The sequence below is a fragment of the Oncorhynchus mykiss genome, chromosome 4, assembly GCF_057628025.1.
Source record: "Oncorhynchus mykiss isolate SJ-2025 chromosome 4, ASM5762802v1, whole genome shotgun sequence".
Lineage (NCBI taxonomy): Eukaryota > Metazoa > Chordata > Actinopteri > Salmoniformes > Salmonidae > Oncorhynchus > Oncorhynchus mykiss.
The window spans coordinates 54,415,800-54,476,747 of NC_143025.1; the positions used below are offsets into that span (position 1 = coordinate 54,415,800).

Consider the following 60,948-nt stretch of genomic DNA (forward strand, 5'->3'; position numbering starts at 1 on the left):
CACAATACCCCACAATGACAAAACAGAAATACAGAAATACCTATTCAGACCTACTCAGACCTTTGCTATGAGACTCGGAATTGATAATCCTTGTTTCAAGAACTTGATTGGAGTCCACCTATGATAAATTCAATTGATTGGACATGATTTCTATATCAGGGTCAACAGTTGACAGTGCATGTCAATGCAAACACCAAGCCATGAGGCCAATGGAATGGTCCGTAGAGCTCTGAGACAGGATTGTGTCAAGGCACAGATCTGGGAAAGGGTACCAAAACATTTGTGCAGAGTTGAAGGTCCCTAAGAACAAAGTGGCCTCCATCATTCTTAAATGGAAGAAGTTTGGAACCACCAAGACTCTTCCTAGAGCTGGCCGCCTGGCCAAACTGAGCAACCGGGGGAGAAGGGCCTTGGTCAGGGAGGTGACCAAGAACACAGTGGTCTCACTTACAGATCTCCAGAGTTCCTCTGTGGAGATGGGATAACCTTCCAGAAGGACAACCATCTCTGCAGCACTCCACTAATCAGACCCTTATGGTCGAGTGGCCAGACAGAAGCCAGTCCTCAGTAAAATGCACATGACAGCCCTCATGGAGTTTGCCAAAAGACACACCTTCTCCCCCGATAGGACTCTCAGACCATGAGAAACATGATCCTCTGGTCTGTTGAAACCAAGATTGAACTCTTTGGCCTGAATGACAAGCTTCATGTCCGCAGGAAACCTGGCATCCTCCCTACGGTGAAGCATGGTGATGGCGGCATTTTGCTGTGGAGATATTTTTCAGCGGCAGGGACTGGGAGACTAGTCAGGATCGAGGGACAGATTAACGGAGCAAAGTACAGAGAGATCCTTTCATGAAAACCTGCCCCAGAGCGCTCAGGACTTCAGACTGGGGTGACGGTTCACCTTCCAACAGGACTACAACGCTAAGCACGGAGCCAAGACAACACAGGAGTGGCTTCAGTATAAGTATCTGAATATCATTGAGTGGCCCAGACAGAGCCTTGACTTGAACCCAATCAAACATCTCTGGAGAGACCTGAAAATAGCTATGCAGTGACGCTCCCCATCCAACCTGACAGAGCTTGAGAGGATCTGCAGAGAAGAATTGGAGAAACTCCCCAAATACAGGTGTGCCAAGCTTGTACTGTCATACCCAAGAAGAATCAAGGCTGTAATCGCCGCCGAAGGTGATTCAACAAAGTACAGAGTTAAGGGTCTGAATACTTATGTAAATGTGATATTACAGTTTTTTAATTTTTTAAAAGTTGCAAAAATTTCCTTTAAAAGTTGCAAAAACCCTGTGTGTAGGTTGATGAGGAACTTTAAAAAAAATCAATTTCAGAATAAGGCTGTAAACTAACAAAGTCAATGGGTCTGAATACTTTTCTGAAGGCATTCCATACAAAAGTACAGTATGTGGACACCACTTCAAATTACTGGATTTGGCTATTTCAACCACACCCATTGCTGACAGGTGGATAAAATTGAGCACATAGCCATGGAATCTCCATAGACAAACATTGGCAGTAGAATGGCCTAGCTGAAGAGCTCACTGACTTTCAACATGGCACCATCGTAGGATGTTACCTTTCCAGCAAGTAAGTCCATCAAATTTCTGCCCTGCTAGAGCTGCCCCGGTCAACTGTGAGTGCTGTTATTTTGAAGTGGAATCATCTAGTAACAAAGGCTCAGCCGCAAAGTGGTAGGCCACACAAGCTCACAGAACAGGACCCCCGAGTGCTGAAGCACGTAGCAACACTCACTAACGAGTTCCAAGCTCCCTCTGGAAGCAACATCAGCTCAAGTCATTGGGCAGCTCGCGGCTGGTTTTCCCTTTGTGGTCTGTAATAGTTTTCAAGCCCTGCCTCATCAGACGAGCGTAGCCGGTGTAGTAGGATTCAATCCTAATCCTGTATTGAGGTCGGACTGACAGATAATTGGCATATACATTACTCTTACTGAATTTCCAGGTGGGAAAGGATATTGGAAATCTAATCAAAGCCTAATGGATGATAACTTGTTTTTAACTAAGACAGAGGAATTTATAAATGAATTGTTCTAACATATCATAGGTATAGCAAATCCGCTTATTGTATGGAACTCTTTTAAATGTGCCTTTAGAGGCCATGCAATTCGGTACTCAGCTCTAAAACAAACAAAAGCAATTTAGGTCAAAGGAGTCCATACTAACAAAGGAAATAGAAGGTCTAACAAAACAGAAAAATAACAATAAAAACTGTACCATAGAGGCTCAGCATAAGTCAGGGGAAAAACAAAAATACATGGTGGAACTTATTCAACATAGATCAAGTGTAATATATTATAATAATAAAGCAATTGGAATATGGGGAAAAATGCACTAAATTATTTTTGAATCTTCAACATAGGAATGCTACCAAAATGAATTGAAACTTGACGGAGTCATCCATGATTCACCAAATTATATTTTGAAAGAGGAAGCAAAGAACTTAAAGCATATGTTTTCATTTCAGTCTCCCCCATCTTCTCTAACCGAAGCTAAATGTATCGATTTTTTTTTCTATTAAAACTTCTTAGAGCTAGGCATCCCGATAGAGGGACAACTTCCGGTGAAATTGGAAGGCGCGCAATTCAAGTAAAAAATCATAAGAATTACGGATATTAAACATTAAGATAAATTTAAGTGTCTTATATCGGTTGAAAGCTTAAATTCTTCTTAATCAAACTGCTCTGTCCGTTTTACAGTAACTATTACAGCGAAAGCATGCCATGCGATTGTTTGAGGACGGTGCCCCAATTTCCACTGGCACAGGTTTCATAAATTCAACATTAGCGATTAAATATTCACTTACTTTTTGAAAATCTTCCTCTGATTTGTCATCCAAAGGGTCCCAGCTATAACATGTAGTGTTGTTTTGTTAGATAAAATCATTTTTTATATCCCAAAAAGTCAGTTTAGATGGCGCCATCGATGTGAGTAATCCACTCGTTCAAAGTGCAGAGAAAGGAATCCGAAAATCAAAATATGTTTCTATTTACTCCTCAGATACCCTAAAATGTAATCAAACTATAATATTTCTTACGGAAAGAAGTATGTTCAATTGGAAACCGATTTTAGCAGGTACGTCCTTTCTTCATGGTGTGCGCAAACACGAATTTCCAAGACTATGTCCCTGTATTAAAACTGATATTTCTTATTTGTTTTCGAAGTTATAAGCCTGAAACCTTGAACATAGTCTGCTGACACCCTATGGAAGCCATAGGAATTGCCATATGAATTGCAGGGAGCTAATTCCCAGCATGCCCTTATACTTTACATTGTAAGAGCATGGTCTCTCAAAAAAAAAAAAATCAAATTGTTTTTTCTTTAAATGTTCTCCTACCATATCTATTGTGTTATAATCTGGTTGTTTTTCTTTGGGTTTTCTCCTACATTATTTTAACATTTCTACAAACTTCAAAGTGTTTTCTTTCCAATGGTACCAATTGTATGCATATCCTGGCTGAGCAAACAGGCAGTTTTCTTTGGGCACATCCTTCAGGTGGAAATTGAGAAAAAAAGGGCCCTAGCCCTTTAATAATAATGTAAAATTAACAACCATATAGAAATACTAATTTGAAGGCGATACTACAGAGGAGGAACTTCTTGATGTAAATAAAGCCTTTAAGTCCTGGAAAACTCCATGGATGGATGGCATGCCAGTGGAGGTATACCAAACCTTTTTTGATATACTCAGAGGACCGTTATTAGCATGTTTTAACCACTCCTATGTAAATGGTAGATAATCAGACACTCAACAAGAAGGTCTGATTTAATTATTACTGAAACAGGATACAAGTGGGAAATATAAAGATCCAGTCCATTAAAAAAATTGTAGGCCCCTTACACTTATTCCCTTACATATAGCTCATAGAATTAAAAAAGGTATTATTGGAAATTATTAATTCTAATCAGACAGATTTCTGACATGGACAATACATTAGAGATAATATAAGACACATACTGGAAACAATAGAACACCATTAAAAATCTGGGAAACCAGGCCTGCTATTCATAGCTGACTTTGAAAAGGCTTTTGATAAAGTACGATTGGAGTTGATATATAAATGCCTGGAACATTTACATTTCGGAGAATCTCTTATAAAATGGGATAACATTTTGCAGTACTGTTTAAACTGTATGATAGGAACACTGTGGACTATTTTCAGCAAGTTGCAACATTGAAATACTGAAATAAACACTTTTCCAAAAACAAGGTCTAAATCATGTTTGATGCACTCTGTAAGTACATTTTATTGCAGTACTGTTTAAACTAGATGATAGGAACACTGTGGACAATTTTCAGCAAGATGCAACATTTTAATACAGAAATAAACACTTTTCAATAAACAAGCTCTAAATCATGTTTGATGCACTCTGTAAGTACACTTTTTTGCAGTACTGTTTAAAGAGATGTAATACAGATTCATTCAACCACCTCCTTACAACTTCTAATCATCCCCCCTGCTCTCAATCTCTACTCCTCATATTCTGATCGTCATGCTTAAACCAAACACACACTGTTAGAAACTGTGTTTCCTCTCTCACCATTGTGAGTTTTGGAGATGGGTGTGGATCCACTAGCCATGATGTCTGGGAACACACAATATGGCAGACAGTTAGAGAAAGTGAATACAGATTAACTTTAGACCAGGGTTGTTTTGATATTGGACATTGGTTTCTACAGTAGTTAATGTTTGCATATCTGGAGGTTCTAGATTTGTGTAAGTAATATAGCAGAAGTGTTTTGGAGACCATTACACAGCAGGGTGGGGTCATCACCATATTGCTACACCTATCTGAGCCCCATCAGGAAGAACATGGAAAAGAGGGGTTAAGGGTTAATTAAACTGGGTAAAAAATATATTTTTTAAACTTCTGTTTGAATTAAAAGCCTATATTGAATTCACAAAGTTCTTGTAAGTGTTATATATTGTAACGATCCTCCACGACACTATGGTTCCCTCACCAATAGAATCTATGCCCAAAGGTCTGTGCAAATAATCGCTTCTCGGCCTTTTGGCTCAGATCCCCATTATTTTTATTTCTACTTTGCACATTCTTCTTCCACTGCAAATCTACCATTCCAGTGTTTTACTTGCTATATTGCATTTACTTTGCCACCATGGCCTTTTTTTGCCTTTACCTCCCTTATCTCACCTCATTTGCTCACATCGTATATAAACTTGTTACTGTATTATTGACTGTATGTTTGTTTTACTCCATGTGTAACTCTGTGTCGTTGTATGTGTCGAACTGCTTTGCTTTATGTTGGCCAGGTCGCAATTGTAAATGAGAACTTGTTCTCAACTTGCCTACCTGGTTAAATAAAGGTGAAATAAATAAAAAAGATCAAGCTCGGGACTGAGGTGCCCCAGAGCCCGCTGAGTCAAAGGTCGAAGGCCGGAGGGCGTTGAGAGAGTTTTTTGGAATTTTGCCGAAAATTTCTTAAAACTAATTTAGACTACAGCCATACAGATATGGCGGGTAGTAGGAACACAGGGTCGGTTCCGAGGGCCAGACTAAAGAACACGATAAGATTTGCATGGAAGCAAGAAGGAGAAGTAAGGATGCCGAGGGACACCTTCGCCAGGACCGTGTTGATGGGGGCGCTATCTCTGAAGGTCCCAGATGTGATGTGCCTGCAGGGGAACACAATGGAAGAGGCGTACGACGTAACTTTCTACATTGAAAGTAAGAGTGATGGAGTAATGGAGAAGGTAAAGGAGGCAAAAGGGGAAAGACCTTAGTCCTTTTTCAACATTGTGTGCCTGGCAAGAAGGAATTTCAGAACAATAAATATGCATATGTATAATCCACATGTGACGGATATGGCGGTGGCAGCCTTTTTGGGTCGCTACTGCGATGTAACATCAGGAGCCAGGTACGTAAAGGACTCGCTGGGCTTCTGGAACGGCCGCCGCCAATTCCAGGTGCTCCTAAGGGAAGATCCGGGTGGGTTCTGCAGTCTTTTCAGTAGGGGCGGATATAGGCATGCTGTTCTATGCACGTCAGCCACCTTTCTGCAGGAAATGCAGGGAGTACGGGCATGGAACAGCCTCATGTGGGCTGGTAAAATGCAGGTTTTGCATGTCGGAGGAACATGAGGCCAAAAATTGTACGGCACCAAAAGAATGTTATGGATGTGGCAGTAAAACGCACCTGTTTCACGAGTTCCCGGTGAGGCAACAAACATATGCGCAGCGGCTGCTGGGGGAAGAATGGACGGAAGAAAAAGTGTGGAGGGGAAGGGGAGGCCAGGAGAAGGGAACCTAGGTCACAGGCCAGAAGAGGCAGCAAGGAAGATGGTGAGTGGGGAACTGGAGAAGCAAGCCCGGTCCTTGACCGCTCCAAATGTGAGAGTGATTGGGGACAGTGCCACAGAGGTGGCCCCCCAGTCACCGCGGGTATCATCTTTCCCACTAATCCCGATGGACATAGATCTGGTGGCCCCTGCGCTGTGTATGCCCGATCGAGATGGGGTGTCTCAGGCTTTTTCTGGGACGCCGGGACCCCCCATCCACAACCCCAACCCCTTCCCTGCATCGTGGGCTTCTCAGAAGGGGGATGCAGTGGATGGGGAGGCCTCAGAGGTAGGGGGTCAAGAGCCCTTGTCCGTGGATGTACGAGGGGTGGGGGAGATGGTCAGTACTACCGAGGTGTCTCCCCTGTCCTCACGGGGTCCATCTCTCCAGCTCTTCCAGATGGACAAGAACATGTCGTCCCCTAGGGCTGTTTTTGCCAGATGGGGATGGGGTGTCTCAGGCTAGTTCTGGGATGCCGGGACCCCCCATCCCCAACCCCTTCTCAGGAGGGCGGTATGGGGGGTGGGAAGGTTGGTGGGTCCTCGGAGGCTGCTGGTCCAGCGTCCAAGTTCGATGAGGACCTTTATCCACCGGACAGAGTGAGTACTTGAACCCTGCACCTGGTTGACTTTTCTTTTTAAGTGTGCAACCATGGCAGAGATTCAAATAATGATGGTGACACAGTACGCCGATGACACCACCTCGCTTTTGTGCAAGGACTCGTGCCTGCTAAGGTCTCTGGCCATAATTGGAGACTTTACAGGCGCGTCGGAAGTGGTCCTTAACCTCGCCAATTCGTCTGTTAAGTATTTCTGCAGATGGCGGGGCAGGACGGACGTGCCCGGAGGACTATCTCTCTGTAATGGGGCCCTGAGGATTCTTGGGGTCCACTTTGAGACCTCCGGCTCCGCGACACTGAACTGGAACATGAGGGTTGCTGTGGTTCAGAGGAAGCAGGCAATGTGGAAGGCCAGATCCTTGTCTTTGTTGGGCAAGATCCTGGTCCTGAAGGTGGATGTACTGCCTTCCCTTCTGTATTTGGCCTATATCTATCCATTGCCAGCGAGCATGAGGAGGGGGCTGGTAAGGCTCGTGTTTCAGTTCATGTGGGGGGGCAGGTATGAGTATGTCGCCAGGGCTCGCATGCTCTCAACCATCGGGGAGGGTGGGAGGGGAGTTGCACACTTCCCACTCCAGCTGGACTCGATATTTGTTTCGTTTTTGTTGAATGAGCTCGCTAATCCAGTGATTCATCCCTCCGGTTATTTCCTGTGGGTGTTTTTCTCGTACCAGGCGAGAAGCATAATGGTGTAGTCCAACACGGGTCCTCGGACTGAACAGCTGCCGTGGCACTTCAGCCATGCGGTGAAGTGGCTGCGCGCGCACCCCGAGGTTGAAGTCGCCCGGGTAGGTTTGGACCACAGACGCCTGTACGAGGAGGTCAGACGGACCGTTTGTGCGCCCCCTGTGGTGGGTACCCCTGTTGTGGTCTGGGAGACCATACAGGCGCGGGGCCTAGACAATCGTCTTAAGGATCTAAATTGGTTAAGCCTCCACAAGTGCCTGCCGGTACGATCCATCATGTACCGGCATAGCTTGGCACGGTCCCCCCAGTGCCCGATACCAACTTGTGGTGAGGAGGAGATGATACGCCACATGTACTGGGACTGTCCTTTCGCAGGAGTAGAGTGGGCCAGGGCTCAGGGTTTGCTAGGGAGAGTGAAGGGAGGTTTTGTTTTAACATGGGCGTGGGTGGAGAGAGGGGTAGGGGGAGCAGGGGGGGTAGGTAGGGACCGTTTTCTGTTGTGGCTGCTTATCAGTCTTTTTAAGAAAGGGCTCTGGGATGCCATGTATGGGCTGGTTAAGTCAGGGGAAGACATGGGGGTGGAGGGAATAGTGAGGAGAGTGGAGGGAGATTTGAGGGGGAGGATAAGGAGGAAGTGGGGCCACCATGCCGCCTTAGAGCGGTGGAAAGGGGGGTTGGGGCTTGTCAGGTAGGTAAGGTTTAGAAGGTAGGTTGGTAGGTTTTGTGGGATTTGGAATGCTTATGTTTATTGATGGCTTGTGATTTTTGTTAGTTTGCAGCAGCCCCCTGGAAAAGATTGGGGGCGGGCATTGGTTGCCTATCTCTTACCAGAGAGAAAGGGGTTCAGTGTTTTTTGAAAACCGATGGGTGTTTTTTTGTTACAAGTTTTGTTTGGATATGGGCATGTTAAAAGAAGTGTGAAATGTTCACCGTGTAAATGTATGAAAAGTTAGAATAAAAGCTTCGAATCATCTGTTCTTGTCAGTTTAATATCTGATAGGTCCCCTATCTGGGGACCATATATTAAATCGATTTTTGGAACAGGGAGATGGAATAGGGGCTTGCTCCGTCCACTCCACGCAACGAACTGGTATTGCAGTACCTCCAGGATCGGTGCACCCCCTATTCAACTTCCGGCGCCGACAGAGATGGCCGCCTTGCTTCGCGTTCCTAGGAAACTATGCAGTATTTTATTTTTTTACGTGTTATTTATTGCATTGGTACCCCAGGTAATCTTAGGTTTTATTACATACAGTCGGGAGGAACTACTGGATATAAAAGCAACGTCAACTCACCATCATTACGAATAGGAATACGACTTTCCCGAAGCGGATCCTGTGTTTTGCCCACCACCCGGGACAATGGATCGGTTCCCAGCCGGCGAACCAAATAAAAGGCGCCGTAAAAGGGGCAGACGAAGTTGTCTTCTGGTCAGGCTCCGTAGACGGTCACATCGTGCACCACTCCCGGGCATACTACTCGCCATTGTCCAGTCTCTTGACAACAAGGTTGATGAAATCCAAGCAAGGGTAGCATTCCAGAGAGACATCAGAGACTGTAACGTTCTTTGCTTCAAGGAAACATGGCTCACTCGAGACACGCTATCAGAGTCGGTACAGCCAGCTGGTTTCTTCACGCATCGAGCCGACAGAAACAAACATCTTTCTGGTAAGAAGAGGGGCGGGGGGGGTATGCCTTATGATTAACGAGACGTGGTGTGATCATAACAACATACAGGAACTCAAGTCCTTTTGTTCACCTGACTTAGAATTCCTCACAATCAAATGTCGACCGCATTATCAACATCAACTACAGCTCAGCATTTAACATCATAGTACCCTCCAAACTCGTCATCAAGCTCAAGACCCTGGGTCTCGACCCCGCCCTGTGCAACTGGGTACTGGACCTCCCGACGGGCCGCACCCAGGTGGTGAGTGTAGGTAAACAACATCTCCACCCCGTTTTTCCTCAACACTGGGGCCCCACAGGGGTGCGTTCTGAGCCCTCTCCTGTACTCCCTGTTCACCCACGACTGCGTGGCCATGCACGCCTCCAACTCAATCGTCAAGTTTGCAGACGACACTACAGTGGTAGGCTTGATTACCAACAAAGATGAGACGGCCTATAGGGAGGAGTTGAGGGCCCTCGGAGAGTGGTGTCAGGAAAATAACCTCACACTCAACGTCAACAAAACAAAGGAGATGATCGTGGACTTCAGGAAACAGCAGAGGGAGCACTCCCCTATCGACATCGATGGAACAGTAGTGGAGAGGGTAGCAAGTTTTAAGTTCCTCGGCATACACATCACAGACAAACTGAATTGGTCCACTCACACAGACAGCATCGTGAAGAAGGCGCAGCAGCCTTTTTGGCTTGTCACCAAAAGCACTCACAAACTTCTACAGATGCACAATCGAGAGCATCCTGGCGGGCTGTATCACCGCCTGGTATGGCAACTGCACCGCCCTCAACCGTAAGGCTCTCCAGAGGGTAGTGAGGTCTGCACAACGCATCACCAGGGGCAAACTACCTGCCCTCCAGGACACCTACACCCCCCGATGTCACAGGACGTCCATAAAGATCATCAAGGACAACAACCACCCGAGCCACTGCCTGTTCACCCCGTTATCATCCAGAAGGCGAGGTCAGTACAGGTGCATCTGGGACAGAGAGACAGAAAAACAGCTTCTATCTCAAGGCCATCAGACTGTTAAACAGTGGCTGCTGCCAACATACTGACTCAACTCCAGCCACTTTAATAATGGAAAAATGTATGTAAAAAAATGTATCACTAGCCACTTTAAACAATGCCACTTAATATAATGTTTACATACCCTACATACCCATACCCATTACTCATCTCATGTGTATATACTGTACTCTATACCACCTACTGCATCTTGCCATCTTTATGTAATACATGTATCACTAGCCACTTTAAACAATGCCACTTAATATGTTTACCCACCCTACATTACTCATCTCATGTGTACAGTGCCTTGCGAAAGTATTCGGCCCCCTTGAACTTTGCGACCTTTTGCCACATTTCAGGCTTCAAACATAAAGATATAAAACTGTATTTTTTTGTGAAGAATCAACAACAAGTGGGACACAATCATGAAGTGGAACGACATTTATTTGATATTTCTAACTTTTTTAACAAATCAAAAACTGAAAAATTAGGCGTGCAAAATTATTCAGCCCCTTTACTTTCAGTGCAGCAAACTCTCTCCAGAAGTTCAGTGAGGATCTCTGAATGATCCAATGTTGACCTAAATGACTAATGATGATAAATACAATCCACCTGTGTGTAATCAAGTCTCCGTATAAATGCACCTGCAGAGAGCATCATGAAGAACAAGGAACACACCAGAAAGGTCAGAGATACTGTTGTGAAGAAGTTTAAAGCCGGATTTGGATACAAAAAGATTTCCCAAGCTTTAAACATCCCAAGGAGCACTGTGCAAGCGATAATATTGAAATGGAAGGAGTATCAGACCACTGCAAATCTACCAAGACCTGGCCGTCCCTCTAAACTTTCAGCTCATACAAGGAGAAGACTGATCAGAGCTGCAGCCAAGAGGCCCATGATCACTCTGGATGAACTGCAGAGATCTACAGCTGAGGTGGGAGACTCTGTCCATAGGACAACAATCAGTCGTATATTGCACAAATCTGGCCTTTATGGAAGAGTGGCAAGAAGAAAGCCATTTCTTAAAGATATCCATAAAAAGTGTTGTTTAAAGTTTGCCACAAACCACCTGTGAGACACACCAAACATGTGGAAGAAGGTGCTCTGGTCAGATGAAACCAAAATGGAACTTTTTGGCAACAATGCAAGACGTTATGTTTGGCGTAAAAGCAACACAGCTCATCACCCTGAACACACCATCCCCACTGTCAAACATGGTGGTGGCAGCATCATGGTTTGGGCCTGCTTTTCTTCAGCAGGGACAGGGAAGATGGTTAAAATTGATGGGAAGATGGATGGAGCCAAATACAGGACCATTCTGGAAGAAAACCTGATGGAGTCTGCAAAAGACCTGAGACTGGGACGGAGATTTGTCTTCCAACAAGACAATGATCCAAAACATAAAGCAAAATCTACAATGGAATGGTTCAAAAATAAACATATCCAGGTGTTAGAATGGCCATGTCAAAGTCCAGACCTGAATCCAATCGAGAATCTGTGGAAAGAACTGAAAACTGCTGTTCACAAATGCTCTCCATCCAACCTCACTGAGCTCGAGCTGTTTTGCAAGGAGGAATGGGAAAAAATGTCAGTCTCTTGATGTGCAAAACTGATAGAGACATACCCCAAGCTGACTTACAGCTGCAAAAGGTGGCGCTACAAAGTATTAACTTAAGGGGGCTGAATAATTTTGCATGCCCAAATTTTCAGATTTTGATGTATGTTTGAAGCCTAAAATGTGGCAAAAGGTCACAAAGTTCAAGGGGGTCGAATACTTTCGCAAGGCACTGTACATACTACCTCAATTGGCCTGACCAACCAGTGCCCCAGCACATTGTCTAACCGGGCTATCTGCATTGTGTCCCGACACCTACCACCCGCCAACCCCTCTTTTACGCTACTGCTACTCTCTGTTTATCATATATGCATAGTCACTTTAACCATATCTAATTGTACATACTTCCTCAATCAGCCCGACTAACCACTGCCTGTATGTAGCCTCACTACTGTTATAGCCTCGCTACTGTAATTTTTAACTGTCTTTTTACTGTTGTTTTTATTTCTTCACTTACCTATTGTTCACCTAATACCTTTTTTGCACTGTTGGTTAGAACCTGTAAGTAATTTCACTCTAAGGTATACCCCTGTTGTATTCAGCGCACATGACAAATAAACTTTAATTTGATTTGGAATGGCGGAAAAAAGGGATATGGTTTGTTAAAGAAGAATGGTAGAAAGTGTAAGCAGAGGGAGCTGAAGACAGGAGGAGAAATGGAAGTGAATGAGGGTGAATTATCGGAGGTGGTAGGTGTGGTATAGATATCGGAGACCGAGGTATGAACCAAGGATCAGGAGGTAGGTGTGGTATAGATATCGGAGACCTAGGTATGAACCGAGGATCAGGAAAAAGATGAGTCTGTGAAAGTAGGAGTGAAGTTTATGGAAAAAGTGGACTCTTTCCTTTTGGCTGATCCATTTGTGGTTTCACGGTCGGTGAAAAAAGAGTTGGGTAATGTGGAATCAGTGAGGGTAACCAGAAATGGTCCAGTGATAATTGTTTGTGTTTCTGTTGGTCAGAGGGAGCTCGAAGTAAAACGAATGGGGGCAAGAAAAGTGAATTGTTTCGTTCTCAAGTAAAGGGCACCAATGAAAGGAGTGATAACTGGGGTAGCAGTAAATAGAAAAGTTGACCAGCTGAGGGGAAAGATTCCCTGTGTATGTGATGCTCGTCGTTTCATGCGACGCATACAGGGTGGCGAGAGTGAGGAAACAGAAGAGTCATTGTCTGTTCTTTTGAGTTTTGAAGTTGAGTCTTTGCCTGACAAAGTGAAGTTAGGATATTTAAGTTAACCTGTACGAGCGTATATGCCGAATACATTACAATGTTACAGGTGTCAAGCTTACGGGCATGTGGCAGCATTGTGTAGGAGGGAGGGTGTGAGAAATGTGCAGAAAGGAATGATACAAAGGAATGTGTAGTATTGGGGAAAGTAGTGAAGTGTGTTAATTGTAGGGGTGTCCATGGAGCTGGGTGTAATATTCATATGTGTAAACATACTGAATTGTAATTGGATGCATTTTACTGCCATATCATACTGTGCTATGATTGGTTAAGACCACCCAAATGGTTAGGTCATGGGCAGTTTGATCCTGGTTGGCGATACGTGAACATACCAGTTATAGCTAGCTAATAAAGAGCTACGTTAAAAAATATCCTGTAGTACTGCATTTTATTATTTTGTACAAAGTGTGTAAAACAAGACACCGGGGATCAGAAATGTCCCGTGCGAGAGTGGCAGGTGAGGATTCCAGGGTTAGAGTAGTGCAGACGTTGTCATATGCTGAGGCAGTGAAGAAAGTAGAGGAAGTTGGGTTAAGGGGGAGGAGTGGTGAGAGTAGTAGAGATATACCAGTACAGAGGGACAGGCCAAAAAGTGATATACGTTTCAGTAAGATTGGATTTTTAGCATTTATAGCAATGGTTATCAGCTGTGCTGCAGGGATGGAATGGAAGTTGCAGAAAATGGAGGTTGTGGTGGCAGATGCAGAGAGGTATTTGGGTGTGCAAGACTTGACATCAGAAGAGTTACAGGGTGTGTTAAGGGGTAATGTCCCATCCTTTCAGGATGATGGCATGAGGTAGGAATAAATACATTTAATTAGTGGAGAAGGGTGGTGTTAGTTTTATTTGATATAATTTAGAAATTAGTGAGTGTAGTGTTAGATGGTAGGGTATTTATTTAGTACATTCACATTTTTCAAGAAAAGTATAAGGGAGTTGTACTCCAGTCTAGTAGGTGGCGGTAATGCAACAAATTGAATGCCAACCGCCGTTAAATCGCATAGAAGAAGGATAAGAAGACTTCCAATTAAAAGCGAGTGTATTTTGTCCTTACTAGGGAACCGTAGGCATTTGTATCATTCTCCACTACGACCTGTGGTTTGTGCTATCTGACGTGAGATAAGCACCGGTGGAAAGCTAGCAGTCTGAACTATGGAGCAGATACATGATATCCAGGTCGTTCCGTGCACCAACTCCAATTATCTGAAACCATTCAGGGTGCACTATAACCAGGTGAGTCAAAATAGCTCACTCGCGTCTGAATCTAGTCTGAATTCCCGGACGCATTAATTTCTATTGCTAGTAGCCCAACCCCCATTATTTTCTCCATTGCTTTATTGTGCTGCTTCAACGGCATAACCTTCATAAAAATACAGTACACCATATTTCAGTGACACTTATGGACTTAGCTATCTTAACTTTGCTTCACCACTGCCACCAAATATTTTCTCTTAGCATGAAATTTAGATTTTCAGGCAAGTAGCTAACATATCAGTTACTGTCTCATGAGCATATGCTTTACATTAACGTTAGCTAACTTGAAACCTAGCTAAGTAACTGGCTAGCTTGTTGGAAATGTACAACCTGATGCATAGCTACAATATCTACATGTCTCCTGTGGTTGTTGTTGCACGTTGAGCGTTAGCTCATGTAATGTCAGGCCTTGTTGGGATGTGTCAAACTAGAGATGGCCTTGCTAGTTTGATAGTGATTTTATGAGGTCAGATGTTGAGCATTTGGTGCTGTGCTGAGCTTGCAAACCCATTTTACTTTCAGTGATATATTTTAATATATCTAGGGAACCCACACAAGTCCACTTATGTATAGAACCCACCAGTATTTTATGGCCCACAAATTATCTTGTGAAAATGTTCATCTACCTGAGTCTTTAATCTAAAGGGCAGCTAGCCACTCGGGAGATAAAAGGCATGTTAGGATAGCTTTCTAGTTAGCTACATTGATTCCACTAGTAACTGTCCTCTTAGGTACGTACAGTAGCTAGTTGTTTGGAAGATGGATACACTTGAACTAATTGCTATTAGCAATGTGATGTTCAAGACGACCATACTTGTATGGTTGATTGTATGTTTGTTGATAAGGAAATAGGTCTGGTCACAGGCAGTTAGGCTATTCATATTTAGCTACTCATAATAACACAATTGGAACCAGGTTTTGTGGTCGTTGTTTCAGTATGATATGTTGGATAAAGGAATACTAGACTCCGTAACATTCGTTGCCATTCTTGAATTAGGCTGTTACCACTTTCTGGATCGAAAGCTATGCTCAGGTCAATCAATAACATACATGTAGGCTTCTAGAGACTGGGCAAAGGCTGGGCCATTGCCTCTTTTGACACTTTCCTTCAGGAAATGTGGAATTGTTCTGCTGTGATTTCTTTGGCAGTGAGACTCTTTGGGGCAGGCAACGTTTCATCACATTCACTCAACCTTTCCTGAGATAATGACATTTCTCCTTCTGTGGATTTCATGAAGGGCATTAGGCACTGTTTCGGCAGGAGGGCACCTGTAGATATTTCCGTCCCAAGTGTTCTCCCCATCTGGGCTTGTGGTCCTGGCCTAATGCTTCCTGTCATTGAGTGTGGAAGTGTTCTGCTTCTCTGGCCCATTGTTGCTCTTTAGGTGTTTGTGAGTCATAGGCTGAATGACCACTGTTGAGCCCTATTGGTATGGCATTTTTTCCACATTTGTTGTGTTATAGCAGAGACTTGATACTTTAAGTAGGGCGTTAAAGGACAAAATGAAACTTTGGTTCTGGTGTTATACTTTGTATTGTTATAGAGAAACTTCTCATGAACACAACACTTTTTTTTTGATTTCATGAAGATAGGATTTGCCATTGCTGAGATCTTATTTTCAAGTTATCTTAAAAGATCAACAAGGTTGCAGACAGGTAAATGTTAATCCTAGTTAATAATTTCACCATCACCTGTCTGGATTTTTTAATTCAACATGTTTTGTCCAATATCTCAAGAGAGGGGGGTCATATTGTAATTAAATTGATTAAAAGTAAAGTACAATTTATGAAATAGAAATACTATATTATGCATATTAGGCACTACAGAATATATATTTACAGTAATTTAAGCCCAAAAATGTGAAGTACAGTGCATTGCGAAAGTATTCGGCCCCCTTGAACTTTGCGACCTTTTGCCACATTTCAGGCTTCAAACATAAAGATATAAAACTGTATTTTTTTGTGAAGAATCAACAACAAGTGGGACACAATCATGAAGTGGAACGACATTTATTGGATATTTAAAAACTTTTTTAACAAATCAAAAACTTAAAAATTGGGCGTGCAAAATTATTCAGCCCCCTTAAGTTAATACTTTGTAGCGCCACCTTTTGCTGCGATTACAGCTGTAAGTTGCTTGGGGTATGTCTCTATCAGTTTTGCACATCGAGATACATTTTTTCCCATTCCTCCTTGCAAAACAGCTCGAGCACAGTGAGGTTGGATGGAGAGCATTTGTGAATAGCAGTTTTCAGTTCTTTCCACAGATTCTCGATTGGATTCAGGTCTGGACTTTGACTTGGCCATTCTAACACCTGGATATGTTTATTTTTGAACCATTCCATTGTAGATTTTGCTTTATGTTTTGGATCATTGTCTTGTTGGAAGACAAATCTCCGTCCCAGTCTCAGGTCTTTTGCAGACTCCATCAGGTTTTCTTCCAGAATGGTCCTGTATTTGGCTCCATCCATCTTCCCATCAATTTTAACCATCTTCCCTGTCCCTGCTGAAGAAAAGCAGGCCCAAACCATGATGCTGCCACCACCATGTTTGACAGTGGGGATGGTGTGTTCAGGGTGATGAGCTGTGTTGCTTTTACGCCAAACATAACGTCTTGCATTGTTGCCAAAAAGTTCCATTTTGGTTTCATCTGACCAGAGCACCTTCTTCCACATGTTTGGTTTGTCTCACAGGTGGCTTGTGGCAAACTTTAAACAACACTTTTTATGGATATCTTTAAGAAATGGCTTTCTTCTTGCCACTCTTCCATAAAGGCCAGATTTGTGCAATATATGACTGATTGTCTCCCACCTCAGCTGTAGATCTCTGCATTTCATCCAGAGTGATCATGGGCCTCTTGGCTGCATCTCTGATCAGTCTTCTCCTTGTATGAGCTGAAAGTTTAGAGGGACGGCCAGGTCTTGGTAGATTTGCAGTGGTCTGATACTCCTTCCATTTCAATATTATCACTTACACAGTGCTCCTTGGGATGTTTAAAGCTTGGGAAATCTTTTTGTATCCAAATCCGGCTTTAAACTTCTTCACAACAGTATCTCGGACCTGCCTGGTGTGTTCCTTGTTCTTCATGATGCTCTCTGCGCTTTTAACGGACCTCTGAGCCCAATTTTTCAGTTTTTGATTTGTTAAAGTTTGAAATATCCAATAAATGTCGTTCCACTTCATGATTGTGTCCCACTTGTTGTTGATTCTTCACAAAAAAATACAGTTTTATATCTTTATGTTTGAAGCCTGAAATGTGGCAAAAGGTCGCAAAGTTCAAGGGGGCCGAATACTTTCGCAAGGCACTGTATTTTAATTTCTGACCCACTGGAATTATGATACTGTGAATTATAAGTAAAATCTGTCTGTAAACAATTGTTTGAAAAATTACTTGTCATGCACAAAGTAGATTGCCTAACCGACTTGCCAAAACTATAGTTTAACAAGAAATGTGTGGAGTGGTTTAAAAACACGTTTTAATGACTCCAGCCTAAGTGTATGTGAACTTCTGACTTCAACTGTACATAGTCACATTCGCTATTGACTTTAGGCTATATGAACCCGTTTTCCAACAACACTTTTTATGCAGTTTTTATATACAGAGGAAGGAGACACGATCCTGCTCTCAGAATATCTCTGACTGAGGAGCAGGCAGACCAACTTCCCAAATAGGGGAGAAGCACTCAAAACCCACTAGTTGTTCTTTCAAAGAAAATAATACAAAAGTGGTAAGTCCGAAGACCTCTTCTATTACCAACCTTAATAAAATGGCAGCAAATATTCTTATGAATTCAGCAACCCATAATGAAAGGTAACTTTATTTATATCACCCCTTTTCCTGAAGTGAATGGTTTCACCCACTACTCTACTCTCGAACTGCGGCATTCTTTGATATCTACATTGCATGCGAGGTTGATGGAAACTCTACATTTTCATTTTGTCACACTAAGCTAGACAGAAAATGCTACCTGCTCCCATAATAGGCGATCAGCAATTGATACTAACTTCAATCTACTAGCCCTATAATGAATTTTATTTTGAAATTTCATCTGATGGGTTCTTTGAATCGGTACACCACACACACACACGATATCTAGCGGCATACCGTATCTGACAGCCACCTAGCTAGAATTTACATGCACCCCTACTGAAATCTCAAAAGCTCAGAACGTATTCATACCTCTTGACTTATTCCACATTTTGTGGTGTTACAGCCTGATTAAATAAAATGTAAATCTCACTCGTCTGTACATAATACCCAATAATGACAAAGTGAAAATATATTTTTAGACATTTTAATTGTGATTTTTTTTTTCTTCCCCATTTGATTTACCCAACATTCGTAGCACTTTGAAGGTGCGTAATATATGTTTATTAGCACCCCATGTTGGATGGGGATTTGATTTGAACAGACCTCCAGGCTGTGTAAGGGCTATTTGACCAAGAAGGAGAGCTGGAGTGCTGCATCAGATGACCTGGCCTCCACAATCACCTGACCTTAACCCAATTCAAATAAAATGTTATTTGTCACATACACATGGTTTAATGCGATTGTAGCGAAATGCTTGTGCGTCTAGTTCCGACAATACAGTAATAACCAACGAGTAATCTAACCTAACAATTTCACAACAGCTACCTTATACACACACAAGTGTAAAGGGATGAAGAATATGTTCATAAAGATATATGAATGAGTGATGGTACAGAATGGCATAGGCAAGATGCAGTAGATGGTATCGAGTACAGTATATACATATGAGATGAGTAATGTAGAGTATGTAAACATATTAAGTGGCATTGTTTAAAGTGGCTAGTGATACATGTAAAAAATGTATTGCAGCAGCCACTCAAAGTTAGTGGTGGCTGTTTAACAGTCTGATGGCCTTGAGATAGAAGCTGTTTTTCAGTCTCTCGGTCCCTGCTTTGATGCACCTGTACTGACCTCGCCTTCTGGATGATAGCGGGGTGAACAGGCAGTGGCTCGGGTGGTTGTTGTCCTTGATGATCTTTTTGGCCTTCCTGTGACATCGGGTGGTGTAGGTGTCCTGGAGGGCTGGTAGTTTGCCCCAGGTGATGCGTTCTGCAGACCTCACTACCCTCTGGAGAGCGTTACGGTTGTGGGCGGAGCAGTTGCCGTACCAGGCGGTGATACAGCCCGACAGGATGCTCTCGATTGTGCATCTGTAAAAGTTTGTGTGCTTTTAGTGACCAGCCAAATATTTTTTCTGCCTCCTAAGGTTGAATAGGCACTGCTGTGCCTTCACCACACTGTCTGTGTGGGTGGACCAATTCAGTTTGTCCGTGATGTGTACGCCGAGGAACTTACAACTTTCCGAGGGCCCTCGCCTCCTCCCTGTAGGCCATCTCGTCATTGTTGGTAATCAAGCCTACCACTGTAGTGTCGTCTGCAAACTTGATGATTGAGTTGGAGGCGTGCATTGCCACGCAGTCGTGGGTGAACAGGGAGTATAGGAGAGGGCTCAGAACGCACCCTTGTGGGGCCCCAGTGTTGAGGATCAGCGGGTTGGAGATGTTGTTACGTACCCTCACCACCTGGGTGCGGCCCGTCAGGAAGTCCAGTACCCAGTTGCACAGGGCAGGGTCGAGACCCAGGGTCTGTGGACCTTTTGTGGCGGTAAGCAAATTGGAGTGGGTCTAGGGTGTCAGGTTGGGTGGAGGTGATATGGTCCTTGACTAGTCTCTCAAAGCACTTCATGATGACGGAAGTGAGTGCCACGGGGCGGTAGTCGTTTAGCTCAGTTACCTTAGCTTTCTTGGGAACAGGAACAATTGAGATGGTTTGGGATGAGTTGGACCGCGGAGTGAAGGAAAAGCAGAGGGAACTCAGTGGGAACTCCTTCAAGATTGTTGAAAAAGCATTCCAGATACAGCTGGTTGAGAGAATGCCAAGAGTGTGTACAGCTGTCATCAAGGCAAGGCAAAGGGTGGCTACTTTGAAGAATCTCAAATATAAAATATATTTTGATTTAACACTTTGGTTACTACATGATTCCATATGTGGTATATCATAGTTTGTCTTGACTATTATTCTACAATGTAGAAAATAGTCAAAATAAAAAATAGAATGAGTAGGTGTCAACTTTTTTTTGACAGGTACTGTATATAAAATGCTTCTTATTGTAGTCTTTGCTCGGCATCAGACAAATTTTGTGCTTCAGTTGCACTTCTAAACTCGGATGAGAATTCACCAACAGGCATTCCATCAGTAGACGGCGCTCTTACTGATGTATAGCTACTTTTCTCCAGTACGTTTTGCTTGTAAATGTCCAAACTCACCAAAAATTACTTTAAGTATCTACTACTTGTATAACTTTTTGAGCTAGATTGCCCGTCTTTGTAATTTGTTTTTCATTGTTCGCAATCTGGTAACAGATGCCCAATTAGCTTTTTTTTTGCCCCTTGTGTACTAAGACGGCAATACTGTAAATCCCGCGATGAAAGGCTGGCATGACTATATGAAAATCTGGATACCGCCCTATCCTAGTTAATGGATGATTTGATATCCATCCGAGCCCACCAACATGTTGGACAATTAACTAGATCCTAGCACAGTTCTTTCAGAATGTGACTGTCATTCATGTATTGTTTTTGTGTTGTTCACAGAATGGGACAAAGAAATCGTGGGACTTCATGCGAACTCATGACAGGTGAGCTTTTATCTGCCATTGACCCGTTTCGTTGTTGATAAGAGAAACTCCGTGCTAGAGATGGGGTGTACTCACATGAACACACTCAAACACACACTCTTTCAACTACCTCGCTGTCAGCTGAGAGGAGTCTTCAGATGTGAAGACCTTCAAAACCCCACATGCCCATCCCCCCCCTTCCTAACGCATTCCTATACCCTTCACTTTGACTTGCTACCTAATAAACTAACTAAATATAATATTGAGGCCATTTCCTTGAACTTGGGAAAGCCCAGACAATTTCTCTCTTCAGTCAGTATAAGCTCTAGGCATTTCTTGTGGAGATTTTAAAATCTGAGGTATAAGTTGACACTATTGTACCTAGGGACATTTTTGGCCGATACCGATATTTTCCTTGCCAAAAAACCCGATACCGATATTAAAACATTTAGCGGCCTTTTAATCATTCTAGTACAGTTAAATAGTTGAAACGTACAAACTGACAAAGTTAGTTTGTTGGCATTTACGTATATCCTCATTACCAGTAAAACATAAAACCAATTTCTTTCATTTGCTGTGCTGTTTCGTTGTTCATTTGTTAAGTCGTTTCATTCTCAACCAAGATTTCATCATACATTTCAAGCAGTGAGATTTCAGCTCTTTGTCCGTGGCCTCTTCCTCGGTGCGCACTGTACCTGTGTCCGTTTCCATCTTGTCCAGCTGTATCTCTAACATTTCACGTAAACCCTGTTTCTTGTCTGCATCGAAGTAGCGGTCCTTGTACCTAGCATCGAGCATGGTGGCGACACAGTAAAGCGGCTCAGAGAGAATGCCACCGACTCGCTTGTTCACAGCCTCTAGTAGAGTACATTCGGCAGTTTTGTTGAGCAGGCGTTTCGTGAAGCTAATAGCAGTGACGTCACTTTTTTGTCCATTAAAATAACATCAACTTGATCAGAAATACAGTGTAAACATGGTTAATGTTGTAAATGCCTATTGTAGCTGGAAACGGCCAATTTTTATTTTATTTTTTATGGAATATCTACATAGGCGTACAGAGGCCCATTATCAGCAACCATCACTTCTGTGATCAATGGCACGATGTGTTAGCTTATCCAAGTTTAGAATTTTGTTAGCACAGCTGAAAACTGTTGTCCTGATTAAAGAAGCAATAAAACTGGCCTTCTTTTAGACTAGTTGAGTATCTGGAGCATCAGCATTTATGGGTTCGATTACAGGCTCAAAATGGCCAGAAACAAAGAACTCTATTCTGAAACTCGTCAGTCTATTGTTCTGAAAAATGAAGGCTATTCCATGCGAGAAATTGCCAAGAAACTGAAGATCTCGTCCAACGCTGCATACTACTCCCTTCACAGAACAGCGCAAACTGGCTCTAACCAGTACATTAGTGTTTCTCAAACTAGGCAGACTCCTTTAAAACAGAGTTTAATGGCTGTGATAGGAGAAAATTGAGGATGGGTCATCAACATTGTAGTTACTCCACAATACTAACCTAATTGACAGTGAAAAGGAAGCCTGTACAAAATAAAACATATTCCAAAACATGCATCCTGTTTCGGCCCTACAGTAAAACTGCAACAAATGTGACACAATGCCCTGAATACAAAGCGTTGTGTAGCGGTTTCCCCAAACATCACTGAGTACCATTCTTCATATTTTCAAGCATGGTGGTTGCTGCATCATGCTATGGGTATGCTTGTCATTGACGAGGACTAGGGAGTTTTTTTTTGTGTGTGTGTTCCTGAGTGGCATATTTACAGATTTGACTTAAATTGGGTTGAAAAATCTATGGCAAGACTTAAATGACTCTAGCAATGATCAACAACCAACGTGACACCGTTTAATATATATTTTTTTAAAGAATAATGTGCAAATATTTGTACAATCCAGTTGTGCAAAGCTCTTAGACTTACCCGGAAAGACTTGGGTGTGAATACTTAAGTAAATGATATTTCTGTATTTCATTTTCAATACGTTGGGGGGGTGTAGATGGTTGAGGGGAGAAAAATAATGAATTTAATACATTTTGAGTTGGCTGTAACAAAATGTGGTGTAAACACTTTCTGAAGGCACTGTATATACTTTCGATAACCAAATCATTTTATGTTTCTAAAGGTATTGGGTAACTGATTTATTTTAATGTTTTTCAATGAACACAATAGCATTATCCTGAGTTAGTCTACAGTAACAATCTGCTACTGTGTGCATGGAACAGCAGTTATTCTGGGAAAAAGGGATATTTTGAAATAGAACTAAATGTTATAGGTCCCAGTTTTGGGACTGGTGTGGCAGATAATAGTTCCTGTAACAGGATAGATGATGAAACGGGAGAATGTGGCTTCTCTTTCAAAGGTTCTTTCAATTATTTTATTCAACATTCTCTAGTGCAAACTGTCTTTCTGTCTTTTCATTGTATTTCAATGTTTTCTTGTTTTTGTCTTTAATCTCACACCCCTGACATTACTTCATACACATATCAAACATGCATCAATTTACACGTAAAAAATATTCAAATCCAGTTCACATCCTCAATCTTTACATTTGTACCCTAAACACTTAACTTGAATTTGCCTGTTTAGGCTATAATTATGAAGTTGATTGTTGCCCACTCTAGCCCCATAGGAGACTGTAAAACATGAAAGCCTTTAAAGACTGGTATAACTTCAAATTAGTTAACGTAAACTCACTCACTTTTGTACATCGCCTTGGTCCGTGCAATTGACCTTATTTTATCGCCCCAAAAAACGTAATACTTCCAGATCAACTGTAATGTCAATACCATTGTAAAGCACAATTTCTCCCCTTTCCAACAAAATCAATTACATGACCTAAACGCTGCCCGTTTCTGCATAATTCAAGCAGAGCCCTGTCGGGTCTTTTTGAAAATGGCACATGGGGAAGCGAAACTAATGCATGATAGTGAGAGGGAGAGATGTTGTGTGAAAAAAAGCTATTTTCCCACTCGATCTGTCCAACTTATCACCTTAAAAATAAAAAGTTAATAATCTGTCTTTTTGCCTCACAGATTTGGGACTGCTGCAGCAGATAATTTATCCTGTGTTACAGGAACTTATGAAACGAGAGAACCGTAGTGCCAGATCGCATATAGTGCCAAGCAAACACGTCTCACTGCCTCCTACTGGCCAACAGTAGTATAAATTCATCGCAATGGCGAGAACTTGGACTGACATTTCGGTAAAAGCATTCTTCCCCAATGAAAATAAACAATACAAACACAAATGTAACTGTACATTTAGTGTGCGTCACACTAATCTCTTTTGCAAAGATAATAGTAACTTCAGGCCAGTTAATATTCTACCTCTGGTGTTGAAGGTTGTTAGTGTGTAGCAGAGTAACTGATTGTCCACCTCAACAACATTACACTCCATGCAGTTTGGCTTCAGAGCGAAACACTCCACAGAAACAGCCCAACTGCTTTCTTCTGAAAATAAAGTCCAAGGGGGTGTTGTTGGGGCTGTGTTTCTGGACCTAAGGAAGGCTTTTGATACTGTTAACCATGAGATTCTCATCACAAAATTGTCCAAGTTCAACCTTTCCCCTGATGAGCGATGGATGAAATCATACCTTGAAGGCAGAACTCGGTGTGTCAGAGTGAGCAATAAGCTGTTGCCCACTCTTAGCTATGATGTGGGCGTGCCCCAAGGGTCAATACTGGGGCCCCTCCTGTTCAGCTCGTACATTAATGACCTGCCTTCTGTCTGTACTTGGTCTGAAGTTCAAATGTATGCAGATGATGCGGTGATACATGTGCATACAAACAACAAGCTGCGCACTAACTCACTAATGTAATGGTCCAGGTTACAAGGTGGCTCAGTGACTCATGTTTGCATCTCAATGTGAAAAAAACTGTCTGCATGTTGTTCACAAAGCAGGCAACTGATGCTACTGAGCCAGATGTCTGTGTCAGGGGAGAAACTCCAGGCGGTATCTGATTTCATACTTATCATACTTGATTCCAACCTCTCTCTGTAAAAGCAGGTGAAAAAGTTAACTCTAACCAAATTCAACCTAGCTAATTTCCAATGTATACGAAATTGTTTGACTACAGAAGTAGCTAAACTGTACTTAAAATCTGACACTCCCCCACTTAACATATTACTTGACTAGTTGGGACCAAGATTGTTGTACAACAATAAAACCCATTCAGTCTGTCTACAAACAGGCTCTCAAAGTGCTTGATAGAAAGCCCAATAGCCATAATCACTGTTACATCCTCAGAAAGCATGAGCTCCTGAGTTGGAAAAATCATGTGCAATACACCAACGCGTGTCTTGTATTCAAGATCCTAAATGGCCTGGCTCCCCCTCCACTTTTCTGTTAAACAGAAAACCCAAACATATGGCCGCAGATCCACAAGGTCTGCCATGAGAGGTGACTATATATAAGCATCTTTAGTCAATCTGTTTTCTCTGTGAGAGCTTCCCATGTTTGGAACACACTGCCATCCGACACACATCTGCACCACCGATCACACTTTCACAAAAAACATGAAGACATGGCTAAAGGCCAATCATACTTGTGAACATAATCCCTAGTTGTTTATGGCCACTTTCCATGTTGTCTGTAGCTTGTGGAAACACTTTGGTGATTTTTATTTATTTTGCCTTGTTGCTTTGTATGTGCTCACTGCTCAATGATTGTCTGTATTGTAATTGTTTTTAATAACCTGCCCAGGGACTGTGGTTAAAAATTAGCCGGCTGGTTAAAACAGGAACTTTTACTGAAACGTTGATTTAATTTGCACTGTCCCTGTAAAAAATAAACCCGAAGTGTTTTGGAAACCTCAATCTGTTCTTTCTGATACTGTATAGAAATAAAAAATTCCTTACCTGCATGTGACTGTAGGAAGATTTGAAAAAGTCACTCTTCGGTGCTAAAATGTCCTTCTCAAAACTGCTAATAACACATTTTCATCGTTTCCCGGACCCAGTCTGTAATACCTACATGCTGTAAGCAGACCACCATAGTCCCTGTGCCCAAGAACACCAATGTAACCTGTCTAAATGACTATCGCCCCGTAGTACTCACATCTGTAGCCAGGAAATCCTTTGAATGGCTGGTCATGGCTCACATCAACATTATCCCAGACACCCTGGACCCACTCTAATTTGCTTACCGCCCCAACAGGTCCACAGATGAGACAATCTCCTATTGCACTCCACACTGCCCTTTCCCACTTTTGCAAAAGGAACACCTACGTGAGAATGCTGTTGACTCAGCGTTCAATACCATAGTGCCCTCCAAGCTCATTACTAAGCTAAGGATCCTAGGACTGAACACCTCCCTCTGCAACTGGATAATGGACTTCCTGACGGACCACCCACAGGTGGGGAGGGTAGGCAACAACACATCTGCCTCGCTGACCATCAACACGGGGCCCCGGTGGTGCGTGCTTAGTCACCTCCTGTTCACCCATGACCGCGCATATCTCCAACACCATTAAGTTTGCAGAAGACACCACAGTGGAAGGCCTGATCACTAGAGGTCGACCAATTTTTAATCAGAATGGACGATTTTAATTAGGGCCGGTTTCAACTTTTCATAATAATCGGTATATTTGGACACAGATTGTGGATGATTTATTCTTTTATTTTTTTCTCCACCTTTTAGCTAACTAGGCAAGTCAGTTAAGAACACGTTCTTATTTTCATGGTGGGTTAACTGCCTTGTTCAGGGGCAGAACGACAGATTTTTACCTGGTCAGCTCAGGGATTTGTTTCTGCAACCTTCCGGTTACTAGTCCAACACTCTAACCACCTGCCTTACATTGCACTCCACGAGGAGCCTGCGTGGCAGGCTGACTACCTGTTATGCGAGGGCAGCAAGAAGCCAAGGTAAGTTGCTAGCTTCCATTAAACATATCTTATAAAAAAAACAATCAGTCTTAACATAAGCACTGGTTAACTACACATGGTTGATATTACTAGTTTATCTAGCGTGTCCTGCGTTGCGTATAATCGATGCGGTGCCTGTTCATTTCTCATCGAATCACAGCCTACTTCGCCAAACGGGTGATGATTTAACAAGCGCATTCGCAAAAAAGGCACTGTCGTTGCACCAATGTGTACCTAAACATCCATGCCTTTCTTTAAAATCTATATACACAAGTATATAGTTAGTTACCCGCTAGTTAGCGGGTTGCGCGCTAATAGTTGTTCCCCTTGCTCGGGGCTTTTGTGGAGCGATGGGTAGCGATGTTTCGAGGGTGGATGTCGTCGATGTGTTCCTGGTTCGAGCCCAGGTAGGGGCGAGGAGAGGGACGTAAGCTATACTGTTACACTGGCAATACTAAAGTGCCTATAAGAACATCCAATAGTCAAAGGTATATGAAATACAAATGGTATAGAGAAATAGTCCTATAATTCCTATAATAACCTCAACCTAAAACTTCTTACCAGGGAATATTGTAGACTCATGTTAAAAGGAACCACCAGCTTTCATATGTTCTCATGTTCTGAGCAAGGAACTTAAATGTTAGCTTTTTTACATGGCACATACTGCACTTTTACTTTCTTCTCCAACACTTTGTTTTTGCATTATTTAAACCAAATTGAACGTGTTTCATTATTTGAGGCTAAATTGATTTGATTGATGTATTATATTAAGTTAAAATAAGTGTTCATTCAGTATTGTTGTAATTGTCATTATTATAAATAAATACATGTAAAAAAATCTGCAGATTTAATCGGTATCGGCTTTTTTTGGTCCTCCAATAATCGGTACCGGCTTTGAAAAATCATAATCGGTCGACCTCCACTGATCACCGGCGAAGATGAGACAGCCTATAGGGAGGTCGTCAGAGACCTGGCGGTGTAGTGCCAGGACAACAACCTCTCAAAAGTCAGCAAGACGAGCTGATCATGGACTACAGGAAACGGAGGGCCAAGCACGCTCCCATTCGACAGGGCTGTAGTGAAGTGGGTTAAGTTCCTCGTTGTCCACATCACTAAGGATCTATGATGGTCCAAACACCAGCAGTCGTGAAGAGGGCACGACAACGCCTCTTCCTCCTCAGGAGGCTGAAATTATTTGGTATTGGCCCTCGGGTCCTAAAAATTCTGCACCTGTACCATTGAGAGCATCTTGACTGGCTGCATCACCGCTTGGTATGGCAACTGCTTGGCATCCGACCGCAAGGTGCTACAGAAGGTAGTCCAGACGGCCCACTGCGTCACTGGGGCTGAGCTCCCTGCCATCGATGACCTCTGTACCATGCAGTGTCAGGAAGGCCCTACAAATTGTCAGACTCCAGCCACCCAAGTCAGACTGTTCTGTCTGCTACTGCACAGAAAACGGTACCGAGCCCTAAACAGCTTCTACCCCCCAAGACATAAGACTGCTAAATAGTTAGTCTGGGTAGCCATTTGGTTAACTATTTAACTAACTTTTTTGACTTTTTTGACTCTGCTGTTTTAATTACCATCTGTCATTTTTTTCCCTAGTTACAGTTGAATTTGGAAGTTGACATACACCTTAGCCAAATACATTTAAACTCAGTTTTTCATAATTCCTGAAATTTACATACACTAAGTTGACTGTGCCTTTAAACAGCATGACTTGACTTTAGAAGCTTCTGATAGGCTAATTGACATAATTTAAGTCAATTGGAGGTGTACCTGTGGATGTATTGCAAGGCCTACCTTCAAACTCAGTGCCTCTTTGCTGACATCATGGGAAAATCAATAGAAATCAGCCAAGACCTCAGGAAAAATAATTGTAGACCTCCACAAGTTTGGTTCACCCTTGGGAGAAATTTCCAAACGCCTGAAGGTACCACGTTCATCTGTACAAACAATAGTACGCAAGTATAAACACCATGTGCCCACGCAGCCATCATACTGCTCAGGAAGGAGACGCGTTCTGTCTCCTAGAGATTAACGTACTTTGGTGCGAAAAGTGCAATTCAATCCAAGAACAACAGCAAAGGACCTTGTGAAGATGCTGGATGAAACAGGTACAAAAGTATCTATATCCACAGTCAAACTAGTCCTATATCGACATAACCTGAAAGGCCACTCAGCATGGAGCATGCAATTGCACATGGGGACAAAGATCATTCTATTTGGAGAAATGTCCTCTGGTCTGATGAAACAAAATGGAACTGTTTGGCCATAATGACCATCGTTAAGTTTGGAGGTTAAAGGGGGAGGCTTGCATGCCGAAGAACACCATCCCAACCGTGAAACACGGGGGTGGCAGCATCATGTTGTGGGGGTGCTTTGCTGCAGGAGGGACTGGTGCACTTCACAAAATAGATGGCATCATGAGGCAGGAAAATTGTGTGGATATATTGAAGCAACATCTCAAGACATCAGTCAGGAAGTTAAAGCTTGGTCGCAAATGGACAATGACCCCAAGCATACTTCCAAAGTTGTGTAAAAATGGCTTAAGGACAAAGTCAATGTATTGGAGTGGCCATCACAAAGCCCTGACCTCAATCCTATAGAAAATGTGTGGGCAGAACGGAAAAGGCGTGTACGAGCAAGGAGGCCTACAAACCTGACTCAGTTACACCAGCTCTGTCAGGGGGGATGGGACACAATTCACCCAACTTATAGTGGGAAGCTTGTTGAAGGCTACCCGAAACGTTTGACCCAAGTTAAACAATTTAAAGGCAATGCTACCAAATACTAATTGAGTGTATGTAAACTTCTGACCCACTGGGAATGTGATGAAAGAAATAAAAGCTGAAATAAATCATTCTCTACTATTATTCTGACGTTTCACATTCTTAAAATAAAGTGGTCATCCTAACTGACCTAAGACAGGGAATGTTTACTAGGATTAAATGTCAGGAATTGTTAAACTGAGTTTAAATGTATTGGACTAAGGTGTATGTTAACTTCCGACTTCAACTGTACACATCTTCCTCAATTACCTCGTACCCCTGAACATCAACTCGGTACTGGTACCCCTTGTATGTAGGAAAGTTGTTGTGTAACTATACTGAACAAAAATATAAACGCAACATGCAGCATTTTCAGGGATTTTACTCTGTTACAGTTCATATAAGAAAATCTGTCTATTTGAAAGAAAGAAATTATTCTCTAGTCTATGGATTTCACATGACTGGGCAGAGGGACACAGTCATGGTTGGGCCTGGGTAGCCCACTGGGTAGCCAGGTCCAGCCAATTAGAATGAGTTTATCTCCATAAATTAGTATTACAGACAGAAATATTCCTCTGTTACATCAGGTGGCTGGTCTCAGTCGACCCCGCAGGTAAGAAGCCAGAGATCCTGGATTACATGTGGTCTGGGGTTGAGAGGCCGTTTGGACGTACTGCCAAATTCTATAAAACAACGTTGGATGCGGCTATGGTAGAGAAATGAACATGCAACAGCTCTGGACATTTCTGCAGTCCGCATGCCAATTGTACGATCCCTTAACTTGACATCTGTGTCATTGTGTTGTGACAACTGCATATTTTAGTGGCCTTTTTATTGTCCCAATAACAAAGTTCACCTGTAATGCTGTTAAAATCAGCTTCTTGATATTTCACACCTGTCGGGTGGATGGATTATCTTGGCAAAGGAGAAATGCTCACTAACAGGGATGGTAACAAATTTGAGCACAAAATATGAGAGAAATAGGCTTTCTGTGCATATGAAACATATCTAGGATGTTTTATAAAAAGAAAATGGGTCCAATACTTTACATGATGTGTTTTATATTTTTGTTTAGAAATTAGGGATATCCATGGACATATTACACTGCCAAAATGTATGGCTTGTGTTTGTATTCTGATTTTGGTATGAAATCACTATCTCATTTTGTGGGGTAAACGCTCAACTCTCATCAACACAACAGGGCGACTTCCTGCTTAAACTTGAACAATGTAATTCAATTTAGCATATTTTCAAGTTTGTGACCTTCTGTAGCTACATTAGGAAGAAGGAATGATGGCAGTCATGTATTTTGTAGTGGATTTCTGCAAGCAGGAAATTGGTGCACTGTGCGTGATGTCATGTAATATAGTTAATTTAGTTTATGAACAGTATTATTACTTCACTGTTGCTTGTCCACTGAAATTCTGAATGAAACAAACTGAATTAATTGTTTTTCTCTACTCCCCCTTTTATTTCCAGTGTTTCGGTGCTGATCTTCAACACCACCTCACACTGCTTCATCTTGGTCAAGCAGTTCCGCCCAGGTAAAACTCCCTACTCCCCATTTCTCCTCGACCAATCAAATCATGTTTCCTCCGTAAGAACAACCTTTTTTCTAAGGACTGGGAATTCACATTCCTTTTCATATTTTTCATAGTTATTAGACAATGAAGAGGGACAGGAAATTAAAGTAAGGTGGAGAAAGTGTGTTAGAAGGGCGTGGGTCAGAATCGAACCCACCACAACCTTTCTTCATCCCTGTCAGGAAATGCCGCTCTTGTCACATTGCAAGTTTCTTAGCCAGCACCTGTGTATAGGATTTTGCTGAACTGCCACTTGAGCCTGTAAAGTGGAGCAATATCACCCCTAACACGTGGCCTGGAATCTGTCTGGCACATGCTCTCTCCTCCCGGCCTCCAGCCACCTTTACCCCTGTGGTGTTCACCAGGGTTCGGGTCAATTTTGTATCTGCCAAAGCAGCAGCTATTCTTCCTGGGGTCCAGCAAAATTAAGGCAGTTAGACAATTTTAAAAACATTACTATACATTCACAACAGATTTCACAATCCTTTAAGTGTGTGCCCTCAGGCCCTTACTCTACTACCACAAATCTACAACAAAATCTAGTGTATAGTGTTTATGTTATCATGTGTGTGTATGCATGTGTCTGTGCCTATGTTTGTTGCTTCACAGTCCCGCTGTTCCATAAGGTGTATTTTTACCTGCTTTAAAAATCTGATTCTACTGCTTGCATCAGTTACTTAATATGGTAGAGAGTTCCATGTAGTCATGGCTCTATGTAGTACTGTGCGCCTCCCATAGTCTGTTCAGGATTTGGGGATTGTGAAGAGACCTCTGGTGGCATGTGATGTTGGGTATGCATGGGTGTTCAAGCTGTGTGCTAGTAGTTTAAACAGACAGCTTGGTACATTCAGCTTGTCAACACTTGACGTCAGTCTCTCTTCCACTTTGAGCCATGAGAGATTGACTTGCATATCATTAATGTTAGCTCTCCATGTACTTTTAAGGGCCAGCCGTGCGCACCATCTTAGCTACTATATTCCATGGCTACATCAAGCTTGTGACTTCACAAACTTGTTGGATGCATTTAGTTTTTTTTGTTGTTGTGTTTTGTATTATATTTAGCCCAATAGGAAGTGAACGGTGAACGATGTATTGTAATTTTGGAGTCACTTTTATTGTAAGTAAGAATAGAAGATGTTTCTGAACATGTCTACATTAATGTGGATGCAACAGTGATTATGGATAATCATGAATGAATTGTGAATGATAACTGAGAAAGTTAGAAGGACCAAGATCATACCCCCCCCCTAAAATAAAATGCTCATCTCCTCTGCTATTGATAATGTGTCAGAGGTTTATTATGTTTTGTTGTAGCCTCAACTTTCTCACTCATTATTCATGATTTTTATCGCATTCAGGGTTATTTTAGACTGGTGTTCAGAAACATCCTATCTACTAACTTATACAGAAAGTTACTCCAGTCATTTTTAACCGTTCAGTTACTATTGGGCGTAACCTGAAACCCAACCAAAACAAGCTGCAAATACATCCAGCAAGTGCGTATAGTCACAAGCTTGATGTAGTCATTGCGTGTTAGGAATATGGGACCAAATACTCAACTCTGGACTACTTTAATACACTAAGTGATTTTTGTCCAAATAGTGACGTCTTCAAATGGGGGACTAGATATATAAAGTGCTTTAATTTCGGAGCAGTAAAACATGAATGAAAATACCCTCAAATGAAAGGTGACATTCTGAAACATTTGATCTCAAATCCAAGTGCTGGAGTATAGAATTTTAGCTTCAATGTCAATGCATACGGAGGGAAGTGTATCTGTGTCCTCAATTGTGTTTTTATTAAAAAAAAATCAAAAAAATAAAATGATATTTTTTATTTTTTTAACCAGTCTCTTATTACGGTGTTGACTTCCACCAGCAACGTTTTTACAAGTTCATGGGTGTGTAGAGGTATGCGTGTAATGATTTTTTTTATAAGGGTACGACTTTACTATACAGAGTTTGTCAGACACTTATTATATAATTTCAATTGTGGCCTATTTGAAGAATAAAAACAGACTTTGATTTGAACTGCGTAATCCCTATTGTTGAGAATTGAAAGGAATGATACATCAACGAGAAAAAGTTATCTGGGTCCCCAGGTCACTATAGTGTAACACATGTTGCGATCTCGCTCTTCCCCATTCACTCTCCCTCCACCCTGTCGCATCCTGCAGCCGTGTACATGTGTGAGTGGGAGAGGACCAAGGAGCCAGCCGTGCAGGCAGCGGCGGGGGAGGAGGAAGGGGCTGCGGCTGCAGCCACTGCTATCCCGGAGACTCCCATCGGCGAGACTCCCCAGGAGGAGGCTGTTGCTACGGCTGGGGGCGTCAAGACCCACCAGCCCCCGGGCTCGGCGGGTATGACCTACGAGCTGTGTGCAGGCCTGGTGGACAAGGCCGACCTGTTGCTGGAGGAGATTGCCAGGCAGGAGGTGCTGGAGGAGTGTGGCTACGACGTGCCAGTCGCCAAGCTGCGGAGGATCACCTCGTACAGGTGTGTGTGTGCACGTATGGCTCCGGGCTGAAGTTTCCCCTAGGTACAAATCTAGGAGTAGCTTCCCCTCCTGCAATCCTAACCGTATTCATTAGCTGGGAAAATGCAAAACTGACCCAAGATTAGCGTCTAGCTTCACAAACACACACCCACCCATAACTTCATACAGGCACACACACATGCGCGCACACACACTGTCGTGAATAATTGATTTGCTCAAGGTGTGTAAAATGCTGAACCCAAAGATGAGGCGAATGATTTCTATATTTAAAGGTTTAATAGACAAACAATAGACCCATATGTATATGGGGACAACATACTCTTGCTTATCTGTTCGTTCTCCAAGTGTTCCGGTACACTGGTTGAACATTAAATCAGAGCTGAGACCACTTAAGTAAAAGTAGGCTATACATTTGACCATCTCAATTGCTTGTGAGTAACCCTGGCTGGATTACAGGTAATGGCCGGGATATCAAGTTAGTTTTTTTCTCACTCATTATTCATGATTCATTCATGTTTTTGTTTTTTATCGCATTATCAGGGTTATTTTAGAAGTGTTCAGAAACATATATATTTTCTACTCACTTATAAAGTTCCTTTAGAAAGTATTCACACCCCTTGACTTTCCACATTTGGTTGTTTTACAGACATCATTTAAAATGGATTAAATTGCGATTTGTTTGTCACTGGCCTACACACAAAACACCATAATGTCAAAGGGGAATTGTTTTTACTATGTAATTTTGACATGAATTAAGACTGAAAAGCTGAAATGTCTTTTCAGGTATTCAACTCATTTCAACAACATAAGTTGAATGGACTCCCTCCGTGTGCAACAATAGTGTTTAACATATTTTTTAATGACTAGCCCAAACATACAATCACACTACATGACCAAAAGAATGTGGACACCTGCTTGTTGAGCATCTCATTCCAAAATTATGGGCATTAATTTACTGCTATAACAGCCTCCACTCTTCTGGGAAGGCTTTCCACTAGATGTTGAAACATTGCTGCGAGGACTTGATTCCATACAACCACAAGCATTAGTGAGGTCAGGCACTGATGTTGGGTTCCAATTCATTCCAAAGTGTTAGATGAGGTTGAGGTCAGTGCTCTGTGCAGGCCAGTTAAGTTCTTCTACATCGACCTCAATAAACCAATTATGTATGGACCTCACTTTGTGCACAGGGGCATTGTCATGCTGAAAAAGGAAAGGGCCTTCCCCAAACTGTTGCCACAAAGTTGGAAGCACAGAATTGTCTAATGTATTTCTATACTGTAGCATTAAGATTTCACTTCACTGGATCTAAGGGGCCTAGCCCGAACCATGAAAAACACCCCTAGACCATTATTCCTCATCCACCAAACTTTACAGTTGGCAGTATTCATTCGGGCAGGTAGCGTTCTCCTGGTATCCTCCAAACCCAGATTTGCCCGTCGGACTGCCAGATGGTGAAAGCGTGATTCATCACTCCAGAGAACATGTTTCCATTGCTCCAGAGTCCAATGCCGGCGAGCATTTACAGCAATCCAGCCGATGCTTGTCATTGCACATTGTGATCTTAGGCTTGTACGCGACTGCTCGGCCATGGAAACTAATTTCATGAAGCTCCCGGCCAACAGTTCTTGTATTGACATTGCTTCCAGAGGCCGTTTGGAACTCTGCAATGAGTGTTACAACCAAGGACAGACGAGCTTGTGTGGCCTACCACTTTCCGACTGAGCCGCTGTTGCTCCTAGACGTTTCCACTTCACAATAACGGCACTCACAGTTGACCGGGACAGCTCCAGCAGGGCATAAATTTGATGAACTTACTTGCTGGAAAGGTGTCTTCCTATAACAGTGTCACATTGAAAGTCACTTAGCTGTTCAGCTAGGCCATTCTACTGCCAGTGTTCTAAGGAGATTGCATGGCTGTGTGCTCAATTTTATACCCCTCTTGGCAATGGGTGTGGCTGAAATAACCAAATCATCTACTAATTTGTGTGTGTGTGTGTTGTGTGTTGTGTGTAAGGTCCTTCAATCGAGCAGTGAATCTCAAATAGATTCAACCACCAGGACCAGGGAGGTTTTCCAATGCCTCGTAAAGAAGGGAACCTATTGGTGTACATGGGCAAACATTTTTTAAAGCAGACATTGAATATCCGTTTGAGCGTGGTGAAGTTAATTATACTTTGGATGGTGTATCAATACACCTGGTCACTACAAAGATACAGGCGTCCTTCCTAACTCAGTTGCCGTAGAGGAATGAAACCGGTCAGGGATTTCACTGAGCCCAATGGTGACTTTAAAACAGTAAGAGTTTTTGAAGGCTGTGATGGGAGAAAATCGAGGATGGATCAACAACATTATAGTTACCCCACAATACTAACCTAATTGACAGAGTGGAAAGAAGGAAACCTGTACAGAATAAACACATTCCAAAACATGCATCCTGTTTGCAGTAATACTGAACGTTTTTTTTTTACAAAGCCATTAACTTTTTGTCCTGAATACAAAGTGTTATGTTTGGGGCAAATTGAATACAACATATTACTGAGTACCACTCCATGTTTTCAAACATAGTGGTGGCTGCATCATGAGTATGCTTGTAATTGTTAAGGATATATAGTTTTTTATGAGTTTTTCAGGATAAAGAAAATAAATGGAATGGAGCTAAGCACAGGCAAAATCCTAGAGGAAAACCTGGTTTCCACCAGACACTGGGAGATTAATTCACATTTCAGCATGACAATAACCTAAAACACAAGGCCAAATCTACACTGGAGTTGCTTACCAAGAAGACTGAATGTTCTTGAGTGTCCGCGTTGATCTATGGCAAGACCTGAAATTGGTTGTTTAGCAATGATCGACAACCAGTGGCAATTTTAGCATGTAAATCTTGGTGGGGCAACACAAAAAAAAAGATGCATGCCAGCAAAGCCACAACACTAAACAATACATGAATTGCACTATAATGGCGACAAGCAGTGCCCACAAACTGTTAGAGCCTAGGGGGTTACATTCGGGCATTCAGAGAGGGGGTATATTAATTTGGCCCTGGTGGCACAAAATCAAAAGTCTGACTGCATGGAGATGCTTGGGAATATGGTCAATACGGGGGACCATGTTGTTGGTGTTTCAGGGAAAACGGGTACATTTGACCTCCATCTAGGACGTAACAATAGTTAATCAAATCTCCCCGTTTCTGGCCTTTAAAAAAAATGTTTTTTTTAATTGCATGGTCTTGCCAGCCTTCTCATACAGCTGCATATATGCATTCATAAATCAAGACCTTTCTTGAGTTGGGCTCTGAGCTGGTGCAACTGTTGAGAATGCGAGCCTATAGTTGTGTGGTGGAAAGGGTTGAGTGTGTGTATGTGCGTATCCCACAACTGTTGCGAAGGAGTAAAATATGTTAGGGACAATATAGGATGATTCACAATTGTTTGCTAATATACAGTGTATTGCGAAAGTATTTGGCCCCCTTGAACTTTGCGACCTTTTGCCACATTTCAGGCTTCAAACATAAAGATATACAACTGTATTTTTTTTGTGAAGAATCAACAACAAGTGGGACACAATCATGAAGTGGAACGACATTTATTGGATATTTCAAACTTTTTTAACAAATCAAAAACTGAAAAATTGGGCGTGCAAAATTATTCAGCCCCCTTAAGTTAATACTTTGTAGCGCCACCTTGTGCTGCGATTACAGCTGTAAGTCGCTTGGGGTGTGTCTCTATCAGTTTTGCACATCGAGAGACTGACATTTTTTCCCATTCCTCCTTGCAAAACAGCTCGAGCTCAGTGATGTTGGATGGAGAGCATTTGTGAACAGCAGTTTTCAGTTCTTTCCACAGATTCTCGATTGGATTCAGGTCTGGACTTTGACTTGGCCATTCTAACACCTGGATATGTTTATTTTTGAACCATTCCATTGTAGATTTAGCTTTATGTTTTGGATCATTGTCTTGTTGGAAGACAAATCTCCGTCCCAGTCTCAGGTCTTTTGCAGACTCCATCAGGTTTTCTTCCAGAATGGTCCTGTATTTGGCTCCATCCATCTTCCTGTCAATTTTAACCATCTTCCCTGTCCCTGCTGAAGAAAAGCAGGCCCAAACCATGATGCTGCCACCACCCATGTTTGACAGTGGGGATGGTGTGTTCAGGGTGATGAGCTGTGTTGCTTTTACGCCAAACATAACGTCTTGCATTGTTGCCAAAAAGTTCAATTTTGGTTTCATCTGACCAGAGCACCTTCTTCCACATGTTTGGTGTGTCTCCCAGGTGGCTTGTGGCAAACTTTAAACAACACTTTTTATGGATATCTTTAAGAAATGGCTTTCTTCTTGCCACTCTTCCATAAAGGCCAGATTTGTGCAATATACGACTGATTGTTGTCCTATGGACAGAGTCTCCTACCTCAGCTGTAGATCTCTGCAGTTCATCCAGAGTGATCATGGGCCTCTTGGCTGCATCTCTGATCAGTCGTCTCCTTGTATGAGCTGAAAGTTTAGAGGGACGGCCAGGTCTTGGTAGATTTGCAGTGGTCTGATACTCCTTCCATTTCAATATTATCGCTTGCACAGTGCTCCTTGGGATGTTTAAAGCTTGGGAAATCTTTTTGTATCCAAATCCGGCTTTAAACTTCTTCACAACAGTATCTCGGACCTGCCTGGTGTGTTCCTTGTTCTTCATGATGCTCTCTGCACTATTAACGGACCTCTGAGACTATCACAGTGCAGGTGTATTTATACGGAGACTTGATTACACACAGGTGGATTGTATTTATCATCATTAGTCATTTAGGTCAACATTGGATCATTCAGAGATCCTCACTGAACTTCTGGAGAGAGTTTGCTGCACTGAAAGTAAAGGGGCTGAATAATTTTGCACGCCCAATTTTTGAGTTTTTGATTTGTTAAAAAAGTTTGAAATATCCAATAAATGTCGTTCCACTTCATAATTGTGTCCCACTTGTTGTTGATTCTTCACAAAAAAATACAGTTTTATATCTTTATGTTTGAAGCCTGAAATGTGGCAAAAGGTTGCAAAGTTCAAGGGAGCCGAATACTTTCGCAATGCACTGTAATAATTGCTTGCAATGTAATTTTGGTAATGGCGAGACTGGTGAGAAAATCCTTTGCAAAATATGCCTACATTACTACAAATATTAATATCTAATTATGGAAAATTAACAGTTTTTAAAAAAGTTTTTTTGATTGCTATATATAACGCAAATCGAGGTGAGGGCGATGGAAATGCATTTGGCCGTTGATCTACTTCTGTTCTGTAAATGGCACTGTGTGCTCTTTTCGAAGGATGGATCCCAGTTTTTTCAGGGATACGGGGGGTCGGGGGTGGTCTGCCGGGCATTGGGATGACAACCCAACTCGGGATGAGGGCTTTTAGCGGGTGGAATAGTGGGGACCAATTGGAGGTTTACTTAGTAGCAATGCAAATATCATGGTACAGCTATATAGACACTCAATCGTTGTTATTTTTTAATGGTATGTTTATTAAACATATTTTGATAAATATAATTGAAAGTTGTCTCATGGTAAGTGGTGAAATAAGTATAGCTAGTTACAATTGTAATGGCTTAGCAGATAATAAGAAAAGACCATCAGTATTTACCTGGCTAAAAGATAATAAATATAATATCGTTTACAGGAAACCCATTCAATCATTTTAGATTATGTTTTGTGGAAAAAGGACTGGGGGGTGAAATATTTCTCCCATGGGCAAAGTATTTCAAAAGGGGTGATGGTTTTAATTAACAGTAATTTTGATCCAAATGTACAAATTATCCAAACAAAACAAGGTAGATGGATTATTTTAAATATGTTATTGGACAATAAACATATGGCTTATTAACCTATACGGTCCAAATAATAATGATGATCCAAGCTTCTTTGAAAATATATAAGAATTAATCAACTCTACAAGCAACACTAGACTCTATTATTATGATGGGAGATTTTAATACAGTCTTAAATACCTCTATGGACCGGAAAGGAAATAACACTACAAACTATCACTCTCAGGCACTTAAGGAATGTCATGAATGTCATGGATATATTGGAATTAGTGGATACATGGGGGCTTAAATACCTAGTGAGATATACAGTCATGGCGAAGAGTTTTGAAAATGACAAATATACATTTTCACAAAGTCTGCTACCTCAGTTTGTATGATGTCAATTTGCATATACTCTAGAATGTTATGAAGTGTGATCAGATGAATTGCAATTAATTTCAAAGTCTGTCTTTGCCATGCAAATGAACTGAATCCCCAAAAAACATTTCCACTGCATTTCAGCCCTGCCACAAAAGGACCAGCTGACATCATGTCAGTGATTCTCTCGTTAACACAGGTGTGAGTGTTGACGAGGACAAGGCTGGAGATCACTCTGTCATGCTGATTGAGTTTGAATAACAGACTGGAAGCTTCAAAAGGAGGGTGGTGCTTGGGATCATTGTTCTTCCTCTGTCAACCATTGTTACCTGCAAGGAAGCACGTGCCGTCATCATTGCTTTGCACAAAAAGGGCTTCACAGGCAAGGATATTGCTACCAGTAACATTGCACCTAAATCAACCATTTATCGGATCAAGAACTTAAATTGTTGTGAAGAAGGCTTCAGGGCGCCCAAGAAAGTCCAGCAAGCGCCAGGACCGTCTCCTAAAGTTGATTCAGGTGCGGGATTGGGGCACCACTAGTACAGAGCTTGCTCAGGAAGGGCAGCAGGCCAGTGTGAGTGCATCTGCACGCACAGTGAGGCGAATACTTTTGGAGGATAGCCTGGTGTCCAAGGACAAGAGCAGCAAAGAAGCCACTTCTCTCTAGGAAAAACATCAAGGACAGACTGATATTCTTCAAAAGGCACAGGGATTGGACTGCTGAGGATTGGGGTAAAGTAAATTTCTCTGGTGAATCCCCTTTCCGACTGTTTGGGGCATCCGGAAAAAAAGCTTGTCCGGAGAAGACAAGGTGAGCGCTACCATCAGTCCTGTGTCATGCCAACAGTAAAGCAACCTGATACCATTCATGTGTGGGGTTGCTTCTCAGACAAGGGAGTGGGCTCACTCACAATTTTGCCAAGAACACAGCCATGAATAAAGAATGGTACCAACACATCCTCTAAGAGCAACTTTTCCCAACCATCCAGGAACAGTTTGGTGATGACCAATACCTTTTCCAGCATGATGGAGCACCTTGCCATAAGGCAACGGTGATAACTAAGTGGCTCGGGGAACAAAACATCGATATTTTGGGTCCATGGCCAGGAAACTCCCCAGACCTTAATCCCATTGAGAACTTGTGGTCAATCCTCAAGAGACGGGTGGACAAACACTAACCCACAAATTCTGACATACTCCAAGCATTGATTATGCAAGAATGGGCTGCCATCAGTCAGGATGTGGCCCAGAAGTTATTTGACAACATGCCAGGGTGAATTGTATTGATAAAGAAGGGTCAACACTGCAAATATTGACTCTTTGCATCAACTTCATGTAATTGTCAATAAAAGCCTTGGACACTTATGAAATCCTTGTAATTATACTTCAGTATTCCATAGTAACATCTGACAAAAAATATCTAGACACTGAAGCAGCAAACTTTGGAAATTAATATTTGTGTCATTCTCAAAACTTTTGGCCACGACTGTACATGGCGGAGACTTAATCAAGCTAGTCGTCTTGAGTTCCTCGGCATACACATCACAGACAAACTGAATTGGTCCACTCACACAGACAGCATTGTGAAGAAGGCGCAGCAGCGCCTCTTCAACCTCAGGAGGCTGAAGAAATTCGGCTTGTCACCAAAAGCACTCACAAACTTCTACAGATGCACAATCGAGAGCATCCTGGCGTGGTACGGCAACTGCTCCGCCCTCAACCGTAAGGCTCTCCAGAGGGTAGTGAGGTCTGCACAACGCATCACTGGGGGCAAACTACCTGCCCGTCCCGATGTCACAGGAAGGCCATAAAGATCATCAAGGACATCAACCACCCGAGCCACTGCCTGTTCACCCCGCTATCATCCAGAAGGCGAGGTCAGTACAGGTGCATCAAAGCTGGGACCGAGAGACTGAAAAACAGCTTCTATCTCAAGGCCATCAGACTGTTAAACAGCCACCACTAACATTGAGTGGCTGCTGCCAACACACTGACACTGACTCAACTCCAACCACTTTAATAATGGGAATTGATGGGAAATGATGTAAATATATCACTAGCCACTTTAAACAATGCTACCTTATATAATGTTACTTACCCTACATTATTCATCTCATATACATACGTATATACTGTACTCTATCATCGACTGTATCCTTATGTAATACATGTATCACTAGCCACTTGAACTATGCCACTTTGTTTACATACTCATCTCATATGTATATACTGTACTCGATACCATCTACTGTATCTTGCCTATGCTGCTCTGTACCATCACTCATTCATATATCCTTATGTACATATTCTTTATCCCCTTACACTGTGTACAAGACAGTAGTTTTGGAATTGTTAGTTAGATTACTTGTTGGTTATTACTGCATTGTCGGAACTAGAAGCACAAGCATTCCGCTACACTCGCATTAACATCTGCTAACCATGTGTATGTGACAAATAAAATTTGATTTGATTTGACTACTTATGCTATTCTCTCTGATACCTCAGGTTTTTTTTTGTAACTTTTAAAATATTTGTAAATATTTTCATAATTCTGTTTTCTTAACTGTATTGTTGGTTAAGGGCTTGTATGTAAGGATTTCACGGTAAGGTACACCTGTTGTATTCTCCACATGTGACAAATATAAAATGTGATTTACCTAGTGCATTCAGAAAATATTCACACCCCATGACTTTTTCCACATTTTGTTGCAAAGTGGGATTTAATTGTCCTATTTTGTCAACGATCTACACAAAATACTTTGTCAAAGTAAATAAACAAATCTACCTTTACAATAGACCAAGAGACCCTCATTAACCGCTCTGGGATATGTGGGACGGTACCGTCCCACCTGGCCAAAAGCCAATGAAAATGCAGAGCTCCAAATTCAAATAAATTACTATGAAAATCAAACTTTCATGAAATCACACATGCAAGATAGCAAATTAAAGCTACAGTTGTTGTGAATCCAGCCAACATGTCAGATTTAAAAAAAGGCTTTTCGGTGAAAGCAAACAATGCTATTATCTGAGGATAGCACCATAGTAAACAAAGAGAGTAGCATATTTCAACTCTGCAGGCGCAACACAAAACGCAGAAATAAAAATATAATTCATGCCTTACTTTTGATGAGCTTCTTTTGTTGGCACTCCAATATGTCCCAAAAACATAACAAATGGTCCTTTTTTGTTCGATTAATTCCGTCTATATATCTAAAATGTCAATTTATTTGGCACGTTTGATCCAGAAAAACACCGGTTCCAACTTGCGTAACGTGACTACAAAATATCTCAAAAGTTACCTGTAAACTTTGCCAAAACATTTCAAACTACTTTTGTAATACAACTTTAGGTATTTTTTTAACGTAAATCATCAATAAAATTGAAGACTGGATGATCTGTGTTCAATACAGGAGGAAAACAAACTGTAGCTAGCTTTCTGGTCACACGCCTCTCTCTATCTAACAGTACACTTCAAGTTACCCTCCAAGTTACCCTCGTTCAAGATGGCCGTAATTCTTCATTACACAAAGGAAAAACCTCAATCAACTTCTAAAGATTGTTGACATCCAGTGGAAGCGATAGGAACTGCAAGAAGGTTCCTTCGAAATCTGATTTCCCAAGGAAAACCCATTGAGGGACCTAAAAAAAAAAAAAAAATCTGAATGGTTTTTCCATTCATGCTAAATAAGTTCTGTTGTACTCAGACATGATTCAAACTGTTTTTAGAAACTTCAGTGTTTTCTATCCAAATCTACTAATAATATGCATATCTTATTTTCTGGGGATGAATAGCAGGCAGTTGAATTTGGGCATGCATTTCATCCGGATGTGAAAATACTGCCCCCTGTCACCAAGAAGTTTAAGTAGATATCGTAAGCCCATGACTCAATAACTATGTTTAAAGTCTTTCAAATGGTGTTTGCTCGAGCATGCCTAGAGTACCCGATGGACGGGGATTACACTTTTGCTTCAGCACCTCTCACTAATCAAATGGGCCACATGGTCTAGTGGTAAGACTCTTGGCTCCATGCACATGTGGCTCCCGCTGGAGCATGTGGTTCAGTCCCTGTGTGCTCCCTTTTGACTCTCTCCGATCTCCCACTCTGGTTCACTATCTGTCAATAAAGCACTAAAAACAATACATGGAGAGTGACTCTCCTTTGGGGTGGGGAGAACTGCCCTGCAGGAAACCTGAGCATTTGCCTACGTTTCCTTGTAAAAAAAAAATCCTCAGCAATTTACACACAATACCCCATAATGATAAAGCGAAAACAGATTTTTGCAAATTTATTTAAAATAAACACATACCTTAGACCGCTGAGCCACTCAGGAGGAGTTAAGGCACTGCATTCAAATCAAATTTGATTGGTCACATACCCATAATAACATCTACAGTGAAATGCTTGTGTTCCTACTCCCAACAGTGCAGTGGTATCGAACAATACACACATCTGTGGCGGAGAAGTCCGTCACTGGCCGCGGGCAGCGTTTGGTACACTAACACACACACATTCATCGTGCCTCCCTGCTCCGTTGTCACCTACTTTAACAATGTGGGTCGACACACAAGTTAACGTCCCTATCTTAGTACATACATTACACACATTTACATTTTGTAAATGTGTTATTGGTATATTGTATCATGAGAAATGTTTTGCAATATATGCAATTCATTATGTTTAGCTGAGTGGAAAATGTAGGCTTTGATGAAGGTAATTGCTTAATTAATTAGTGCTGGGTATGTTCTGATGGGAGTGGCTTCCCCTACAAAAGGAGCCTCTCTTTCAGTTCAAGGGGGGAACCATTTTGGAACCATTTTGGATTGAGCTGTTGATGTGGCAGTGTTTTTAGCTGTCCCATAATGGATACTTTGGATGGCAGTACTGTTGTTCTTCCGGATTCACTATGTAAATAAACTATGTAAATAAACACCCACACGCACAGAAGTACTTTTGCGGCTCCGCCATATTTTTATTTGATAGAGGTTAGGTTTTTCAGTTTAGCCTTCTGGCCTACTCTACGTGACAAATCAAATTTTATTGGTCACATACACATGGTTAGCAGATGTTAATGTGAGTGTGGCGAAATGCTTGTGCTTCTAGTTCCAACCATGCAGTAATATCTAACAAGTAATCAAACAATTTCACAACAACTACCTTATACACACGTGTAAAGGAATGAATAAGAATATGTACATATAAATATATGGATGAGCAATGGCCGAACGGCATAGGCAAGATGCAGTGATGGTATAGAGGTCGACCGATTTATGATTTTTCAATACTGATTATTGGAGGACCAAATAAAAGCCGATAACGATTAATCTACCGTTTTTAAAAAATGTATTTATTTATCATATATTATTTTTTTATAATAATGACAATTACAACAATACTGAATGTACACTTTTTTATTTTAACTTAATATAATACATCTAAATCAATTTAGCCTCAAATAAATAATGAAACATGTTCAATTTGGTTTAAATAATGCAAAAACAAAGTGTTGGAGAAGAAAGAAGTACAGTATGTGCCATGTAAAAAAGCTAACGTGAGAACATTATGAAAGCTGTGGTTCATTTTAACATGAGTCTTCAATATTCCCAGGTAAGACGTTTTAGATTGTAGTTATTATAGGACTATTTCTCTCTTCCATGTGTATTCCATATACCTTTGACTATTGGATGTTGTTATAGACACTATAGTATTGCCAGTGTAACAGTATAGCTTCCGTCCCTCTCCTCGCCCCTACCTGGGCTCGAACCAGGGACACATCGACAACAGCCACCCTCGAAGCATTGTTACCCATCGCTCCACAAAAGCCCTTGCAGAGCAAGGGGAACAACCACTTCAAGTCTCAGAGCGAGTGTCGTTTGAAACGCTATTAGCGTGCACCCCGCTAACTAGCTTGCCTTTTCACATCGGTTACACCAGCCTAATCTCGGGAGTTGATAGGCTTGAACTCATAAACAGCTCAATGCTTGGAGCGCAGCGAATAGCTGCTGGCAAATGCAGGAAAGTGCTGTTTGAATACATGCTTACGAGTCTTCTGCTAGACTGCTCTATCATAGACTTAATTAAAACATAACACACAGAAATATGAGCCTTAGTTTCTGGATTTGACCATATTAATGACCTATCATTTTGAAAACAAAACGTTTATTCGTTCAGTGAAATGCGGAACTTTTCCGTATTTTATCTTTAACGGGTGGCATCCCTAAGTCTAAATATTGCTGTTACATTGCACAACCTCTGTCATAATTATGTACAATTCTGGCAAATGAATTACGGTCTTTGTTAGGAAGAAATGGTGCATATTCCCTGACTCTGCTTGCACAGAACGCAAGAGAAGTGACACAATTTCCCTAGTTCAAAGAAATTCATGTTAGTAGGCAATATTAACTAAATATGCAGGTTTAAAAATATGTACTTGTGTAATGATTTTAAAGAAAGGCATTGATGTTTATTGTTAGGTACACATTGGCGCAACGACAGTGCTTTTTTCATGAATGCGCTTGTTAACTCATCACCCGTTTTGGAGAAGTAGACTGTGATTCGATGAAAAATTAACAGGCACCGCATTGATTATATGCAACGCAGGAGAAGCTAGTGTCGTGTCTTTACTATCATTAAATTGAAGACTTTTTTTATCAAAGATTCTCTAATTAGTATTACGCGATCAAACTGATTAATCATGTAACTGTAATTAACTAGGAAGTCGGGGCACCAAGGAAAATATTGATTACAAAGTTATAATTTCCCAATATAACCTTTCAGATATTTAATATCTGGTCAATTAGTCTTCGAATTAATGAATTATATACTTTACCTCACGTTAGTCTCATTCCAAACATCGTAAATTGTTGGTTATCTGCACAAACCCAGTCTTCACTGAGTCATTCATACATCAATTGTCTTAAATAATTTATTTATTACTAAGTAATTCACAGAAATGCATAACAAAACAAGGTAAATGTGGTTACAAGAAATTATAGGAGAATGTGCCCTTGTGGGCTACACCGGCATGGCGGCTTGTTAGACAAAAGGGAAGTGGGGGTCGACTTAATAATTATAACAATTGAAATGCTAATCCTTTACACATGAACGCTCACTCATTCGGGAACAATTGCAATCAATATATTTACGCTCAGTGTGTCGTCTTGATCGCTGTTGAGAAGTTTGTTTATTTTGTAGAATTGTCCGTCTCTCTGTCTGCCGTGGTTAGAGGGGATAGTTCAGAGCGACAATCATTCATGTTGTTGTAGAATGAATGTTTCGGCAGTTGTCATTCTTCGCATTCAATGATACCGAATTCCTAGCTGCAGACTAGTAATTAATATCAAAGTTCTTCTGTCGGTATCAATAGTCTAAGAGTTTAACCACGGTATGGTTAAAAGATTCAGCAATGGTCTGCAACCTTCGTCCTCCCGTGATTGAGAGAAACATGGTCTACTTGAGGAATTGGGGTTTTATTCGGAATTGCAGAAAAGGGGCTGTCCCAGCATGCCTGACCATAACTGGGCTCATGGGCGGTCCTCTGATTTAGTTAAACTCAAAAGGGAATTGGAGTTTCCTTCATTAAACAGTCCAAAATCACATTACACAATTTTACAAACAGTATCATACTCACTCATTCATCTTCTACAACAATTAGATGTAAACCTCATATCTGAGGCTATTATCCTTGATGATCTTTTTGGCCTTCCTGTGACATCGGGTGGTGTAGGTGTCCTGGAGGGCAGGTAGTTTGCCCCCGGTGATGCGTTGTGCAGACCTCACTACCCTCTGGAGAGCCTTGCGGTTGTGGGTGGAGCAGTTGCCGTAACAGGCGGTGATAAAGCCCGACAGGATGCGCTCGATTGTGCATCTGTAAAAGTTTGTTTTTGGTGACAAGCCAAATTTCTTCTGCCTCCTGAGGTTGAAGAGGCGCTGTTGCGTCTTCTTCAGCACGCTGTCTGTCTGGGTGGACCATTTCAGTTTGTCTTTGATGTGTTCGCCGAGGGACTGAAAACATTCCAACTTTTCCACTACTGTTCCATCGCTGTGGATAGGGGGGTGATCCCTCTGCTGTTTCCTGAAGTCCACAATCATCTCCTTTTGTTTTGTTGATTGTGAGGTTTTTATCCTGACACCACACACCGAGGGCCCTCGCCTCCTTCCTGTAGGCCGTCTCGTCGTTGTTGGTAATCAAGCCCACCGCTGTAGAGTGTATGGCCACACAGTTGTGGGTGAACAGGGAGTACAGGAGAGGGCTCAGAACGCACCCTTGTGGGGCCCCAGTGTTGAGGATCAGCGGAGTGGAGATGTTGTTACCTACCCTCACCACCTGGGTGTGGCCTGTCAAAGTCCTGGATCCAGTTGCACAGGGCAGGGTCGAGACCCAGGATCTTGAGCTTAATGACGAGTTTGGAGGGTACTATGGTGTTGAATGCTGAGCTGTAGTCAATGAACAGCATTCTTACATAGGTATTCCTCTTGTCCAGATTTGTTAGGGCAGTGTGATTGTGATTGCGTCGTCTGTGGACCTATTATAGCGGTAAGCAAATTGGAGTGGGTGGAGGTGATATGATCCTTGACTAGTCTCTCAAAGCACTTCATGATGATGATGGAAGTGAGTGCTACAGGGCGATAGTTGTTGGGAACAGGAACAATGGTGGCCCTCTTGAAGCATGTGGGAACAGCAGACTGGGATAGGGATTGATTGAATAAACACACCAGCCAGCTGGTCTACGCATGCTCTGAGGACGCTGTTAGGGATTTCGTCTGGGCCGGCAGCCTTGCAAGTGTTAACACGTTTAAATGTTTTACTCACGTCGGCCACGGAGAAGGAGATCTTTTTCTTTTTTTCTATTTGTAATCCGTGGTTGACTGTAGACCCTGCCACATACCTCTCGTGTCTGAGCTGTTGAATTGCGACTTTCACTTTGTCTCTATACTGACACTTTGCTTGTTTGATTGACTTACGGGGGGAGTAACTACACTTTTTGTATTCGGCCATGTTTCCAGTTGCCTTGCCATAATTATATGCAGTGGTACGTGCTTTCAGTTTTGCTCAAATGCTGCCATCAATCCACAGTTTCTGGTTAGGGAAGGTTTTAATAGTCATAGTGGGTACAACATTTCATACACTTCTTTATAAACTCGTTCACCGAGTCAACGTATACGTCAATGTTATTGTCTGAGGCTACCCGGAACATATCCCAGTCCACGTGATCGACACAATCTTGAAGCGTGGAATCTGATTTTGTCAGACCAGCGTTGGATAGACCTAAGAATAGGGGTGACCTGTTTTTAGTTTCTGCCTATAGGAGGGGAGCAACAAGATGGAGTCATGGTCAGATTTGCCAAAAGGAGCGCAGGGGAGGGCCTTGTGTTCATTGCAGAAGTTAGAGTAGCAGTAGTCGAGTTTTTCTCGCTCGTGTACTGCAATTGGTATGCAGATTAGAATTTAGGTAGCCTTGTTCTCAGATTAGCTTTGTTAAAATCCCCAGCTACAATAAATGCATCCTCAGGATATATGGTTTCCAGTTTTTGTAAAACTCCAGATAAGTTCCTTGATGGCCATTGGTATCCGCTTGCGGGGGGATATACACCGCTGTGACGATAACCGAGGAGAGTTGGGAGATAATACGGTCGGCATTTGATTGTGAGGAATTATAAGTCAGGTGAGCAAAAGGACTTGATCTCTTGTTTGTTTTAGCTGCCTGTGGATGGTGTTCAACTGATGTGCTGTCTTCGGTAGCAGAAGCAATGGCTGTTGGAACACTTGGATCCCAGCCAGGGTCTGGGGTGAGTGTTCCCATAGGTGCAGGTCTAGGATCAGCTTTCCCTCCCCAATTCAGATCAGCGTCTAGGGGCAACGTCACCCTACACCTCCCACCAAACCTTTTACAGGATGATTTCCTGGATTCCTCAATCAGGATTAAGGGACCTTACTTGGCCCCTAGCTGTGGGTTAATTTTAGCTGCCTGTGGATGGTGTTTTGATATGGCTGTCATGTGGGGAGAATTGAGGAATCTTAAGTCTAGAGGGGAAGCCTGTCATGGGGATCCTCTAGCCCCAAAGAGGATCATCATCATCGCCCTATAGACACACTACACTCACCACCTCCTCTCCACCAACTCCACGCTGGTGGTGTTTCACCTGGGATTGTCATGGCGATCTCTCAAAAGCTTTGGCATTGGTTTGGGAAAATCTTTGATTTTGAACTGACTGCTAAATCCCTCCAAATGTAGCTGGATAACATTTGCTGTGTGAAATACTAAACAGGCTCATAGGCTTACATGCCAGTCACCTGACCTTTGACCTCATGTGTGTGTCACCTCTCTCTCGGCAGCTCCGGCGAAGGTGTGACAGGAGCCAAGCAGACCATGTTCTACGCCGAGGTGTCGGACGAGAACCGCGTGGGCGAGGGCGGAGGCTTGCCTCAGGAGGGGGAGATGATCGAAGTGGTCAAAGTGCCCCTCCATGAGGCCATGACCTTTGCCTATGACGAGAGCATCCCCAAGACCATGGGCGTCATCTTCAGCTTCATCTGGTTCCACAACAACATGTCGCCCAAGTACAAGATCTCCACCAACGTGTAACCCACCCAACCCCGTCCTTGCACTCTTGAGCCTGAGGTAAAAGTTGCAGTTAACAACAGATCTGGGATCAGAAGACCCTAACCCCAAGCCTAATCTTTACTATTAAGGGTATGGAGAAAAATATCTGACCCTGTGTCAGTGGTTAGAGACAACTTCAATCTTCTCCCAACACCTTGCCTCTGACCATTTCCATATAAAATGGCCCCGTGGCAACCATTTTTGTCTTATTACTAACCGTGTTCTTTTTTGGGGGTTTGTCAAATTTTTGATCTTAATTACTTTTCCTCTAAAACTTGCCATATTCACTTTTTGTTGTTTGTAACCTTTTCCTCACAGAGGTCACGAAGATGGCGACATCAGTCTTGTTCAGAGCTGCTCATCTGTAGTTGATTTGATCACGTTCCAGGAATGCGAAAATGTTGTTTCTTATTCAGTGCCAGAGTTTATCACATATGACGGCCGTTGCTGAGTCTGTTAAATTGCCACAGCTGTTCCAGGCACGCCTTGCTTACTTTCTCTATGATCTACACAGCCTCAAAGCCAGTGTTTCCCATTCTTGTGTCTTGGGGGGGGGGGTGTGTAACTGCTGGGCTAGAAAAAAAATATGGGTCCCCTCATGTCCAGGACTGGGAGACACTTCTCTAAGCAATAGTTTGATAGTTGGTTGTTTGATCATGTCTAGAAACAAATCAACATTTCAGTTTGCTTAGGCATTTAGATATGTTGTAAGCATTGCATTGAATCCAGGGCTGTCACTACAGTAGTGCGTGCTCTGAGGTCACAAGATATTGTACTTTTGATAGAGGCTTCTTTTAACTACCACAGGAATATCACCTACCTCTACACTGATAAGCTTTATTTCAGTTACTAATGTCACAATACCAGTACCACAACACTCCGTATCACAATACTCAGAGCATTGTAAAATCGTGATACCACAATACTCATCACGATAATGCGATAATTCTGAGTATCGTGATACTGCGCATTGTGATAGCACTAGTAAACACCATATGATTAATTGTGATATTGTGAGAACCTTCTGGTGGACAACTCTCACACTTATACATGTGTGTTAACAGGAAGGCTTCACCGATACTGGCTGAGAACAACAGCGTTTTTATATGTCTCAGACAGTGTTTTATTTTTTCCTAATGAAGGAAAGTGATGTCGAGCCCCTATGAGCCTCCGTAGAATGGAGCAAGGTCAATGGGAGTTTTGTTTTGGGAAATTGAAAACCTAGCTTGTAATTTTAGCATGCTACTTAACCCAGCTATCTGGGATAGCACCTTGAGCCCATAGTGCTGTTTTGTGATCCCTTTTTGTTTTTTAACCTGACGCAGGGGGAAAGTTTGGTTGATATCTTCTGTGTGGGGCTCGAAGGAAAATGGTTGCTCTTTTTAACTTGGGCCATGTCTCTCAGCTTCACAACAGTTTAATCCTCCCTTTCCCCCATGGCTGTTTTGGCCAGACCACTTCAAGACACCCAGATTTCCACAGAAATCAACAGCAGCAGCTATTCAAGTCTATAGTGGTTTGAAACTAGGGTTGCAAAACATTCCCAGGTTTTTCAGTAAACCTGGATGGAGGATTCCATCCTCAATTATTCCTTCCAGTTTTACTAGAATTCTTTCAAGCGGAATTTCTGAAAAACCTAGGAAATTGGGGAAAGGTTCCGGAATTGTGCAAGAAAGAGCTTAAGACAACAATCACAAAATCACTTGCTTAACGTCTTAGGTCGAACCGTTTTCCCCCTCTCGATGAGGTGACATTCAGGGATCCCCATTCTGCACCTTTTAGCCATAGGCTTTTTAACCCTTGGGTATTGTGCTGATGACATATGTCGTAACATTTCTATGTAGTTTGCCAATATCACAAACTGTCAAAGTCCTAAATGGTTAATTGACAAATCTTCTCAAGAAAAAACTTTTTTTGGGCAACATATTAATGCGTGGATTCATGGCCCCTTTCGCTAAAACTTGGTAAAGATCATTGGTAATATACTGAACAAAAATATAAACGCAACATGCAATAATTTCAGATTTTACTGAGTTACAGTTAATATAAAGAATTCCGACACTTGAAATTAATTCATTAAGCCCTAATCTATGGATTTCACATGATTGGGAATACAAATATGCATTTGTTGGTACCTTTAAAAAAAAAAAAAGTAGGGGTGTGGATCAGAAAACCAGTTAGTACCTGGTGTGGCCACCATTTGCCTCATGCAGCACGACACATCTCCTTCGCATAGAGTTGATCAGGCTGTTGATTGTGGCCTGTGGAATGTTGTCCCACTACTCTTCAAGGGTTGTGCGAAGTTGCTGGATACTGGTGGGAACTGGAACACGCTGTCTTGCAGGTCGATCCCAAACATGCTCAATGGACAAACATGCCCATGGACAAACTGGGACATTTTCAGCTTCCAGGAATTGTATACAGATCCTTGCAACATGAGGCTGTGTATGATCATGCTTATTGTGACAGATGAATGGGCCTCCAGGATTTGGTATGCATTCAAATTGCCATCGGGTTAACTGCCTACCCATAACTTGTATTCTCCTTAACACAAGGTGTGCCTGTGTAATTGTTTTATTTGATTTAACTTGGCAAGTCAGTTAAGTACAAATTCTTATTTACAATGACTGCCTACCGGGGAACAGTGTTTTTTTTTGGTTACTGGCCCAATGCTCTAACCGCATCAATCTACACACAATACCCTTTACATAAGTATTCAGACTCTGTACTCTAGGACGTCTTGATGGTTCCGAAAGTCTAAAATGTAAGAATGATGGAGGCAACTGTGTTCTTGGACCTTCAATGTTGCAGAAATGTTTTGGTGCCCTTCCCCAGATCTGTGCCTCGACACAATCCTCTTTCAGAACTTTACAGAAAATTCCTTCGACCTCATGGCTTGGTTTTTGCTCTGACATGCGCTGTCAACTGTATGATCTTATAGTAAGTTGTGTGCCTTTCCAAATCATGTCCAATCAAGTTGTAGAAACATCTCAAGGATGATCAATGGAAACAGGATGAGCTCAAGTTAGTCTCATAGCAAAAGGTCTGAATACTTAAGTAAATAAGCTATTTGTTTTTTATTTTTAATACATTTGCAAAAACCTGTTTGCGCTTTGTCATTATGGGCTTTGTGTGTAGATTGCTGAGAATTGCTTTTAGAATAAGGCTGTAATGTAACAATGTGCAAAAGTCTAGGTCTGAATACTGTGTGTGTGTGTGTGTGTGTGTGTGTGTGTGTATATATATATATATAAGTGTTAAACAAATACGTATATTTTATATTTGAGATTCTTTGAAGTAGCTACCCTTTACCTTGACGGCTTTGCACACTTTTTGCATTCTCTCAACCAGCTTCACCTAGAATGCTTTACCAAACGTCTTGAAGGAGTTCCCACATGTTGAGCACTTGTTTGCTGCAATCCAACTCATCCCAAACCATCTTAATTGGGATGAGGTCGGGTGATTGTGGAGGCCATGTCATCTGATGCAGCACTCCATCACTCTCCTTGGTCAAATAGCCCCTACACAGCTTGGAGGTGTGTTGGGTCATTGTCCTGTTGAAAAACAAGTGATAGTCCCCACTAAGCGCAAACCAGATGGGATGGCCTATTGCTGCAGAATGCTGTGGTAGCCATGCTGGTTAAGTGTGCCTTGAATTCTAAATAAATCACTGTCACCAGCAAAGCACCATCACACCTCTTACTCCATGCTTCACGGTGGGAACCACACATTTTATTTATTTTTATTTCACCTTTATTTAACCAGGTAGGCAAGTTGAGAACAAGTTATCATTTTATCATTTACAATTGCGACCTGGCCAAGATGAAGCAAAGCAGTTCGACACATACAACGACAGAGTTACACATGGAGTAAAACAAACATACAGTCAATAATACAGTATAAACAAGTCTATATATACGATGTGAGCAAATGAGGTGAGATAAGGGAGGTAAAGGCAAAAAAAAGGCCATGGTGGCAAAGTAACTACAATATAGCAAGTAAAACATTGGAATGGTAGATTTTCAGTGGAAAAATGTGCAAAGTAGAAATAAAAATAATGGGGTGCAAAGGAGCAAAATAAATAAAATAAATACAGTAGGGAAAGAGGTAGTTGTTTGGGCTAAATTATAGGTGGGCTATGTACAGGTGCAGTAATCTGTGAGCTACCCTGACAGTTGGTGCTTAAAGCTAGTGAGGGAGATAAGTGTTTCCAGTTTCAGAGATTTTTGTAGTTCGTTCCAGTCATTGGCAACAGAGAACTGGGAGGAGAGGAGGCCAACGAAATAATTGGTTTTGGGGGTGACCAGAGAGATATACCTGCTGGAGCGCGTGCTACAGGTGGGTGATGCTATGGTGACCAGCGAGCTGAGATAAGGGGGGACTTTACCTAGCAGGGTCTTGTAGATGACATGGAGCCAGTGGGTTTGGCAATGAGTATGAAGCAAGGGACAGCCAACGAGAGCGTACAGGTTGCAATGGTGGGTAGTATATGGGGCTTTGGTGACAAAATGGATTGCACTGTGATAGACTGCATCCAATTTGTTGAGTAGGGTATTGGAGGCTATTTTGTAAATAACATCGCCGAAGTCGAGGATTGGTAGGATGGTCAGTTTTAAAAGGGTATGTTTGGCAGCATGAGTGAAGGATGCTTTGTTGCGAAATAGGAAGCCAAATCTAGATTTAACTTTGGATTAGTGATCTTTGTTGTGGGTCTGGAAGGAGAGTTTACAGTCTAACCAGACACCTAGGTATTTGTAGGTGTCCACGTATTCTAAGTCAGAGCCGTCCAGAGTAGTGATGTTGGACAGGCGGGGAGGTGCATGCAGCGATCAGTTGAAGAGCATGCATTTAGTTTTACTTGTATTTAAGAGCAATTGGAGGCCGCAAAAGGAGAGTTGGATGGCATTGAAGCTTGCCTGGAGGGTTAACACAGTGTCCAAAGAAGGGCCAGAAGTATACAGAATGGTGTCGTCTGCGTAGAGGTGGATCAGAGACTCACCAGCAGCAAGAGCGACATCCTTGATGTATACAGAGAAGAGAGTCGGTCCAAAAATTGAACCCTGTGGCACCCCCATAGAGACTGCCAGAGGTCCGGACAGCAGACCCTCCGATTTGACACACTGAACTCTATCAGAGAAGTAGTTGGTGAACCAGGCGAGACAATCATTTGAGAAACCAAGGCTGTCGGGTCTGCCGATGAGGATGTGGTGGTTGACAGAGTTGAACGCCTTGGCCAGATCAATGAATACGGCTGCACAGTAATGTTTCTTATCGATGGCGGTTAAGATATCGTTTAGGACCTTGAGCGTGGCTGAGGTACACCCATGACCAGCTCTGAAACCAGATTGCATAGCAGAGAAGGTATGGTGAGATTCGAAATGGTCGGTAATCTGTTTGTTGACTTGGCTTTCGAAGACCTTAGAAAGGCAGGGTAGGATAGATATAGGTCTGTAGCAGTTTGGGTCAAGAGTGTTACCCCTTTGAAGAGGGGGATGACCACAGCTGCTTTCCATTCCAATGAGATCAATATCCTTCCAGGATACCCCGGCCAGGTCGATTAGAAAGGCCTGCTCGCTGAAGTGTTTCAGGGAGCGTTTGACAGTGATGAGTGGAGGTCGTTTGACCACTGACCCATTACGGATGCAGGCAATGAGGCTGAGATCTTGGTTGAAGACAGCAGAGGTGTATTTTTAGGGCAAGTTGGTTATGATGATATCTATGAGGGTGCCCGTGTTTAAGGCTTTGGGGAGGTACCTGGTAGGTTCATTGATAATTTGTGTGAGATTGAGGGCATCAAGCTTAGATTGTAGGATGGCTGGGGTGTTAAGCATGTTCCAGTTTAGGTCGCCTAGCAGCACGAGCTCTGAAGATAGATGGGGGGCAATCAGTTCACATATGGTGTCCAGAGCACAGCTGGGGGCAGAGTGTGGTCTGTAGCAGGCGGCAACGGTGAGAGACTTGTTTTTAGAGAGGTGGATTTTAAAAAAGTAGAAGTTCAAATTGTTTGGGTACAGACCTGGATAGTAGGACAGACCTCTGCAGGCTATCTTTGCAGTTGATTGCAACACTGCCCCCTTTGGCAGTTCTATCTTGTCTGAAAATGTTGTAGTTTGGGATGAAAATGTCAGAATTTTTGGTGGTCTTCCTACATGCGGAGATCGTCCTCACAAAGACACGGCGGTTGGAACCAATAATCTCAAATTTGGACAGATTTCCACCGGTCTAATGTCCATTGCTCGTGTTTCTTGTCTCAAGCAAGTCTCTTCTTCTTATTGGTGGTGTTTAGTAGTGGTTTCTTTGCAGCAATTTGACCATTAAGTCCTGATTCACACAGTCTCCTCTGAACAGTTGATGTTGAGATGTGTCTGTTACTTGAACTCAGAAGCATTTATTTGGGCTGCAATTTCTGAGGATGGTAACTCTAATGAACGTATCCTCTGCAGCAGAGGTAACTCTGGGTCTTCCTTTTCTGTGGCAGGCTTCATGAGAGCCAGTGTCATCATGGAGTGTGATGGTTCTTGTGACTGGACTTGAAGAAACTTTCAAAGTTCTTTACATTTTCCGGATTGACTGTCCTTCATGTTTTAAAGTAATGATGGACTGTTTCTCTTTGCTTTTTTTGAGCTGTTCTTGGCATAATATGGACTTGGTCTTTTACCAAATAGGGCTATCTTCTGTATACCACCCTACTGTATCACAGCACAACGGATTTGCTCAAAAGCATGAAGGAAAGAAATTCCACAAATTAACTTTTAACAAGGCACACTTGTTAACCTGTTTGGACGCATGAACCGCTAGCAGGACACCTACGACAACATTTGGTGAAATTGCATAGCGCGAAATTCAAAATACAAAAATCGTTATATTAAACATTCTTGAAAATACAGGTGTCATACATCATTTAAAAGCTTCATTTGTTAATCCAACCGCGTTGGACTTTACGGCGAAAGCATACCATGCGATTATCTGAGGACAGCGCCCCACATCAAAATACTTTTTCAGCCAGCACAGGCATCACAATCACAAATAGTGATTAAGATCTTCCTCTGTTTCCCAAGGGTCCCTGCTACACAATGAATGGTCGTCGCCAATGATCTCTAATCAACTCATTCAACATGCATACAAACAAATCCAAAAAGTTACCTGTAAAGTTCGTCCAAACAAGTCAAACGATGTTTCAAATTAATCCTCAGGGACTCTAATATCTAAATAAACTATAATATTTAAGACGGAGAATAGTATGTTCAATAGGGAACATAAATAACGAAGAGTGCGCACCTCATTCACGCTCCAACAAGACTACTTTTCTAATGAGACACCTTGGAAAAACTACAACTACTTGCTCATTTTTCAAACAACAAGCCTGAAACCCTTTCTAATGACTTTTGACATCTAGTGGAAGCCATAAGAACTGCAATCTGGGTCCCTATCTATTTGTATTTCCCATAGGCTAGCATTGAAATGGCCTGTGACCTCAAAATAAATTATTTCTGGATGTATTTTCCTCGGATTTCCGCCTGCCATATCAGTTCTGTTATACTCACAGACATTATTTTAACAGTTTAAGAGACTTCAGAGTGTTTTCTATCCAATGCTACCAAGTATATGCATATCCTAGCTTCTGGGCCTGAGTAACAGGCAGTTTACTTTGGACACGTCAGTCATCTGAGATTCCGAATAATGACCAGTATGCTAATGAAGAATTTAAATGCATTCCAGGTGACTACCTCATGAAGCTGGTTGAAAGAATGCCACGAGTGTGCAAAGTTCTCATCAAAGCAAAGGGTGTCTACTTTGACGAATCTCAAATATAAAATATTTTTATTTAACACTGTTTTTGGTTACTACATGATGCCATATATTCCATAGTTTTGATGTCTTCACTATTATTCTACAATGTAGAAAATAGTAAAAAATAAAAACCCTTGAGTAGGTGTCCAAACTTTTAACTTGTACTGTGTGTATATATACAGTTGAAGTCGGAAGTTTACATACACCTTAGCCAAATACATTTCAACTCAATTTTTTATAATTTCTGACATTTAATCCTAGTAAAAAATCACTGTTTTAGATCAGTTAGAATCACCACTTTATTTTAAGAATGTGAAATGTCAGAATAATAGTGGAGAGTGATTTATTTCAGCTTTTATTTCTTTCATCACATTCCCAGTGGGTCAGAAGTTTACGTACACTCAATTAGTATTTGGTAGCATTGCCTTTAAATTGTTTAACTTGGGTCAAATGTTTTGGGTAGCCTTCCACAAGCTTCCCACAATAGGTTAGGTGAATTTTGTCCCATTCCTCCTGACAGAGCTGGTGTAACTGAGTCAGGTTTGTAGGCCTCCTTGCTCGCACACACATATTCAGTTCTCCCCACAAATCTTCTATAAGATTGAGGTCAGGGCTTTGTGATGGCAACTCCAATACCTTGACTTTGTTGTCCTTAAGCCATTTTGCCTCAACTTTGGAAGTATGTTTGGGGTCATTGTCCATTTGGAAGACCCATTTGCGACCAAGCTTTAACTTCCTGACTGATGTCTTGATGTTGCTTAAATATATCCACATAATTGTCAACCTCATGATGCCATCTATTTTGTGAAGTGCACCAGTCCCTCCTGCAACAAAGCACCCCCACAACATGATGCTGCCACCCCCGTGCTTCACGGTTGGTATGGTGTTCTTCCGTTTGCAAGCCTTCCCCTTTTTCCTCCAAACATAACAATAGTCATTATAGCCAAACAGTTCTATTTTTGTTTCATCAGACCAGAGGACATTTCTCCAAAAAGTACGGTCTTTGTACTCAAATGATGTCAATTAGTCTACCAGATGCTTCTAACGCCATTACATAATTTTCTGTGATTTTCCAAGCTGTTTAAAAGCACAGTCAATTTAGTGTATGTAAACTTCTGACCCACTGGAATTGTGAGACAGTGAAATAATCTGTAAACAATTGTTGGAAAAATGACTTGTGTCATGCACAAAGTAGATGTCTTAACCGACTTGCCAAAACTATAGTTTGTTAACAAGAAATGTGTGGAGTGGTTGAAAAATTAGTTTTTCAACCTAAGTGTCGGTAAACTTTGGACTTCATCTGTAGATATTCAGTCCATTCAGAAAGTTTTCAGACCCCCTGACTTTTTCCACATTTGGTTATCATACAGCCTTATTCTGAAATGGACAATAAAAAAATACAAATTCTCATCAATCTACACACAATACCACATAATGACAAAGCAGAAATCGGTTGTTTGAAATGTTTGAACATTTATTAAATATTTCCCTTTACTCAGTACTTTGTTGAAGCACCTTTGGCAGAGATTACAGTATTTAGTCCTCTTGGGTATGACGCTACAAGCTTGTCACACCTGTAGTTGGGGACTTTCTCCTATTCTTTTCTACAAAGAAGCGTCGCAGCACAGCTTTTTTCGGGTCTCCAGAGATGTTCGATCAGGTTGAAGTCCGGGCTTTGGCTGTACCACTCAAGGACATTCGGAGACTTGTCCCAAAGCCACTACTACATTATCTTGGCTGTGTGCTTAAGGTCATTATCCTGTTGGAGGGAGAACCTTGGCCCCAGTCTGAGCTCCTAAAGGCGCTCTGGAGCAGGTTTTCATCAAGGATCTCTGTATTTTTCTCCGTTCATCTTTCCCTCCATCCTGACTAGTCTCCCAGTCCCTGCCACTGAAAAACTTCACAACAGCATGATGCTGCCACCATCATGCTTAACTGCAGGGATGGTGCCAGGTTTCCTCCAGACTTGACACCTGGCATTCAGGCCAAAGAGTTCAATCTTGGTTTCATCAGACCAGAGAATCTTGTTTATCAAGGTCTGAGTGTCCTTAATGGCAAACTCCAAGCGGGCTGTCATGTGCCTTTTACTTCTGTCTGGTCATTCTACCATAAATGCCTATTGGTGAAGTGCTGCAGAGATGGTTGTCCTTCTGGAAGGTTCTCCCATCTCCACAGAGGAACTGTGGTACTCTGTCAGTGACATTCGGGTTCTTGGTCACCTCTCTGACCAAGTCCCTTCTCCCCCGATTGCTCAGTTTTAGCTGGGCAGCCAGCTCTAGGGGGAGTCTTGGTGTTTGAAACCTCTTCCATTGAAGAATGATGGAGGCCACTGTGTTCTTGGGGACCTCCAATGCTACAGAAATGTTTTGGTACCCTTCCCCAGATCTGTGCCTCAACACAATCCTGTCTAGGATCTCTACAGACAACTCCTTCAACCTCATGGCTTGGTTTTTGCTCTGACATGCACTATCAACTGTGGGACCTTACACCTTACAGGTGTGTTCCTTTCCAAGTCATGTCCAATCAATTGCATTTACAACAGGTGTACTCCAATCAAGTTGTAGAAACATCTTAAGGATGCTCAATGGAA

General features: G+C 42.1%; 1 protein-coding gene and 1 pseudogene across 1 annotated transcript; both read left to right on the top strand.

The window, feature by feature from the left end:
- Positions 1 to 8,591: 8,591 nt before the first annotated feature.
- Positions 8,592 to 8,758, top strand: LOC118964514 (U2 spliceosomal RNA; annotated as a pseudogene).
- Positions 8,759 to 14,158: 5,400 nt separating this feature from the next.
- LOC110521980 (uridine diphosphate glucose pyrophosphatase NUDT14) lies at positions 14,159 to 58,513 on the top strand. Its single transcript, XM_021600004.3, has 5 exons — positions 14,159 to 14,401; positions 21,047 to 21,090; positions 31,199 to 31,263; positions 33,479 to 33,797; positions 50,300 to 58,513. The coding sequence occupies exons 1-5, from the start codon at positions 14,321 to 14,323 to the stop codon at positions 50,547 to 50,549; spliced, it is 759 nt and encodes a 252-aa protein (XP_021455679.3). The 5' UTR covers positions 14,159 to 14,320; the 3' UTR covers positions 50,550 to 58,513.
- The last annotated feature ends 2,435 nt before the right edge of the window (positions 58,514 to 60,948 follow it).

What these genes read in the sequence shown, in the direction of transcription:
- LOC110521980 (XM_021600004.3), top strand. Translation starts at nt 14,321, where the DNA reads ATGGAGCAGATACATGATATCCAGGTCGTTCCGTGCACCAACTCCAAT. An exon ending in TTCATGCGAACTCATGACAG is followed by an intron (nt 21,091 to 31,198) that starts GTGAGCTTTTAT and finishes TTTTATTTCCAG; the next exon opens with TGTTTCGGTGCTGATCTTCA. An exon ending in CGGAGGATCACCTCGTACAG is followed by an intron (nt 33,798 to 50,299) that starts GTGTGTGTGTGC and finishes CTCTCTCGGCAG; the next exon opens with CTCCGGCGAAGGTGTGACAG.